The sequence below is a fragment of the Polyodon spathula genome, chromosome 14 (genome assembly GCF_017654505.1).
Source record: "Polyodon spathula isolate WHYD16114869_AA chromosome 14, ASM1765450v1, whole genome shotgun sequence".
Classification (NCBI taxonomy): Eukaryota; Metazoa; Chordata; class Actinopteri; order Acipenseriformes; family Polyodontidae; genus Polyodon; species Polyodon spathula.
The window spans coordinates 12,581,127-12,653,215 of record NC_054547.1 but is presented as its reverse complement, the minus strand read 5'-3'; the positions used below and the strand labels follow the sequence as shown (position 1 = coordinate 12,653,215).

The window sequence follows — 72,089 nt, the reverse complement described above, 5'->3', positions numbered from 1 at the left end:
ATCCAGCTTTTTCACCTGCGGGATCATCTGAGACCAGCCACTCAGACAGCTGATGAAACTGTGGGTTTGCACAACAGAAGAATTTCTGCACAAACTGTCAGAAACTGCCTCAGGGAAGCTCATCTGCATGCTCATCATCCTCACCAGGGTCTTGATCTGACTGCAGTTTGGCATCGTAACCGACTTCAGTGGGCAAATGCTCACCTTCGATGGCCAATGGCACGCTGGAGAAGTGTCCTCTTCACGGATGAATTCCGGTTTCAACTGTACCAGGCAGATGGCAGACAGCATGTGTGGCGTTGTGTGGGAGAGCGGTTTGCTGATGTCAACGTTGTGAACAGAGTGCCCCATGGTGGCGGTGGGGTTATGGTATGGGCAGGCATAAGCTTTGGATAACGAACACAATTGCATTTTATCGATGCCAATTTGAATGCACAGAGATACCGTGACGAGATCCTGAGGCCCATTGTCGTGCCATTCATCAGGATCTGTACACAATTCCTGGAAGCTGAAAATGTCCCAATTCTTCCATGGTATGCATATTCACCAGACATGCCACCCATTGAGCATGTTTGGGATGCTCTGGATCGATGTGTACGACAGTTCTGTTCCAGTTCCCACCAATATCCAGCAACTTCGCACAGCCATTGAAGAGGAGTGGGACAACATTCCACAGGCCACAATCAACAGCCTGATCAACTCTATGCGAAGAAGATGTGTCGTGCTGCATGAGGCAAATGGTCGTCACATCAGATACTGACTGGTTTTCTGATCTACGCCCCTTCCTTTTTTTAAGGTATCTGTGACCAACAGATGCATGTCTGTATTCCCAGTCAATAGATTAGGGCCTAATTAATTTATTTCAATTGACTGATTTCCCTATATGAACAGTAACTCAGTAAAATCTTTGAAATTGTTGCATGTTGCGTTTATATTTTTGTTCAGTGTATATTAAACTTTTGTATTTTACTAGTTTGGGCCACATTTTACAGTTACAAACCAGGTTTGTGTGCATGAAATATTGAAAACAACTGAAAAAAGTAGTTTTGGAAACAGAACAAATATATTTTTTATTGTATTTTGTTGTTTTGTTGTTGTTGATTGCTTTTATGGGGAACAAATAGCATCATCATATGAGGTCATTATGCATTTGTGTCTTACATACGTCCCCATATAGAGAGTTTTTTTTTTTTTTTTGCCCGATATGAGGTCACCATGCATGAAAGAATTCACTTGCAATTTGGACCATTAAATATACCATGCTTCTTATTTATCATGATACTGTTGGCAAGAATCTGTATCTATCAATATGTTAAAATGTCTGTTTTTAATATACAGTATCTATAACTATACTATCATTAAACAATCATTTTGTTTTTATTTAATTTTCATATAGGGATTTTAGGAATAAAGGAATAGAGGAAGATATAAATGGAATGGTAGGCTGAAAGAGTCATGGTAAGAGATATCAAGATAGTCAGATGGGTAGAGAGACAGGCAGACAGTTAGAGGAGGGAGGCAAGCAAACTAATAGACAGGTAACAGATTCCAAAAATACAGATAAATCGTAGATTCCCAAGTAAACTCTTCAAATTAAATGAAATTCGTTCCTATCTGAATACTCTTGCTTACTCTTACCTTATCATGTGGATGCATCATGCATCATCCAAGGTATCAACAGCATAAACATATTTGTTTCAATTAAAGTAATCTACAGATGATTTAAAAACAGTCACTGTGGCGTTCCGCCTGGCCACAGATAGAAAGGCTCACAAGGTCGGTGCTGGCCATCAGAAATATAAATACTCTAACAACGAAGGAAACTTTTGTTGAATGGACAAAACATTACTGTGGCATGTTTACATCTGCTGATACCCTGGCCATCTATATTTAGTACTGCTGTCTGTTTTCAAGTACCGTAATTGAAAGCATAGATTTCTTGAAATTGTGGGGAAACATTTAAATGCATCAGCATTAAGTGCTTTAGGACAGCATTTTGAATGGAAAGCAGAAGTCTCTGATGAAAATTCAATTTCAGGTAGCCTCCTGAGAACAAACTATGGAGACATATAGGTTACATGTACTAATAATGGCCTTTTAAATGTAGTGTGTCTTTAAGTGTTTCAAGAACAAACAGCACTATATACAGTGGCTTACGAAAGTATTGACCCCCCTTGGCATTTTTCCTATTTTGTTGCCTTACAACCTGGAATTAAAATTGATTTTTATTTGGATTACATGTAATGGACATACACAAAATAGTCCAAATTGATGAAGTGAAGTGAAAAAAATAACTTGTTTAAAAAAATTCTAAAAAATAAATAACGGAAAAGTGGTGCGTGTATATGTATTCACCCCCTTTGCTATTAAGTCTCTAAATAAGATCACAAGATTACATCTGTTCTAATGTATAATTATGTGTAAAATAGACGTACACTTCACTAACACGTTAGGAGCAAGGATTTATGTTGATTCCATAAAATTTAGTGAGTACAAGGTGTCGGGATAATATAGGGTAATATATATATATATATACACACACACACACACACACACACACACACACACACACACACACACACACACACACACACACACACACACACACACAATAACACACTACACACAACATAAAACACAATCTACACAAGGGCAGGTCACCCCACCACATAGCGCCTTACTAGGCCATGTGTCAGTCATGGATTAGAAGAGACATGATTGCACTCATCACTGTGTATAGTCAGTCTTATTATTATTTAAAAGCAAATAATGAAGCTTCTTTTTTCACGATTGAACTGTTGTTAGATTATTATTAAGGAGCATTAATGGAATAACAGATCCCTTTTATGTGCTATTTACAAAAAAAACTGGTTGGTCTTTTCTGATTTACAGAATTGGGATTTGTTTTGTACTGGGTCACTGTCATAAAGACGGCTGTAGTGGGATAACGTCAGACCCGGAACAGTAACACACAAGACAGACAGAGACGTGGAGTTTGGTGAAGTTGAGCACTTGGTTGCGCTCAGCAGTTAACAAATGAACAAACAGAAATTAAAAGGTTGAAAGACAAACAAAACACAGGACACGGCACTGGTAGCCAAAACAAAGAGACAAACAAAACGGATTATACAGACAAACACTGTGAGCTGGTATTATGATTTACTAGTATTACTTCTGTCTCCATCCAGCTGTACTCGATTGCTATTCAATCATTCAATTAGAGTCTCTGTACAACTGCACTACTCAATCTAGTGAATTTCCTGTGCTCATATATTATTACATTTTACCTGCACGTGAAGTGCTGTGCAATCCTCATGCCTAAATGCAAATATACATTTTACATCGTAACCCAGATTATATCCCGTGTACCAATGACTATACACCAACATTAACACACTACATACAACATAAAACACAAATAAATAGCACAGGGGCGGGCACTTTGCCACAGTCACAAACAAAGAAACTGCTGATGTTTGTTACCTAAAGTCCTAAGATTGATAAAATATGTATATATCATAAATGTCATTCCCTTGCATGGTCCTGTTCAAACGTGGCTACAAAGTTAATGGTTACACATCGTGTTTGTTGAAACTTTATAAAGGTCAGCCAGTACAATGGTAAGAGTAGAGGAGAAGAGAGGCACACATGCAAAAAGTTCGGCAAACAGTTAGGCAAACATAAAAAAAATGTTTTGAGGAAAACTAAACCTTTTGGATTGTGTGCCATGTCTGTTAAATCTCAGACGATGGAGGGCTCGTCCTTTTCAGCCATCTGATTTGTATCTTGAGTTCTGTTGTTTAAAGTCAAGTGGAAGTGAAAACGTAAAGTGCTGTCATCTGCTTCACACACCCATTGAACAAAACACACAGCACTTTAGGTTTCAAAAAGTTTAACTATAGATTATTGTTTAAGATGTGGTTTCTGTCTCTTTAGATCACAACCAGACTATATAAAGTCTATGTGTGTGTCTGTAACTGCGCTCATGAATTGTATCATTACATAAGCACAGAGGTTGAGTGGGATCGTTGTGTATTTTGGTTATTTTGGTTCCTTTTAACAACTAGAGCACTCCACTGCAGAATCCCTGAAGATGGTGTAAAGTGGTTTTCTATTTTTTCCAAAAAATAGAAAAGCACTCATAGCAAAGAGTCCTCTAGGGAACAGCTGAGTTATTAATTTGTTTTTAGTCTTATTGGAGTGCTTTCTATTAACTGTTGAGGTTATATTTCCCTAACACTAATACTACATAACTCGATTGTAACAACAATATTGATTAATAATACATCTATACCATTGGTTTATATGTCTACTACTGAACAATGCTGTGGACTCAGACAGTAATGATACAAATTACAGACCACTTACCTGAAACTTCAAACAACAATACAAACATCACTCTCTTTTTCCCTTCCCATGACTTGTCAGACCAAGCCTTAAGAACAAGGGTATATTAATTGGTTTATTTATATAATAGATTGGCTTTGTACAATGCCTATAATAAGTACTGTACAGGTGCAAATACTGTTAATCATTGTCTCTTTATTTAGTATAGTAATGTTTCGATACTAATGTCATCATTATGATGTGTATGTGTTCCACATTATATATATATATATATATATATATATATATATTATATATATATATATATATATATATATATATATAGTCTAAAGAGGTGTTATAATCAAGCAATTCTGCTATAAAAAGGAAATTGGAGGGGCTGCCAAGTGGCTCACCCAGTAAAGGCACGCAGGATGCACCCTATAGTCTGGACATCGCCAGTTCGAGTCCAGGCTATTCCTTTGCCAATCAAGGATGGGAGCTCCCAGGGGGAAGCACTCCAGGGGGAGGGAGGGCTATGCCAACCAGGGTGTCCTCGGCTCACCATGCACCAGTGACCCCTGTGGTCTAGTCGGGCGCTTAAGGGCTTGCCTGTAAGCTGCCCAGGGCTGCATTGTCCTCCAACACTGTAGCTCTGGGTAGCTGCATGTTGAATCTGCAGTGTGTAAAGAAGCAGGCAGCTGACAGCACATGCTTCGGAGAACAGCATGTGCTTGTCTTCACCCCTCCTGAGTAAGCGCAGGGTTGGTAGCAGTGGGCTGAACCTAAAAATAATTGGATATTACTAAACTGGGGAGAAAACAATAAAATAATTGGCAACCACTAACAGTTGGACTCTAACACTGTCCAACAGGTTTATATGTATTTTGCTTCCCTGAGTTACAGCAGAGCTTGCTGCCGGTGACACCCAAACCCACCCATTGGTTCAATTCGTAGCAGGAGCATGATTGTTTAATTCACAGAGCAACACATAGGTATGGAGACAAGCGTTGTTCAAAACAACCATAAAGCCGAAACAATGTGGTTTGTGATGAAGAACAATGATAGAGAAAATGTGCTGGCTATTGTTTTTATAATGTATAAACACCTTAGTACAAATACAGATAGACAGCATTCCTGATTACGATTCTCACAGGAGACTTTTATCTACCCCAGTATCAATAGACTGTGGACACTATACTAAACATATGTCCATTTAGTCTTTAAAAAACTTTGGACTACGATAAGAAATATCATAGTTAATTTAATTAGATAAACCTTTTCCATGGACTCCTTTAAATCAGAGCATCTATTCACATGTGACATTTAGTTTTAATACAAAACTGTGGCTGCTTGTCAAAATTGACAGTTTATTTCTACTTTGGTAAACATGCAATTATACAAACAATTTCCAGAAATCTTCCCTGTATGTTTCTCATAAAAGCTCCTTTTTAGATTGATGTGTTTATTTGTATTGGGCCTGGTTGTAGTTTTATGTTTTTGTTTTGTTTTGATTTAGTGGATAGCTAATAAGTATATTGTTATAAAAAGCTCCAGAAAATGCAGCCCTATAGGAAGTAATGAACAATTACTTCTCCATATGACTTGCTGATGAGTTTAACAGCTACAGTATGTTTTACTCTAAGGGTGCAACAATTCAATCTACTGTTATAACCATCAAATAAAAGAACACATTTTCACTACACCTTCTCTCTATAAATGCTTGTTTTATTACATGGACTTCACTATATAAAATGCATTAAGCCTCATTGAAGGTTCAGAACACAGAACACATCATTTCAGAACACAGTTTATCTGACGCAGGATATAAAAAAGGATATTTTTAATCCTTATCTTAAGTTAATTTGATGTGTAAAATCATGTAGTATATGAAGAATATCCAATTTTAGTCAACTGAACAGGGAGTAAATGGTTTAGACACTGCAGAAAGCAGAGACGTTTTTCAGCTTTATCATAGTGACTTTCCAAGCACTGAGCAGAGTCCTGTTTAATTAATGGTGCCATAAAGCCGTAATATTTACCTGACTTTAGCAAAGTTGTAAAAGCCGCTATCTTGGCTGCCAGGTGTTGTTCTTCTCAAGAGTCTCCAAGCTAAAAGGTGTGGCGGATAAATGAAAACTATTCAGCATTTTATATTGGACCATGAGACAGTGAAGACGTTCCACAGAAGATCATGTTATTGCCTATAAAATACAGTAATGCAATTATATTCCACACAGGCACTGGATTAGTGGCCAAGAAAAGAGGGATACTAATATATATATATGTGTGTGTGTGTGTGTGTGTGTGTGTGTGTGTGTGTGTGTGTGTGTGTGTAGTGTGACTAGTATTTAAACTGTGGAACACAAACATAATATTCTACTAATGTCCTGAAAACTAATTGGAAGTTATGAATAAAAACAACTGCTTGCACTGGCAAAATCTGTTGTTTTCTCACAGACAACTTTTTTCTGAACTTTATATCTTTACTAGACAAGACATCTACAGATAAGCCTCTAAGTAGATTTGAATAGCACAGCAGTTTAAGTTGTTGTTTGTGTTTAAGGAACCAAAGAGTGAGCCCAAAGATCTCTCCCTCTCTTCATCTATCTATCTATCTATCTATCTATCTATCTATCTATCTATCTATCTATCTATCTATCTATCTATCTATCTATCTCACATACAGAGATATAAAGGTGCAACAAATTGAATGCAAAGACAACCATACTAATATGTACACACAAACACAATGGACTCCATAAAATAAAACATTGTATTAGAAGATTTCAGTATTTTCTGCCTCTTCAGTACTATAACAAGTGCTGGTAAGCAAATGATATGACAGTCATTTGAGTTTGCTCAGAGAAGCTATTTGTTGAGCTTTTAGAGCTTTTAGAGTTCTCATGTTCTGTATATGTTGTACTTGGTTATATTGTTACTAACATGCATATTTTACACCACTTCCAGTATGAAGAAAGGACAGTTCATGAAACAGCCATTACTAAACAACAAAAAAAATCTTATAATAAGTTTTGCCTGTGAATCTAATAGAAATGCTATTATGTTAGACACATGCAATTTAAGAGAAAATAGGTGTTTTTCTCTGTTTAAAAAGGAAGCCATGGAGAGAAATGTTTCTTGTTCAAAATGAGAGCTAATCAAACAGCCTGCTCTGATGTGTACTTACTTTAGTTTATAATGCACAGATTACCATTAGATTGACTCTTCTAACATTGTTCTTAATATGCTTTATGACTAAATATATGTTCCCTGTTGTAACATACTGTGTGCAATGCTCTTTTTACCCTTTGATGAATTCAGACCTTGGACCATAAACATTGTGCTGGTGTCCAAGGAAAGTTAAAACTCTACTTTAGTGCCTGGCACCTCCACTGCTTTGGTCTGCTTTGAGTTGACACTGTAATACAATTGATTGATTCAACAAAGATGGGCAAGGTATTTATACAAACCCCCCATGCTTTTGAAGAAGAGCATTAATGTCATTGGTAAGCAGAGAAATGAAATTGTAATCTTTGTGTTATTAGTGGAAGTGTGCTTGAAGTTGTCACAAAAACTGCAGCCGGTTGCCCCTTCACTGAAGGGCTGTTGACAGTGAAACACGAGGTTGGAAGCTTGAGTTAATGTCATTAAGCTTCACATCATATACTTCTCAATTGAGGCTGATCTTTTGACCCCTGCCTCAGCATTGTTTCCAAGGCCCAGTCTAGTGTTAACATACAGAAACTTTAAACCCCATTGTTATAGTAACCCCAGAATATGTAACTGTAGCAATGATGCTGACTTTTAATGAAAGTAAGGTTCAGCATGTTTGTGACACGTCATGAATCTTGCATTGGTGCCATTGTATGCCTGTCAATTATGCTTCCGACAGCAGTATATTAACATAGATATGATATCATGTGGATGGAGTCTCTTGTAAATTTTCTTGCCACTTCCAAACATTAATGGTATTTCTAGGGAAATGTGTTTTAACTATGTTTATTTCTCTGTGGTAATAATCTAATATATATATATATACACACACACACACACACACACACACACACACAAACATACATATATATATATATATATATATATATATATATATTATATATATATATATATATATATATATATATTATATATTATTAGATTATTACCACAGAGAAATAAACATAGTTAAAACACATTTCCCAAGATTACCATTAATGTTTGAAAGTGGCAAACATTAAAAAGTAAACCTTGCAAAAGTATTCAGAACCCTGACCAATTCTCTCATATTACTGAATTACAAATGGTACATTGAAATTTCATTCTGTTTGATATTTAATTTTTAAACACTGAAACTCAGAATCAATTATTGTAAGGTGACATTGGTTTTATGTTGGGAAATATTTTTAAGAAAAATAAAAAACTGAAATATCTTGCTTGCATAAGTATTCAACCTCTGTGCTGTGGAAGCTCCCAGTTTGCACTGATGAAAGAAATTGCCCTAACGAGGACACAATTACCTTACCATTGGCCTCCACCTGTGAACCATTAAAGTTGCTGTCACATTTTCTGGATAAAAACCCCACTTTTGAAGGATCATTGGTAAGGCTGTTAATCTGAAGGAAAATTAAGATCAAAGAGCATTCTACAGAAGTTAGAGATAAAGTAATACAAATGCATAGATTAGGAAAAGGTACAAAATAATATCCAAGTGTTTGGATATCCCAGTGAGCACAGTTGGATCAATAATCAGGAAGTAGAAGCTGCATCACACCACCCAGGCACTGCCAAGAAAAGGCCATCCCTCAAAACTCAGCGCTCAAACAAGAATAAGACTTGTGAGAGAAGCCGTAGAGAGGCCATCAATGTCTTTGAAGGAGCTAGAGTTCAGTGGCTGGGAGTGGAGTAATGGTGCACCAGTCAACCATATCAAGAGCTCTGCATAACACTGGCCTGTATGGTGAGGGTGGCAAGAAAGAAGCCGTTACTCAAAAAGTACCATCTGAAAGCATGTCTGAAGTTTGCCAGAAAGCATGAGAGTGACCCAGCTGCGATGTGCGAAAAGGTTTTGTGGTCAGATGAGACCAAGATAGAGATTTTTGGCCAAAACTCAAAGCGCCATGTGTGGCGCAAAACTAACACTGCCCATGCCTCAAGACACACCATCCCTACTGTGAAGTATGGTGGTGGCACCATCATGCTGTGGTGATGCTTCTCATCAGCAGGGACTGGGCATCTTGTTACAATTGAAGGAAGAATGGATGGTGCAAAATACAGGAAAATACTGCAAGAGAATCTGCTTCAGTCCACTAAAAAACTGAAGCTTGGGAGGAAATTCACCTTTCAGCAGGACAATGATCCCAAGCACAAGGCCAAAGCAACATTGGAGTGGCTCAAGAACAAAATTGTGAATGTCCTACAGTGGCCCAGTCAAAGTCCTGATCTCAATCCCATTGAAAATCTGTGGCACTATTTGAAAATTGCACCAACAACTCCAACTCCAACAACTACAACCCCAACTACAACTACAACAACTAGAACCCCAACCCCAACTCCAACTCCAACCCAAACCCCAACCCCAACAATTCCAGCTCAAACCCCAAACCTAACCCCAACTCCAACTCCAACAAATCCAACCCCAACCCCAACTCCAACACTCCAACCCCAATTCTAACCCCAACTCCAACTCCAACTCCAACAACTCCAGCCTCAATTCCAACTCCAAAATCTCCAACCCCAACCCAAACCCCAACTCCAACAATTCCAGCTCCAACCCCAACTCGAATTCTAACTCCAACAACTACAACTACAACCCAAACAACTACAACTACAACTACAACCCCAACCCCAACTCCAATAACTACAACCCCAAGCCCAAACATAACTCCAAATCCAACAACTCTAACCTCAACTCCAACAATTCCAGCTCCAACTCCAACAACTACAACTCCAACCCCAACTTCAACTCAAAGAACTACAACTCCAACAACTACAACCCCAACTCCAACTCAAACAACTACAACCCCAACTACAACTCCAACCCTAACCCCAACTACAACCCCAACAACTCCAACTACAACAATTCCAACTCCAACCTCAACCTCAACCTCAACCTCAATCTCAACCTCAACCTCAACCCAACTCCAACTCCAACTCCAATCACAATCACAATCACAATCACAATCCCCAACTCCAACCCCAACCCCAACCCCAACCCCAACCCCAACCCAACTTCAACATCTCCAACTCCAATCCCAATTCCAACTCCAACCCCAACCCAAACCCAAATTCCAACAACTCGAACCCCAAATCCATCTCCAACTCCAACTTCAGCTCCAACTCCAACTCCAACTCCAACCAACTCAAACCCAACCCCAACCCCAACCCCACCAACAACCCCAACCCCAACCAACTCCAAATCCAACAACTCCAATTCCAACCCCAACTCCAACCCCAACTCCAACCGCAACACCAGCACCAATAACTCCAACTTGAACCCCAACGCCAACCACAACCCCAACTCCAACAAGTCCAACTGCAACCCAACCCCAAACCCAACTCCAACAACTTCAACTCCAACCCCAACCTCAACTTGAGCTCCAACTCCAACCCCAACCCCCCCAACTCCAACTCCAACTCCAATTCCAACAACTCCAACTCCAACTCCAACAACTCCAACTCTAACCCCAACCTCAACTCGAGCTCCAACTCCAACTCCAACTCCAACAACTCCCCAACCCCAACCCCAACCCCAACCCCAACCCCAACCCCAACTCAAAGTCCAACTGCAAGTCCAACTCCAAACCCAATCCTAACTCCAACAACTCCAACTCCAACCCCAACTCCAATTCCAACTCCAACACCAACTCCAACTCAAACAACTCCAACTCCAACTCTAACCACAAACTCAACCCCAACCTCAACTCGAGCTCCAACTCCATTCCAACTCCAACCCCAACTCCAACCCCAACTCCAACAACTCCAACTCCGAAACTCCAACTCCAACTCTAACCCCAACCTCAACTCGAGCTCCTACTCTAATTCCAACTCCAACCCCAACCCCAACCTCAACCCCAACCCCAACCCCAACCTTAAATCCAACTCCAACTCCAACTCCAACACCAACTCTTTCAACAAACAAATGATTTCTGGTTCATTTTATACATGTGGGAACTCCCCAAATAGCACCAATTGCCTATTTGGGGAATGGCCACATCTGTGATTGCGGGCAGGGACAGATTTAACCTGATCCATTCCAACCTTACATTCTCACACAGATACTTTATACAGACAAGGAAGGATGCCTTTACTGGAAATATGTATTTTCAATGTGGAATTAATTGTAGTACATATCAAAAAAGGAGGGGGTGGCAGACAGTGGCTCTGACATTCTTCCATTCTACAGCAACCATGCTGTAGGTCATGACCTGCCATGTGGATTATTCCATCACACCCACCACACTATGAGCACTTCAGATTTAAGCTGAAAGATATTCAGAAACACATTCCATTTAACTCAGGGGTGTCCAATCCTGGTCCTGCAGGGCTGGTGTCCCTTCTGGTTTTTATTCCAACTGTACCCTAAATTAATTAATTGGACCAATTAGTCTTCTCATAAGCACTTAATTGGTCCAATTAAGGAATTTAGGGTGCAGTTGGAACAAAAATCAGGAGGGACACTGGCCCTCCAGGACCAGGATTGGACACGCCTAATTTAACTGTTTTCCAGCTTGTTCTTACTGTTAGCATGCTATGCACTTTGTGTGAAAGCAGCATTATAACTGCCTTGCAGTATTGGGCTAATGTTTGCTCAGGTACATCCACTCACTGACAGTGATCTTTTGACCTCTGTTTTACCACCCTTTCCAGTCAGGAGGCCTGTAAAACAATTCTCCCACTTTTTCCACGCTAGTTAATAATTCCTCTGTCATTATCTGCTAGTCCTTATCTCTCTTTCTGTCAGTTTATGACAGGGTTCCCTTATCAACCTATTGTAGGCCAGGTGATCAAGAGAAGCCTATCAGGTGCCATGAATTTTGAATTCTCCTGATTAGTGCCCATGATGAGATGGGACATTTGGATTAACTCAGGTTGCTATTCCTAGAGAAAGTGCAGAGTCCAGTGGAGGGGAGGTGTTCAGTCCCACTCAAATTTGTGGATGATATCTATTTTGTTTTACTTTTTTAGTTTTTCTTTTTAGCCATACTTTCTCTGAAGGTTACTATAGTCCTTCACGGTCCTTCTCACGGTCAACCTATCCTCAAGGGCACATCACTTGCAGCCAATAATGTCTTCTAGCCCTGGGGTTGGCATCAGGCAGGATTATATAAAACATCATCTTACTACTATAGGTAAGTAGGACTCTCATTTGGGGCTGGTTGTGTGAAATGCTTTGGAATCCCAATGTAGTTCTGATAAAATCTATGTTCCATCCTTTGTCACCCATCATGATAATGAAATGTCTGATCATCTACAATTTTGTCATTTATCCAGGAGCAGTTTCATCCATAATGTGTTTTAACTCCCACATTATAAAATGTGCACTTATACATTTTATGTGTGATTGTCACATGGGTGTGTCTTAAGATTACTAACATTTAAAAGAGGGGGCTAGACACAGCTACTGCATTATTCTGGCTTTTGGTTTTATGCCAATGCAGGAATTATGTTAAAGTTATAGTCCTAACATATCGATGGTCTATATATTTGTATTTAATGCATTTTTTGGGGTATACAATCCTGAAATCTGTCAAATTTAAAATATGTTTAACCTTTCGATGTGAACAGAATGACACATGGCACGTTTAATTATCAAGAATTGAACACACATAAAATGAATACTATGATAAAAACATAACACTCATATTTCTCTACAAAAAAGTGTTTTGTTCTATATATTACTTTCAAGATTTTCTGTCTATTTTTTACAATAATATAGTTTCTGGCATAAAAAGGAATTGAAACACTGTGATTGTAGATCAATTGAATAATTCTATTTGTTGTTTGTAAATATAATTTGATATAACTATAAACTAATATATTGTATAAAATCCTGACAAACCTATATATATATATAAAAATATATATATATATATATATATATATATATATATATATATATATATATATATATATATATATAATGTATTAAATATTTTTTAGTCTTCATGTTTTGGATTTTGCTTTACTACTTTTAAAAAATTGTCTTACCAAAATAAGAGCGTTTGGTTTTGCAGGGTAAATTCCACGAATGTGATGTTAACTTTGTATTGTGTTAAAACGGAATGTATGCAGTAACAAGACATTTAGCATAGCTACACGAATAAGAAATTCTAATTTAGCTGGATAAAAGTTAAAACAACACAATTGATTGCTCTAGGAAAGTTGTCCTCTACCAGAATAAAACAGTAAACAGCTCTACAGGACTATTCATTGCAAATTAAAATATGGTTTAAAAAAATCACCCTACAACTGTATATATTAAAATCGACTTCATCATACGAAATGCAATTCGCGAAACAATGCACGCATTTTATGTTTTTAATCGTTTATTCAATATTGAGAAACAATGCAACAATTATTAAATAAGAGAAATAAATGAATAACATAATATTCAGAAACTGTTCAACCGTTTTAAAAAAATAACTAAAATATTTTTGATATTTAAAAAATATGTTTGAATTAATCAGTTAAATGCATGTTAAACGAAGACGCAGTTATGTAAAATAAATCATTTATTGCGCATGTTCTCTCTGTCTCGTTCTGTGTGTGTGTGTGTGTGTGTGTGTGTGTGTGTGTGTGTGTGTGTGTGTTTTTTTGTGTGTGTTTTTATCCATCTGTGCGCTTATAAGAAAATTGTATTTTGTATTTTGTATTTATAGTGCACTTCATTACAAACACATTTAATTACAAATTATTCATTTTATTACCGTATTCTTTTTTTTAATAATGGCTTATCTGAGCATAATTTCGTGCGCAGCATACTGTCCTTCTAATCTTCACAACGGTGTTAAAAGGTCTTGTTAAAATCAGAGGCAATGTGGGTTATCTTTCAGATTAATACACTGCAGAGTGAATTGAAGATCTTTTTTTTTAAGTATTTAAATTAAACTTGTTCGTCAGACATTAGTTTGGTTCAGCTTGCTTTACTGTGCTTAGCCGCGGCGAAGTGCAAAGCATGCATTTATTTTGGATAAGAAGTGAACCCGCTGACTTTTGTGCATTACCTGAGGTTACATATACATCGGTACCAGAAGCATTGACATTCACCAATCTTTTCAATGCACAATTATCTTATTATAGTAGCCTATCAGCACTTAGGAAATCTGAATGTCTTGCATTCTGGCCCAATGTTATTAACGGTATGTAACATGTGAATTTAAACGCGAGATATGAATGTGACATTTTTAGTTGGCAGCCTTAATCTATTGTTGATAAAAATGTTAATATAGTGCACCCCCCCCCCCCCCCCCCCCACACACACACACACATAACATGCATTTCCTAAAATGTAATGATATCAATGTTAATTAAAGCATTTGACGGTGAATTGTAAGGGTGTGGCAGTAATTTGGGACACCACAGATATAAACACAAAACAAAAGTATCTTCACAATTTCAGAAAATTGTCATTGTGACAAAACACACACACAACACACACACACACACACATATATATATATATATATATATATATATATATATATATATATATATATAATTTAAATGCCATTTAAAAGTCTCAGAGTCGTTAATTTCATTGGAGAGACTGTTCTAAGATCCACGATATAATTATATATATATATATATATATATATATATATATATATATATATATATATAGATAGATAGATAGATAGATAGATAGATAGATAGATAGATAGATAGATAGATAGATAGATATGATATAGACACACACACACACATTTGCTTGGATCAATACGTGAAATACGTATTACTACATCTGTTATTTAAACCCTATATCTTTTTCAAATGTTTAAAAAACACACACACACACACACACACACACACACACACACACACACACACACACACACACACACAAATATGCGTAATGATAGCCATAATAATAAGTACCTACCCGACACCTGCATTTGCCGAAAAATCGATAATGAGAAGATGCCCTTTGCTACATACATATTAGGGAATTTGGCATACAGAAAAAATTCCCGATGAGTAATATAAATAGAAGGCAATTAACACTGTAGATAAAATAGTAGTATTTAATCTTTCGTAATGCAAAAATATAAAATGTAAATCAAAAATTTTTTGGATGTTAAAATATATATATATATATATATATATATATATATATATATATATATATATATATATATATATATTGTAATATATTAATATATATATCATATATATATATATATAATAATAATATAATATAATAATACTATAATAATACATGTAATGAATACTATAAATTGTAATGTCGGACTATTAATTAAAGTTATGCATTAATGAATATATACAAATAGAATACGAGTGCTGTGTTTATTTCTATACACCTCCTATGTTTTATGGGTGCGCTCATTGTAGCAAAATAGGCAGTAAGCGGTTTGGATTTACATGCACGGTTAAAGGTGTTAGATTTTAAAAAAGAGGAAAATGTGACTATAGCTCGTCTTGGTATAGTCTCGCCGTTCACTGCAGCAATTTATTTACAGGGTGACAAATGAGCATATGACCGTTTAAGCAAATAGTGGAAATGTTTAATTATTTTCCTTTAAATTGAAATGTTACCTGTGCAGTATATAGCTTAACGGTAAGTCTGAAGAAAATAATGAAATATCTTTTAGAATTGATTTTGTCATATTCGGCCGATGATTGGCAAAGGGAGGGTGATGTCAGACCCCCCTGAGGAAGCCTGATTGGCGGGGGCTTTCTAAGTGATGAGTAAACAAGGCAGGAAGGAAAGGTTTGAACTTCACAGCTCAACACATCACAGATAGAACACGCTAGACACAACACCGAGGAGGGAACTGAATTTTACAACCCTGAACCTCTGACACTTTACTCCAGCACATAGACCACTGTCAGAAACATCGAGCGGGCAGCGGGTGATCAGATAGCTAGCTTCTGAAACATCGGTATAATCTCTTAGATGACAGTTTTTTCCAGGACCAGTTCCAGGTCAAGTTCCAAGTCCAGTGTACATAATTACTTGCCACTTCTTCACAGACCTCTCGACTTGTCATCATACGAACTACGTGAATAGAAAATCTGGGCTCGGAGCGTATCAACTTTTTTATTATTATTATTATTATTTTATTTTTTTTATTTTTTAGGTTGTAGCCTATACCAGCCAGTTTGCGAGACGACCTCTTTCTTCTGTTAGACACAGAAAATAACCACATATCGTTTAAATTACTGCAACCGACTAATTTGAGGCATAAACTGGATTTTCATCGAGTTGCTGTATATTTAGACTTTGTGGTGTCCCCCCATGTCCAGGCGGTCTGCCGGCCGGAGCCGAGCCCTCAGTTCCGCCGCGCAGCGCTGTCATGCTGCCTAAAGTCGAGACAGAATCCCTGGGACTCGGTCGATCGCATGGGGAACACTGTCACATGTCAGATAACATGCAAGGTAAGGAAAACACAGTTTCTTTTTCATGATCACTTGTGATATCATGTTGGGAAGGTGTGACAAATCAACGTTTAACACCGTCAATGGAGTAAGATATGATATAGAGCAAAGGGAAGCGTTTATATGATTGGATGGATGTCTATTGTTGAGTATATTGACCATCAAATATACACAATGGTCTGTCAAGTTAAACTCGACGTAATAATAATAATTAGATTATCAATAATATAATAATAATAATATTTTATTATAATATTATAATAATTTATTATATTATTTAAATACGTTTATTTAAATAAAATTAAATAAATATAACTAGCATAAGTCATAATTACAACCTATAGTATCACATAAGAACTTTGAAACTGTCTCAGTGCTATATTATTACTATAAGTCACGTACGATTACTATACCAGTAGCTAGATAATCTGAGGGGTGGGGAGGGGGGGGGGGGGAGTTTATTTGCACATCCTATGGTGACTGTGCAGACACTCAGTTGCAAACTTTATCAATACTATAAATTTTGTAATTTCGTAAACATTTGTAATGGTTTTTATGATGTTACAATAAGTGACTTTTTAAATAATAATATAATTTAATATTTGAAATGTAACACTTCCCGTGTATGCGTCACTGATTTGAGATAATATATTTTACCGTCAGTATTTAGAATACAATACAGAATATAAGTATATATTTAGCCTGATGCTGTATTCAAGGCAGGGAAACAGAAGTGCATGGTGCTAAAATTTAAAATGTCCTCGCGAAATAAACTATGCTACGTCCGAAGTAATAAGGTAAGAATAATACGGTTTGAGGAAAATGTGAGATGCTGAGATAAGTGTAGTCTGGAAAAAAATTCCGTATTGAATCACAACTACTACGATTTTTACCTATTATATATATATATATATATATATATATATATATATATATATATATATATATATATATATAATAGTGTGACTATAATTTTAAAGGTATCAAGTTCTTATTTTTAATATAAACAATTGGTGTTTGGAGTTTGTTGGCAAATACCTTCTGCAGACTACTTTTTGATAGTTTTGATTGTGCATGTTACCATTGAAAACTGTTACTTCTTGATGTTTTCACGTTAGCTGTTTTTTACAGTAACGGTCTTTTTTAAAACAATTAATTAAAAAGTGCCCACAGTGTTCCTTCTATTTTTAAATAAGGTAATCGTGCAGTAGGCTAAAGCGATATGAGGCAAATATTATTTTGTAAATTAAATGAATAATAATGTTATTTGATTAATATGCAGGCCTTCTAAAAGTTTTTATTTATTTATTTATGTATTTGTTTGTTTGCTTTATATGTGGCTCACTTGCCTTGTGTTAACTTTGTAATTTTCAAAAAATCTAAGAAATAAAACTATACCTATGGGTGAGTAGCCTACATTTTCAAATACATAAAAAAAATTTAAAAAAAAAATGTTAAAAAGTTAATTTCAAACAGCAAACTGTTTGCTGTGTTTGAGAACGCTTATGCCACTTAGCAACTTACTTTAGCTGCAAATCCCGAGAAAAAGTGCCCTTAAATATATCTCTTTATCTGGTCAGATGTCCGATTGGTTTCTTCCAGGAATGCAGTGGTATAATCACAGTTGACATATTTTTACGCCAAAAGCATGTTGGAATACACAGGCTCAGTATTAAAATTATGAACTATTTTAATTCTAGAGCTTGGATATAAATGTGATATAAATTGCTTATTGTGGCTTCTGAACAGGCGTTTTGCTAAATTTTATTCAGACGTAGTGACGGATTTTCATGATTGTGTTAGTTTAAAGGTGTTTCAACATTGTTCTAGTAGGTAATAGGCTAGATACAATATTATAGAAATTGCACATATAAATCACATAATATCTTAAACAGAATATGCCATAATATCCTTGTAAAATGATTTTGTAATGCTTTTACGTTCAGAGCGCATCCAATTGGTTCACTTTTGTGTTCTGTGCGCTTTGTGTTTTGAAAAGAAACGTGACGTGTTTTACCTTATATGGGTACCGTTTTATTTTGGTGGATTTATGGCTGGTGTTTTTCAATTGGAAAGGTGGGGTCACCAGTAATGAAATACCCTCCACTGTTAATGGCAAACAGGGCGCTTAAAGAGCTATAATTCTTTGATACACCAATTGGGTTGCAACAGTTGTCTTAGAAGTGATTCGAGGTAAGGTTGCATAGATGTTAAAAGTTTGATTTGATCTGATATACAAATCAGTTGTCAAAACTTATAATTAAATCTGTCTAAACAGCTTTTCGATACAGAAATTAATACCAGTTGCATAGCACCTAATGCAAACCGATAGGTAATTTCTCCTGATAAATGCTATTTACTCCACTATATATAATATATATATATAGATATCTCTATATATATATATAATAATATATATATATATATATATATATATATATATATTAGTTTAGTCTAGGTAAACCGACGTTGCCCCTCCTGGCTTTTACCTGATGGTTGCTATGATGCTCAAATGCAGATAGGCATTTCTGTTTTACTTTATCTCGTGGCTTTTTCTTTTACAGCTGTTTATAAAACATTTAAGCAGTAACTACACTTACATAATTTTAATTCAATTAAGAAACATACCTGGAATGCATGATAACTGTTTTATCTGAAGTTTGTCGATTTGAAGTACAGCGTTGTATAAAATAATTTCCAGTTCTCTGTTGTTGCTGTTGTTAGAACTGTATAGTAGAAATGGTAATTGAAAACAAATCTTTTTTCTTTATTTATAATTTTAACGAAGACTACTTTTTAGTCTTTCCTTTAACTTAAAATGATATATGATACGTACTTAATTAATATAACTGGTATATAAATTCCATATTTTATTAACTTTTTAAAATTTATTTCTGGTTTCAGAGTACGTGCAAATAGTTAAAAACGTTTTTTTTTTTTTTAAACAAAATACTGGTTTGATATTGATCAATAGATATATTGTACCACTAGTAATCGCGTTGTTCTCTTAAAAAGTTTAGTACGTGATTGTCTGCTGTTTTGTAATATGATATCGTTGTCGTTTACCCCAGCTATTGCAGTCTTTGTTGTTTGATTTATGTAGGCTACTCTTTTTTAACTGTGAAACAACAATAGGATTTTGAGCTGGCGAATTCGGGACCATGTGTTCCCAGTGACTCCACAGTTATATGCCTGTGTGTGTGTGATCTCTCTCTGTTATTTTCTCCATAATCTTTTTTTTTTTTTTGGAGTAAATTCTATATGCCGTTGTGTTTTTTTTTTTTTTTTGGGGGGGGGGGGGGTGGTGGAATGTCTCATTTAAACTGATAATGTACTAATGTTTCACCTGTGCTTTGCAGCCCCTCAATTTAAAATGATGGACTACTCCTACAACGAAGACCTGGAAGAGCTGTGTCCCGTTTGTGGAGATAAGGTGTCTGGCTATCACTACGGGCTTCTTACTTGTGAAAGTTGCAAGGTTAGTTTTTTTTTTTTTTTTTAAACTGCATTTATTGGCTTTTAATTTAAGATCAGTCTAGTCAACAAGACAAGCTACCATTCCTTTTATAAATATAATGTAAACATTACAATCTGACCAACTAAATGCTAGACACTACTACAAATACATGTATGTAGTTGCTGTGAGAAAGTAAGCATGCCTTTTCATAGAGGACTGCTCCTACCAGGCATGGCTCTGATTGTTACAAACAGATTGAACTATTTCCATAGTCCCAGAGTGGTTCAGATAAAAGGGGTGTCTACTGTGTCTGTAATAGATTGACAAAACATTTCTAAATACTCAACAGGACCACTTTCCTTTGACAGAAATCTGAACAGTGTTCCACTAGGTTAGAAATAGTTCCATCTTTCATTGAAACTGTTTTTTTCCAGATATAGAATGAAGAACAGATGCAGTGGAAACACGCACATTGTGTTCCGTGTGTATCCCCATGTGTAAATTGGCTACATTGTAAATGTAAAAACCTGTCATCTCACTATTGTTTAAGATGTCATCACCATCATCAAGATCTTTATTTTAGAATTAACAGACCCTTACTTGCCAGCGCTGCCAGGGAAATATATTGGATTTTGGTCAGAACTGGGGAGGTGGCGATGACATTTTTTTAAAGATAATACACATTTATTAAATATGTCTCTCTAATATAACTTAATTATACCTTTCTCCCCCACCCCCGGGGGGGTGTTACCACAAATGGTTATTTACGAAATCCAATAATGCACCTACAGTATGTACCTGTATGTTATTCTGTTTTTTTGCAATTACGTTAACTTTGGTTTATTTTAGAATTCTGTAACAAATTTTGTTAAAATAGGGGATGCATTGTTATATTGGCATAATAACAAAAAAAACCTTATATTCTTAAGTGAGATGTATATACATGTCCAAAGAAATATAAATGTATTATTATTATTATTACACTGTGTAACAAAAAAAAAAAAGAAAAAAAAAATTGTTCCTGGGTAGTAAGTGCTATTTCCTAATTGCTTATGCCTCAAAAGTATAGAACATGGCTATTATTCCCCACAAACTTTGCTTTTGTGACCAGGACAGTGATATTTCAAAATATCATTATTTCCAATGGGAAAATGGGAAAATGTGTGTCTTTTCGTTATACTGTATTTACAGTATAATCGTAAATCTCGAAAAACTACTCACTTCTAAATCTTTTGTAGTCATTTTTGTTCTACTTTAGTATAAATACATGTTAATTTGGATTCATATGTTGTTTTTTTCTGACTTTATGTGAACGAAAGGACACACATTTTCCCATTTTCCCTTTGGAAATACTGATATTTTGAAATATCACTGTCCTGGTCACAAAAGCAAAGTTTGTGGGGAATAATAGCCATTTTCTATACTTTTGAGGCATAAGCAATTAGGAAATAACACTTACTACCCAGGAACAAAAATTGTGTTACATAGTGTTATTATTATTATTATTATTATTATTATTATTATTATTATTATTATTATTATTATTATTATTATTTTGTTTTTTTTTAAATGCGGCAAAAATTATTCTCTTTTCTTCAGGGTTTCTTCAAACGCACAGTTCAGAATAATAAAAGGTACACATGCATTGAAAACCAGAGCTGTGAGATTGACAAAACACAAAGGAAACGCTGTCCGTACTGTCGCTTTCAGAAATGTCTAACTGTTGGAATGAAGCTGGAAGGTAAGGGTGGTTTTTCATTAAAGCAATTGCTTTGTGTGCTTCTGGCTCTGTCCCCCATAAGGAGAAATGACATGTGTATGACACCTAAGACAAACAAGTAGCCATAGAAAAATACAATTCCTTTCATGCAAGTCTAAACATGAAAATATGTTACTTATTTAACTTGATATGCTCTTTTTATTCATCCCTGAACAAATGGTGCTTTATAACTCTAATAAATTAGAGGTTGTCACTTGTTGAGACCTCATTCAAATTTCACTGGCTGTATGGTCTTGGACTTTTATTCTTTTGATTCGTTTTCATACCAAAAGCCCGGAGTAGAGTAGTTAGTCTAACAGTGTTTTTTTTTTTTTTCATTTTTTTTTTTTTTATCACTGTTAATCTAGTCTGCAGCTAGTGTGTAGAAAACATATTTTTACTGTTATTTAAGCAGGTTATATTAAATCATAATGAATTGAGGTGTACAAATTAAAACTCTAAATTCAGCCTGTATAGCAATATAAATCTTTCAAAGTATTGCTTCTTCTTAATATTTTCATTTATTGGAAACAATCTTTAAGGAGAGTGCAATGTTTGAATTTTTAAATGGACACACAGAATACTATAATGTGTACTGAAACCATCATTGCAACAATAACTGTAAATAATTCTGATTCAATAAAATAAAATAAAAAAATAACCTTAAAATTTCATTTTTTTATCATTTAGGTATGCAGAATAATTACTCACTTGTTTGTAAGATAGACACAGAATAAATATATAGGGCATGTGCACATTTGTATTGCACCCATAGCCAATCATTGTTCATCTTATGTAACCTATTATTTGCAATGGGTTGAAACACATAGAAAAATTGCTTGTTTCTAAAAGGCAGTGGGAAATGTTAATTAAATGTGTAACAGGTCATACTATTTGTAAATTTACCCCTTCACAGACAAAACTGAGAGTGAAAATTCCAACAATGTTATAAACAGAGATACCGTATGGAGACAGCTATCTACGATCGTGTCTCTGAAAAAAGGGGTTTCAGCGACAATATAATTTTACTGTAGCTGTAAAAATATGTCTTACTCTGTCTTTTAATCTATTATGCATAGTTACAAAGCATTGTTTTAATTTGTAACATGGAAAGCTAAAGTGTAAATTGGGAATAAGGTTGAGCCTGAAGTATGGTTTTCACTTAATATAAAAAGATGTTGAGTGAAGGATGTTGTGTGTTGAAAATACTGATGTCTTCCACAATGAAAGTTTGTGTTGTATTAATAACAACACCTACCAAACTGTTATGGCACATAATATTTGTATATCAGATAAGATCATTTCAATTGCATGGAAATAAGTGCATCATAATTCAGTTAAATTCATTTTAGTATATTCTGTTCATTTTATTTTTAGTTGATGTGTTGTATATTTCAATAATAATGGGAAACTATATGACAACTCTATTATACATTACAGTAATATACAACATAGGCTTCCTCCATACTTCGAAAAGAGTGTATATTTTATTTATTACATTATGTAAATAACAGAATTTGTACCATAAGTATAATAATAATGAAATGCATGCTTTTACAAATTTTGGGACGCTTCCTGTGTATTATATATGGATAGCACGTTCTATATGTTGTGTGTAGTTTACTTGGGTAACAGTATTCTGTATAGTAAGCTATGATGATTTTGATACATTACTACACAAGTGGGATGCATTATACTTGGTGACCAAAGTCATGTGCATTATACACAGAGGTTTGCGAGATATTTTGAAAATGATTGTTATATCCCTTCATGTAACAATGTACACTATAGGATAAGTAACATTTAGCCTTAATATGCATTTCCACACTTGCTTCAAAGGAGACTATTGCATAATACATGCATATAATATGCACATGCATATTTGCAGTGTGTTCTGTAGGTGCAGTATATTACATTTTCATTAACAATCCATAGTCTTGTGAACCATAAATATGCTATGTTAATATAGGACCATTTAGTGATGTTTGTGGCATAAACATTTAACGTAACTAAATTTAGTGTCCATCTCTATTTAGTATGCCAGTTTTATTAGTTGAGAAGTTCTCGTGGCAATGATGTATTTGAAAAAAGCGGAGTAAACAGGGAGAGATATGAAAGACAGATTCATTTTTAGCTGCAGACAAATCTGTACGACTTGCATGTAAATAACCTTGTTTAATTAGACCAAAAAAAAATAAAAACGTAACCAAAACATGCATTCATGATCTGACTCACAGAGTCAGATCTAATTGTGTTTTCCCAGAAGGGCTAACTATTAGTTTTCAGCCCATGAATTACCTTGCTGGCTGGAATCATTAATAGTTAAAGTCTTTACAATAATGTATAATGGATACACAGGGTTTTTGTGATACATTTTTAATGGTGCTCTAATCTCTAAGATACAAAGCTCCAAACTTAACCTCCAGCAGAATGCTCAGCAGTCTACATGTCACAGAGCTGTCAAAGGTTCCTTTTTTTGTGTAGTCACCATTAGCCGAGAAGGACTCTGTAAGAATTTCTTGTTGGCCCCTTAGATCTATACAGTGGTGATAGGCACTGCTATGACAGAGACCATTAAAATTATTCCCAAGGCAGCCGTTGTGCTGAATTTGTTTTAATTATTTTTAATTCCAGAGATATTACAAGCCATAACAGTATCACTGGGCAGCCAAATCAGTCCTCTTTTTCACAGGGGAAATAGTGTGCTGTAACTTCTCCTTCCACGTGCCAAGTGTGTGCGAGAATTTATACACACCACTTCCAGCATGAAAGAGAAATAATTAAGCATGAATAATTAACATGCATGCCTAACACAGAAAAATCAAAACATAATCTCTCTGACCGGCTCTGCTCATTGCGTATCGTTTATCAGCCTTACTTTAAAAATAAATTAAATATTTTTATAAATTATTTCAAATTGTGTGTTACTCTTTTTTATTCAGATTTCCTTAAATCTTTTTGTTGACATATCTTTAGATTCTAAGCATTTTTTAATTTTTTTTTTTTGCTTTTTTCTCTGACAGCTGTGCGGGCTGATCGAATGCGAGGAGGTCGAAACAAGTTTGGTCCAATGTACAAGCGAGACAGGGCGCTGAAGCAGCAGAAGAAAGCCCTAATCAGAGCGAACGGACTTAAAATCGAAGCCATGTCTCATGTGATACAGACTGTGCCAACAGACCTTACAATATCTTCGGCTATCCAGAACATTCATTCTGCCTCCAAGGGCCTGCCTCTAAGCCACACTGCCTTGCCCCCAACAGACTATGATCGAAGCCCCTTTGTGACGTCTCCAATTAGTATGGCAATGCCGCCACATGCAAGTCTCCAAAGTTACCAAGGTTACAGTCACTTTCAGAGCCGCACCATCAAATCTGAGTACCCAGACCCTTACACTAGCTCTCCTGAGTCTCTCATGGGCTACTCTTACATGGACACGTTCCAGACTAGCTCCCCACCTAGTTTCCCACATCTCATAGTGGAACTTTTGAAATGTGAGCCAGATGAGCCCCAAGTCCAGGCTAAGATCCTTGCTTACCTGCAGCATGAACAGTCCAGCAGGGGCAAGCACGAGAAGCTCAACACCTTTGGCCTTATGTGTAAAATGGCTGACCAGACCTTGTTTTCCATTGTTGAATGGGCCAGGAGCAGCATCTTCTTCAGAGAGCTCAAGGTACGTGCTTGTTAAAGGTTTTTTGGGGAAAAAAAAACAAACATTTTACTGTAATGTGGCAACATATTTTAGTAATATCTAGAAGAGGAAATTATGTACAGCTGCATATACAGGCAGCTTTGCAGAAAAGGAGAACCCTAAAATTGCTTTCACCCTTCAGTGACACTGAGTATAGTATTTTTTAATAGTTCTGCTCTGTAACTTTCTAATCAAATCTGTAACTGCAGTTGTACAGAGTCTCTGTGGATTTAGTTTGACACTGCTAAGCTATGGGGTGCCATATTGTAAAACATATTATAATACTTGTGATAGTGTCCGATTTAAGATGTTATCAGTTTTTACCAGTATTTCAATGAGCTCTTTGTCAGCATTTATCTTTACTAATCTACACTATGAAGTTTGTATTTCTTGGCATGGTTACAAGTCAGCTCTCGTTTGAAGAAAATTTGCCTTGTGGGCCTTTTTTTGCTCTAAATTCAACTGCTGTTTTATTTAGGTTTTGTAACATACTAGAATATAGGTCATTGAAACGTACAGGCAATGTGTTGAAAGTTTGTCCTGCAGCCTCAAGCTCCTCATCACAAAAGTGTTCCTAGAGGTGCTGAAAACATATTAGAGTATTTGGGCTAACTAATCAAATCCAAGTGGTTTACTTGAAAGAAGTGCACGATTAGGATTGTGTTGGTACAGTTATCAAATAGGAAATGTAACCAACAGATATGATGAAAGGAAGCTATTTGTAGTTGTTTAAGACAAGCAAACATGCTTCCTTACTAAGTGATAGCAGGAGTGGAGAAGATTTTAGTTTGAGATAAAACTGCCAAATTGCGAGAATGAGGAGTGGAAATTAAAAAGAATGTTTCGAACAGTCAGACATAAAGTATATGTTAAAATTCAGATTCCTTTCATTCAAATAATGTGATGACATTTGACATCATACAACATCATACAACATACATCATACAACAATGAAAATAGCCCGAAAAATTGGCATTTTTGTTTTCATTTTTTTTTTTTTTTTTTTTTGAGGAAGTGTAAAATATATCTTAAAAGGCTCAACCAAAGACACGACTGGCAGAGCAAATCATTTTTATCTTTACCAAATAAAACAGTTTTGAAATGTGTTTCTACAGTATGTTAAAGATATGTTTAATGGACAATCTCATGTTTATGACTTCATGTTTGTTATGACGCTTACCAAAAATACTGTAGCTAACATTTACATTTAACTCTTGGAAAATTAGTATGATATGGTTGTATTATTGTAAAAGTGCAATTAACATAAATGACCTTACCTATTATATTTCAATATACATTAAAAAAGATATGGGGGAGGTGGGGATTGATGGCCTTCATTGTGCTAAACAGAAGGAATAGTTATTATATATCATATTCATAGGCAATGTATTTAGGCAGTTCTGATGTATTAATATTGTAATTGGCAAAGCTGTATCACATAGTATGCACAGGATTCCCACTAATAACAAACAAAGGTATAGTTATTTTGTAGCACTATTCAGATTGTGGAGATTTCCCAGTCTCATGGGGCAGAACATTGTTACATGGGGCAGCAAAGTACTGTATTTTTACTCTTGCAAGCTGGCCATTGTCCTCTTAATGTGGAAGAAGTCTGTCAGTGTTCTTTTTTCATTGTTTTTACTGTTGTTGACCACTGCCGTATTCTATTCTCATCCTACAAAAGAAAGTTTCTCTTATCATTACCAAACGGACATATTAACAAAATGACACCTTTTCAATAGTATTTTCGTTACACTTAGGAAGGATACTAAATAACAACAGTTAGATCGAATGGGTGTTTTATCAACTACTTCCCATTATGTGATTCTTTATTGCTTGTGCTTGCATGTGAAGCCCAATCCCACTCCAACTAGTAAATAATAAAGCACGATTATATCTCAGTAATGAGCTAAGGTTGCAATAAATGTATTTCTAAAAGCTCTTCACTGTGAAGCCCTACTGCATTTGTATGTATATTAACATTTCTTTTTTGTTTTTAGTTCTGATAATGTTTTTTTTTTTTTTTTTTTTTTTTTTTTTTTTAATCTTTGAACAACCACTAATTTGTTTTGGTTTGTAAGCTAACCAACACAGAGCTATATAAAATGTTCAGATGGCAGTGTAATTTGAGCCACTTTTGCTTAGTAAATGCACTGAATCATTTTAAAAACATAGGTCTAAAAATAATAGGTGCTTCTACAGCCACTGTTAAGCTGTTTATTGAAAAATCTTTGAGTTTAGGCAGTGGTAATTGGTGATAGACTGGGTAATGAATTGGAACAGCATTGGGCAATTCCACTAAATTAAGTAGGGCTTCAAATAATACAGTATTGGCTAGGAACCTATACATTTGCAACCAAAATAGTTGGCCTTTGATAAGAATACAGAAACAACCTGTAAACTTGAAACTGATGATAACTTGTCCTTTGCTGTGATGTTGAAAATTCAAAATGTTAGTCGTGTGTTATATCATCAGAGATTGTACATAGTGAATATGGCCAACAGCAGATATAGCTTTGAGAAGTGTCATTAGATCACCAGAAACCAATGACTTGAGTTCTGGGGACCACTTTAAATTTGCAAGTGAAGAACACTCATTTAAATGTACAAATTTTAATAGCCATTAATTAACTGACCAGCTAAATCAAGTGGTTTCATTTGAGTTCATTTTACATTATACCACTTTTCATTGAAATAAGGTTAAAATGTGTACTTTGTTCAGTAACTTCAACACCAAAGAGCTGTCATCATTCCATAAATGAGATGACAACAAGCTTACAGAAAATATCAATGTTATATTATACAAGCTTTTGTCCAATTCTGATTGATTTCTGTGAGGGCACACAGGGCATGGTTAAGCATTGAGCAACAGAGGCATACTGTACAAATACAAGACCATTTTGGAACAATTTTGGGTTCACAATAAATAAGGATACTGTATACTGCATATCAAACACTTACTGAGGACACACCTATAGAGAAACTGCCACAGGACTTTGTTTGTATCTAAACTAAACCCTGGATCAAGTACTCCTGCGTGTAATAAAGAAATTAGGTTAGGTTAGTATAATCACAGGAAATATAAGTGAATAAAAAGTTCTGAAAGCCTGAACTGCTAAGCAGCTATAAATACATATAGTGCTATTCTGCTATTATTAGCCACATATGAACAAAAGGAGTTTGCTGCAAATAGAAATGGGAGAAAAAGCATCTGGCAAAAGTGTTTAAAGATTTTGTTTCCATCAGTTCAGACTAGTTATAGAAGTCATAAATATTTTGGTATTATGGGATCTGTAAAGAGGATCCCCTATTGTTTTCCATGGAACATAATACAAAGAGATGTAAAGTGGCGTGCTGCTTTAAAAGATGCTTTCTAAAAAAACATTCCTTCTTTTGGATAAGGGACTATACATGTGTAATTTGTATTCATTCGGTGTATTTTAATATAACTGAAGTGTTTGTTTCTTGGCATGTATTTTCTGAGTTTATGCTTTGTCAATATCATTTAAAAAAAATAACATGGACCATTATCGGTTTTAAAAACACTGATTTTTTTGGTGAAAAGACAGAATATACTGTATGTATTTTCTTTTGCCTTGCAATATAATAGTATGTTTTTAGATTGAAGGCCTACTATCAAAATAAATAAATTCTAAAGAAATATATTTATTTTGAGCAAGAAACCAAATAGTGTAAACATTCAATAAAAATATGTAGTTTAAAATTTAAATTACGTTTTTTTAAATATTTGTATACCACAAATAACATTAACTTTGACAGTGTGTGTGACTATCTATTTTGATATTCTAGACGTGCATTGGCCTTTAATGGTCTTAACTTAACATATCAAAAGTTTTACTAAAACTCCTAGTTGCCTTTCCCAGTTCTTTGAAAATGCTGCCATCGTCTGCAGTGCACAGCGTGGGAGTCGGAAACAGATGTTCACGGGACAATACCATTTGTTGTCACTGTCGATACAGTGTGGCACTTTTCCCATCTGTAATTGTTCACAGATTTAAAAGAATGCAGGGAGTGATTCATGCCCAGAGAGAGATCACCTCAGCATTGTGGCAATGGCTGATTGTTTACAAGATAGGATGTAGAAGCCAAGGTTTTCCTCAGCCATTTCACACAATCATCTAGACCAATAGACATCTAGACCAATATATATATATATATATATATATATATATATATATATATATATATATATATAATATATAATATATATATATATATATATATATTATAATACATTATCGTGTAAGCACATTTGTATACTTTGTTTATAACACAGTACATTGTGTAGTAATGATTTGTTATACAGGTATTATTTGAAATGGACAGATTGAGCACTGGTATACGTAATATTTCAAAAACAATTATTTGTGTTGAATTTTTTTTTTATTTTAAATCTATTTTTTCTGTAGACTATCCACCTGAAGGTTGGCATAACTGTTTAATAAAAAAAGAAGAACTAGCTAGCTTATATTCAGTCCTAAGACCTGATAAAACTCATCTCTGCAATCATGCAAGGCTTTGACACTTGCTGTACAGCTATAGTATTTATTTTCACCATTTCATAACCATTGGGGGACTTTTTTGAATTATAAAAAAGAGTAGCCTGAAATGACAATACCAGACTAGCCATTAAGTTAGGAGGACTGTATTAGGCCTTGTTTCTAGTCCTGCACCCAGCAGAGAGGCAGAACGTTATGGAAAAAACAGCTGCAGGAAAAACTAGCAATGTATTAAAGACCTTAGGGGGTTTTGAGGTAGCAGCGGTTAGACTTACCTCTTATCTCACAGTGTGCCCTATAAAACTATAGCATATGTAACATTCCATGGTCAAGAACACAATAAAAACTGGATTTCCTAAGACAACATTTTAAAAACTGCACTTTTTTTATTGCATATTTTGGTAATACTTTGGCAGTAGATTTACAAGGATGGTCTAGGAACAAAACGACAATCTATATTTAGTAAATCAGAGTCAGATAATGGTATAATGGTAAAATGAAGCATTAATTTATTTATACATGCGTTATATGTACGTTTACTTCTTTGTAGTAGACATTTATAGCTAAAACTGTAGTCAGTTGCCTTTTTTCTTGATTTGTTAGTTTAATATACCCAAAGTGATCTGTAACTGAAAATGACAGTTACACATTTTCTTTTAAATCCAATATATGATTATGTAATTTTAAAATACTGGTATCTTTACTGTATTAATTTGATTCCAGAGCAGGTCAATTATTCTATATATTCATTCAAGAGGACGTTAATAAGGGGTGTTAGGTCTGATCTCTGTACTTCTAGACAATATATACCCAGAGTGTTGTCAGTGAGGTCACCCAGCACACGTCTGACAAACTGCCTGTGAATCACTGCGGCTTTGGCAGAGATTTGTAACCACGTCCCTGGTCCATTGCATTTGAATTATTCTACAGGCTCTCTGCTTTACATTAACACCAGGAAAGACGATGAACAGGGGAAGGGAGCAGCATCAAGGGCAGGGGCTCCTCGTGAAGGACAAGGGGAAACAGGTGGAAGGTTAATAGCTCTGGAGCGCATCCACCAGACGCTCAGGTTTGATATATGGGCTTCGGGCGTACTGCGGGCACAGGCTTCCAGAGATATATTATTTCATTTGAGGAGCAGCATTCTAGTCCCCACATTTGTCCACTGATAGATGATCTCCCCCTTCCCAGCCTCTACAATTGGAGATGGCGTGTGAATTTTTGTAAGGCCTGCTCCCTTGCATATTTTGTTCTGTTGAGCTGTCTTTAACCTCTCACACATGCAGCCTCAGCAATGGGCTTTAGGCAGGCCGCTTGGCAGGCTGCTAGATTGTTTCGGTGTTGCTATTTCCGTGGTAACAATATCTGTTTGATCAGGAGGTGATACAGCAGGAGTGAGGTCCAGGAGGCCTCTGTTCATTCATAAATAATTTGGTAATTTGTGTTTCTGTCACAAAGGGTAGAAAGGGTTCTGTATTTCAGGATTTTATGTGCCCTAATGAAAAAGCCAACTCAGCATGGTGATATTCATATTAATAAAATACCTGTTATTTAACTAAGTACATCCATTTAAAGAGGATTGAGACTACTTGAATCATGGTGTTATTATTTGAGATACCCCTTTTGCAGCAGTTTTGAAGGGTAAAAAGTTGCGTAGATTGAATTAGGGTGGCCAGTCAACCCTCTCATAAGATCAAGCATGTTTACATAACACGACAGTGTACACAACACAGGGTACCCTGACTTTAGTTACAATTGCTGCCATGCAGTACCCCACTAATGAAGTGAGGCTTTGACAGTACAGAAGAGGGAGAGAGCCTTGCTCTGTGCCTCATAGATTCAAATGGCAGGAGGAAGGAAATGTGTGCACTTGTTAAAAGGAAAGATTTAGGGGCTAAAATCCTACAGAGAGACATGAAGGAGGAGTGTTAGCAGGCAGGAGAGTCTGTTCATCCACTTGTTGCTTTGATGAGGGATAAAAGGCTGTCATGAACTACAAGTTCCTGGCGGAGAGCTGATAGACTCATCCTAGCAAAGAGACACACATCCTAGTGTTCACCAGGGCTGTCCAGAGGGAATAAGTGTTTTTACTGGTTCTGAAGAGCACAAGATCCTCTTGCAAACATTCACTCCTGAAGAGATCAGTCTTTTCTTTTCTGATGCTCAATTCAAAGCTTTTCAGACAGTATTGATGCTGCATTTATCAACAATCCCATTTTTACTGGAAACATCGCACATGTCAGATCATTCTGTATTAAATAATGATTAGGGTCTGAAAGCCTTTTTATTGGCTGCTTATTATAAACTGGCCTTAGAAAAGTGCCATTGATGGTGCCTTTAGTGCTCTCAGGTTTGTTCTGAGAGCAGGAGTCAAAGAAAAAGGCAGACAAGCTTTGTAATCCATACACCTTCCATGTACTTACATTAACAAGTTCCAAAACGTTTTTTAATCAATTGATTTAAAAAGTGTTTTAGTATTTTAAAGCACATTGTGACCCTTTTTTTTAAGCTATACTTAAATATTTCTGTGTAACCAGTGTACGATATTATTTTTTCTTGCCGTTATTATTACAAGAAAATGCAAATATAAATAAGCATTCGATTAATTAGGTCCAGTTGACCTAAACACTTTTTTTTATGACTAAATAGGCAGAAGCTGTTTTGGGTGTCCATTTCAGCAGTGTGTCAACTGAAGTTTCCATTCTGTTAAACCACACATACATTAAGGTACTGTAGCCACCACATTGATCACCCATTATTGTGTAATTAGCCTATTGAAAAGTGTAATTACTCTCATTTCTACAGACTTAATTATCTGTGTTTAATTAAATCTTCACCAGCCTGCCAGGGGTCAGTGGCTTGTCAGAGGAGTTTGTCATTAGCTGTCAGCAGGTGTCTGTTCACATCTATTTCTGCCATCTATTTACTGCTGACTATTTTAAGAGCAGTGCCGCAGGAAAAAGTCAAAAGACAATAGATAACAAGACAAGCAAACCAGGGAACATGCAATGTGAGCTAAATGAAATATTTATAGAGTATTTGGCAAATTTAGGGGCAGCACAGTAACATAGTGGTTAGCACTGCCGTCTTACAGCACCAGGGTCCTAGGTTCAAATCCAGCCTAGGGGGTCTGCCTGTGTGGAGTTTGCATGGGTTTTCTCCACATATTCCAGTTTCCTCCCACAGTCCAAAGGCATGCTGTTCAGGTTGATTGGTCACTCTAAATTGGCCAGTAATGGACTGGCATCCCATTTCAGTGATAATTGTTTTCAAAGAAAGAAAATAAACCATAAGACATGAAAATGTATTTTCTTCTAAATGTCCAGTCAACACTATAAACATTTTAAAATTGAATCAACAGACCAGAAAGCCCAATGGAGATATCCCAAGAGACATGAACCACAGGGATCACAGGGATGTATAAAATTGCCACACTATATTGTGGGTGATTAAGTGAACACATTTTTTGTAAATCAGCAGTAGGGTTACATATTAATTGTGGCATTATGTCTGATGGGTTATACTAGTTCAAAGCTAAAGATGTGATTGATAGAAAGTAGAAGGAGGCTTACTGTATTTTATTGAATGTGAACACTGAAATATTAATGAGAATTATTATGGGGAAGGGAGAAAGTACTATATATATATACACACACACACACACACACACACACACACACACACACACACACACACACACACACACATGCATATGCAGTAAGGTGTTTAAGTGAATTGTTTTTTATATAATAACATGAAAAATAATTTAAAAAAATAGTATTGTAATCTACAGCGTATCATTGCCATTGTGAGTTTATCAGTTATAGCGGTACAGCCTCTCTGGTAATGTATTAGTAGAAAAAAAAAGATGAAATAAACACTCCAAAGAGCACATACATATACACACTTTGTTATAAAGAAAGCATTCATTCCTACATCATAAATGTAAACAATGCACTCAATAAAACATGTCTCGTGACAGGGTCGGTAATGTAGAACAGTTTCTTACAGATTCACGAGTGCACATTGCTAAAGATCAATACTCCATGTCTTCAGTTAGACCGCATTTAAAATTTGCAATGCATTATTTTCTCACTGTATATCTGTAGCAGGTTACTTTAGGGAAATATTTCTCCCATGCCTGTATGTATATTAGGAGCCTAATGTTCATCTGAATAATTGATTTGTCTGGGTCTGTTTTGGGTAATTAGTTGATAGCTTCTTAGATGTAAGCCATGGAATTACTTGTTGGAGGCTTATAGGTCATTTTAAAATTATTATGAACACATAACTAAGGCACTACAATACTTATCTCAAAAGCTCTTATGGTTTTAGCTGATGTTAGGCTTAAGTTTTCCCACTGGAAGAAACCAAGGGAAATCTATTCGTTTTTCTCACACTAGCATTTGCACCCATCTCAGACATAGCCTTTATTATTCATGTCAGATAGATTCATTGCAATGCTGATTTAGTTTATAGGGGTTCCATGTGCCCCATTAACAGTGGTAACAGAATGAAACACCAAAGAAAGGGCATTCACCCTCAAGGTTTTGGGATTTTAAAGACATTTCATAGATTTGTTTTTTAGACAAAGGAGTTTCTTCACTTGTGTTCATATTTTATGAATGAGTGTTTAAATGCAGGGAGGAGCTCAGCTTAGTGTTCATAACGGAAGTGGCTCACAAAGCATTCCCCAAAAGAGGCCTTGCTTTTTAATAAAATGTCTTAAGACCTTGAACTTTGAACACATAACTGTATAGTTTGCTTAGATACTAATGTCCCTTTTTTATACTTTTTAGCAGGTGTTTGTTATGAAACTTCATAAGTGCCAGTTATTCAAATGCAATTCATGACAGACTCAACACCTGTTTTGTTGAAACCTAAATCAACCAGCATTTGTCATGAACACACATTTATTGATAGGCCGTGTGTCTTGATTGCTAAATTGGAAGCAATTGAAGGATCCTTAATCACTAAGATAAACAAGAACCATGTTGTCAAATAAAGCAGTAAACCAAAGACTTTGAGTTAATTAGACTGTACATGAATAGAGTGTTTGTGATAATCAGAAACCACTTCAACCTGGCAGACACAGGTATCCTCAGAGGAGCAGCTTTCTTATTAATAGAAGGCCAAAACCTTTGCTTTTCAGTGTGGTAAGACTGGGTTTCTATAGAATATAATCTGTAGCGCAGGTCAAGGGTTACACTCTGGAGTCTGTTAATGCGGTCACCGTGGGAACAGTTCAGTCTGCATGCTTCAGTTGTATTGATCCACCAGTCCATCAGCCAAGCCCTCCCACAATCCATCAGCTTCAATGTAAACTGAAATTGATAGTTTCTGACCCTGTGGAGCCAATCAGGAAAGCCTTAAGAGATAGGTTCAGTAGAATTTCATTCACCACAGCATCTTCCTGTCCCAGTGCCTGCATATACTAATCTAGGGCTGTGCACACCTGTGCCATTAGTTATGAGGACCTCCAGTGCAGGCTTTCACTGATATATACTGGCATGCGAGCAACACATTTTGTGCTTTTACTGCTAACAACTTTTAATAATTTAATTTTGTATTTATTTGTTTATTTTGGGAGGGGGGGGCTTATGGGGGGGCTTATTGACTGGTCACAGCAAAGTCGTTTGTCAAAATTTTGTAAAACGTTAAATTATATAATTTATATATATATATATATATATATATATATATATATATATATATATATATATATATATATATATATATATATATATATATATATATATAAGATATTTTAAAAACACTTTGACCAGACTAGGGAAACTCCAGTAACTGTCAGCAAAGTGTACTACATACAGGGGTTATAATGCTCTCTACTTTAACTGCCCTTTTATCCAATTACACAGCAGATTATCTACAAATGTGCGCAATTGCTAGCGGTGTTGACTTATACAGTGTGTTAATAAATAAGAAGTGAGTGTTATTGTGTATCAGCAATACAAATAATATTTGAGTGAAGTTTACTCTACAAGTCCCTGGGGTGAGGCATAGAGAAATGTCACAGTTTGGCCCATCAGCTGAAGTATGTAACACATCCAGGGGGTTAGACTTGAAGCAAGTGAAAGAAGACTCTCATCTGCTGCTCGTTAAGAAACAAATTACTCTGAACTTACTTGAGAAACATATCACACTAATATAAATACATGTACATACTTAATATACTACACTTACATACAGAGCATTCTGAAATCAAGTCTACATGAAAGACTACACTGTATGTTAATGTTTGTTTTATACATTTTTAAACTGATGTTGATTTGAAACCACAGTGTATTTTTTCACATGTGGAATTATAGCTCCATTAATTAAGTAGTTTCTAGGAAGAATGCATCTTTTCTGGTTTTCTGTGATTGATCAGTCAATGACTACAGCAGAAAAAATCCATTATAAATATATGGGGCAACATTTTTTTTCAGAGAAGATGTTTAGTAATATTTTTTCGAGCCTCCAACACATTCCACACTCAGGCCTCTCAGGAAGGCAACTGTGGAGCTGTGGAGCGGTTTTGCTGAGAGGATTCTCGGGGGTAAAAGTGTGGTAAGCGAACCATCCTGTTCAACAGTCAGACTGAACGCACAGCTCAGAGTTTACTTAACAACATCAGGGATTCTTGAATAACAGAGCCCCAAATTGTGCTAGGATCAGAAAACATGTTCCCCCAGTCAGAAGTAGTTCATATACAGATAGCTAAAGAGATCCCTGACATTAAAGTCTCAGCTATAAATTAATTCCTTTGAGATCCGTATCTATTTTGAGAAGTCAATACAATGCTGATCATTTTACCAATGGTTATTGATTATTTTAAACAAGGGTATTCATTATAATGTGTGGATATATGGTTCACATGCAGTCAAAATATGTGTTTAGTTTACATGAAAGAGAACAGTTGGTAAAGTAAAGAATGTTGCTTGATTTTTGGCTTATTGCATAATCACAAACTACAGTATTTGCACACGATTACAACACTGGATATTGAATACAGCCTGTGTTTTCCCCCACAGGGAGGTGTGTAATCAAGTGTAATCCAGAATGCATTTTACAATGTTCATCATATAGCCTCTTTTCTATTACAGTACTTACAACATTTAACAACCAGCAATGTGAACTTTGGACACATCTTAAACCTGCTCGCAAAGACAGTTTCTAGACCTTTTTCCATGGTGATGAAATCAGTTTAGGATGCAGATAAAAAAAGGAGTGATCATTACCTAACTAATTTTTTTTTAATTAAAATAAGTCATACTCTCCAGTGTAAATCCTGGTCCATGTTGTTCCTGTGATTACAGCTATCAGTTAATGTGGACAGTTAAGATGTTTTGGTTTTCATTTCAGTGTAGACCAAATAAGCCTTGGATTCAGCACTATTGCCATCCTCTGTGGTCGTGTTTAGGCTTTGTGAAAAATAAAAACAACTGCCACCGTCAAAATAATTATCCAAACATTGAAATGTGAAAGGAAACAGCAGAATAAACATGGTGCCTTAAATAAAGGAGGGGTGAGAACTCTGTCTTAGCCTTTTGTGCTCTAAACATGACTGTTCATAGAGGGACTTTACTAATATAAGAGCAACACCATACAGGTAATGGCAGCTATCACCACTTACAAGAAGGTCGTTTGCAACCCTGAATGGTTCCTGCATGATGTGGGCATGTTCCATCCACCAAAATAGAATGTGAGCACTAGAGTTTATGCCTACCAAATCTTAATGGAATAGGAGACTTTTACTGGGAATCAACCTTTTGTTTTAAAATGTACAATAGCTGGCTGTTGATATTATCTGGCTCATAGCACAAAACAAACACTGCTTGCAACTGATTTAGCTAAATTCTTGACCTAATAGTAGTCTAACATCTAGTCTACAGCAGTATTTCTCTGAGGGGGTTCCTATTTTGAAGCCAAAAGGATAAACATTGTTGATGGAATATCATTCTATGTCTACAGGGAGGTTGCACAGAAGAGATAAGAGAAACAACAAAATAGTGTTCTGAGGAAAATTGGGGAACAGTTTGACATTTGTCCACATTTTTGTGCACGCTCCTTTCAATGCCTTCTTTCTTTCAGCAGCTACAATGTGTAATAATTAACACGCTGGCACTGACAATAGCACTGTTGTTCACCCTGTTACTCCCTCTGTTCTAACGTCAGCATCGTCCCTTTCTTGGCAAAGGGAGCTGACTTTTTGCAAATAACCCGTAACTAAAATCATTATCAATAATAAATGATTGGACAGGGTGGTGACACCTGGAGAGCAAATTAATTAGTAACACTGACAAATGGAGACATATGTCCTGAGAGCACCCATCTCAGTTTGATAAGTGTCAAAATGCACAAGATAGAGAAACTTGTGAGGCTCTAACCTATTAATATTGAACAAATAATCTTATTTGTTTCCTTTTTTTACCAGGTTGATGACCAAATGAAGCTTCTGCAGAACTGCTGGAGTGAACTGTTAATTTTAGATCACGTTTTCAGACAAGTGGTACATGGGAAGGAAGGTTCAATCCTTTTGGTTACCGGGCAACAGGTAAGCGCAGAGATACACTATTAATAAATCGAAAATTGAGCCATAGTTTTAAAACATTATATTGTGGAGAAGTATGTGTACTGTGTTAAAAGCAATACAATTGTTGCTACTGTATGTCTTTTCTCCTGCTATGTTCAAAGCGTATAGGTGGTCAAAAAGTATTTGGTAAGTACATGAATGGCTTAGTGTGTTAAGAAAACACTAAACAAAATAAACCAGACATACTCATCTTCAGTCAAATTCCCTTAGGTCACCTCACTGTCAGCTATGGACCATAATTCTTGAATGACCTCATGATATGGATTTAGATGTCTGTAAGATTATGTCTCATAGATGCAGATATGCGAAATTATGTGTAATTATAAACATAATGTTTTTCTTGAATTAACGGCTAGAATTATGTTCTAGGCTATGTATTTCAATAGCATTTTGTGAGGTTTTGTTTTTTGTTTTTTTTAAAGGCAAGAGAACACTTGTAATGAAAACAGCAATTAGGTAGTTAGATGAAAATCTTTGTGTTTTTTTATAATTCCATTAACCCAGTACGGGGCAGCCTTAAGCAGTACTGATTATAATTTCAAAAGAGGAGCAGACTTCAGAATGGAAACACTCCAGTTGGTGCACTCACTATAAGGTTAAAATTCAAAATATTAAAGTTGGGTTCCATAATCTCACATTGTTATTCCTCTGCATCTGGATGGGAAGCCTGCTGTTGATTACATTCCTGGAACAGACACCCAAGATATCAGATTACAAAACTTTTTAATTTGCAAGTTCAGACCAAGTCCATTGGCACAAATGTGCAGTACATACTGACTCTCTGTAGGGCTTGTATTGACCCAACCTCACATAACCAAATACCTCTAATCGATTGTATGTAGAGGCTTCATACTGCAGGTTAAACAACGTTGAAGATGGTTTATAAAAAAAAAAAATCTTAAGAATTCTAAGACTATTGACATTGTTAAAACACACCTATTGGGATGTATTGTAAGTTTCCAGGTCATTTTAAGGGGTCTTTGGAAGACTTGCAGAAATGCATTCGTTCAAACACCCTGTACAAACAGTACATATTCTACATATTCCCTTTACATGCTATACATTTCATTTAGTGACCTGCACTGAGTAATTGAGTTACACCTATACCCAAGACTCGAAATAGCGTATGTATTGCTGTCTAACCCCCCCCCCTGCCCCCCCTTCACTCAGTATGTTTAATACAGTAAGAGTCATTTCATTTCCCCAACTCTCGTCATCTTTTCTCCTCTCTACCAAAAGACCCGATTAAATTACATATAACTCCATTTCTAGTCCGCAGTCCCCTCTTTATCTGCGTATGATTAAAAAACACAGACTGAGGAATATGAGCAAGCAAGGCTTTGTGATGCAGGGCAGTAGCGGAGAGGGGAATATTTCACCATTTGCATATTCATTAATGAACAGCTGGTGTTGTGCGGTCTGGAGGGAGTAGGGCACTCTCTCGACCTGTGCATTGTCTTCTATTATTTTACTGTAGGTAAGGAGCAACAGTAATCTTGCAACATACAATTCATCAAAAAAAAAGAGAAAAAAAAGGGAGCAGTTACCTAAAACTACCTTATGGTATTTATAGAACACAAATGATCAATTAGTGCAAGATTACACAGATGAGCAGTTTTACTGTGTACCAGAGAAGGGGCAGGCTGCTCAGATAACCTCAGAAACGCTGCCTTTGTTTTCATTTGACTTGTGTTTCAATCTAAATATTATGAGGTTCCTTGGAGGGAATGTGCAGGCAGGCTGTCAGAAGTGTGACTGAACATTCTGCTATATTCCTCATTGTGGAATTGCATTATACACAGAACTGGATTAGCTGAAAAGTGAAGCGAAACATTACACCCAATGAGCGCCAGTCAAACATGCCATCGACACAAATCCTCTTTGCTAGCCTGTAGCAGTGCTGAAGCAAACCTTAGAAAAATTTCTGGTGATCTATATTGGAAATCGGATTAGTACAACGTTACTGGAGGAACTTTCGATCAAAATCTTTTCATCTTGAAACCCTTAGCAGACAATTCTACAGTGCATGGCAATAGACTTCTCTGCAGGAAATTCAATATGTGTTTCTACATTAACATTAAATCAATGGGCGGTATTTACTGGGCTTTATCAAGACAATGAACAATCTACTCTTCTAAGAGTACACAGTAGATATAGTGGAGTACAATTGAACGGGAGCATAAGGGAGCTTCATAAGGCTTACTGCAGTACATAGGGGCCAGTTTCTGTTAACAAACTCAGATGAAGCCCCTAATTTTTCTATTTGGACTGGTATGGGTGGTGGTAATTAATATTGGTTTTGCAAGATTTTTTTTTTGACCAGGATAACCAATTAAATACATTCATCCATATTTTACATCAGGGAATGCTGGTTCACCACAGGTTTATTTTTAGTATGTTGCAGTAATACAAAATAAAATCAATAATTCATATACAAATTTCTGAATTGAATTTGTGGCTTTTCTTACATGGAAAATATCAAACAAGCGAAGAATGAAACGCAAAAGAAGATTGCGTTCTTCAACTTCTTCGGTCTTTGAGTAAAGCGATATAATCAAATTGCTAAATGTCAAATACCAAACCAGCAAAGAACAGAAACACAAAATAAGAGACAGCTTATTCAGTCTTCGTTCTGCTGCAGGATACAGTCGTACAGACTTTCTCCTGGTACAGCAGCAGCTGCTTCTGAGGCAAAGCAAGGCTTCATTTTTGTCAAGCGAAGAAGTGCTTCTGTGTGTGTAAGGGAGTTTAGTGTAATTCTAAATGCCACAGCATCAAGCCTTGAAAAAATAAATCCAACGATTTGTAAGTTCAAAGATAAAAACATTTAAGAAGGCTTTTTTTGTGGTCAGAAAGCAGTCTCCAGCTTTATTCCACAGACGTGCCACTCTGGTTCTGATCGGGTCTGCAAAACCTTTTTTTCTAAAAAGTGGTCGATTTATAAGAATATTATAAACGTTTAGTAAGTATACTTTTTGTCTTTTGCTTAAAAAAATGATTAGACAAACGTGGATTGCTGTATGATTTTGCAGTTTAAATATTGTAGACAGTAGTCTTATAATGTTTTAGTGATCTTTGTTAACACAGGCAGGCACATCACACAGGGCAAGGCAATCCACACACAGGCGGAAGGTGGGCATGAACCCGGGACCTCTTGCACTAAAGCATAGCACTGATACCGCTGTACAAAAACACAGGCTCCTTTTCAAGGAGCGTATATTGGGCTTATGTCTTCATTAGCCCTGCTACTGCCTTCCCCGATGCACTCTACACTCTACCCTGCTAGAGTCAAGTCCGCCCCGGACTTGCTTACCAGGGTACCTACATCCACGTCTGACACCAATATAGCGATCTCGGTTAACACAGGCAGGCGCATCACACAGGGCGAGCTGGTTCTTTTGTGCAGCGGTATCGGTACTATGTTTCAGTGCAAGAGGTCCTGGGTTCGTGCTCGCCTTCCACCTGTGTGTGGATTGCCTCGCCCTGTGTGATGCGTCTGTCTGCGTTAACTGAGATCGCTACAATTTGAATAAAAAATCAATTCTCAGTAGTGTTATTTTTTTCTCTAAAACTGTATTTTCTAAATAACAAGATGAGAACATTACGAACCTTGTTTCAAACTCGCTTGAAGTTTAATGTTTGGGGTCACTATCCTTCTAAATTACTTAACATGACCCCCTTGTGAATGAGGCCAAGATCTCAGTGGGTTAACTTCCTGCATAAATAATAAATAGGGGCCTCCATAAATAATGAATCAATGATCTGTATCTTATAAATATAGTTTACTGCCTTTATGTTCATTCAATAAAAAAAAATATTGTATTAAAACATTTGCATTTCACTTGATGCCCATTTTTAACACCCCACAATTAATTGCTAATCGCAGATTGAGCTGCATTTTTAAAATCTGATCGGGAACTGTCCATTTGCTCAAAGCACATTTTGCAGTTTGATTATATCGCTTTACTAAAAGACAGAAGAAGCTGCTATTTCTTTTGTGCTTCGCTCTTTGCTTGTTTGATATTTTCCATTTCGCAACTGGAGCAAAATAATTTGCTCAGTCACCGAAATAACCTTTAATTTCATTCTTTGATAATTTGTCAGTGCTCAAATCGCAAAATGGTTATTTTTGTTGGTCATTAACCAAATCCTGACTATGAGTGTAACATTATTTTCCGTGCTCTAAAGCAGTTATTTTGGTCCTGCAGTGGAAGAGAGAATGAAGGCTGCTCATTGAAGTTATTTCATGCACAGCTGATTTTATGTAAATTGATTGACACCTTTGGGGGTCTGCTTTTCACTGACTCACAATTTTTTACTCCCTTAAAAAAACTAAAATAAAGAGCCAGTGTGCATCTCAAATTCTCCAGCCCAAGCTAAAAAATTCCACTCATCATATTTACACAATAAATAAATTCCAATCTGCCTTGTTTTTAATTGCAAATCCTGCTCGGGGGACCCATTCTTGTGCTTAGGAGGCAGCAGTCTGCCTTCTTCCAGAAACCCTAGTGCAGTCAATTATGGTAATGAATTGTCAATAAATATAAAAATTTAATATGGCCTGCTTACAGTGAGTGGCAGCTAAGGACTTGCCTCCCAGACAAATATGCTGTTGCTGCAGATATTAAGTGCACCTGAAAGAGTATCTGTGGGCCACGGGGCCTGCAAGAGGCCTGCTGTCGGGGTCCTGGGAGCTCAGAGGGCCTGCTAAGATTCCCCCTCACGGATAGCGTGAGTGTCCAGGAGAAGAAAGACAAAAACGCAAAGCCTCTGTTTATTTGATCTTGATTATGCTGCTCCTGCTGCTGCTATTGCTTCATTTCGCTCCATTCTGAGGTGATCATATATACAATGTACAGGCAAGATGTCCCTGCAGATGAAAATTGCAGGGGCTGTAGAAAGACACTGGATAAACATACTCTGTATGCAGCAGACAGCAGGAATACTGCCACAAAGTTGTTTCTGCTTGTTCTTTTTATTGTCCACTCTGTATCCACATAACTACTAACATGATCTCCATTTTGGTAATCTGCCTTTAGCCTGTATAGAAGCCAGAGACAAAGAACATTAACATTTTGGTTAATAATTAAAGAGCCAGTCCAAACTAAATAGAGTCTATGTTTAAGTGTACGCTACACTGCACATAACATTTTTGAAGGGAAGATGTATACAGTATTTATAAATTATATAAAGATATTAAATAGCTTGGCTTAGATGGCAGGCTAAAAATAATTGCTTTATAAATGTCAGTTTAGAAGGTGCACTGTAATCAGTCACATAATCAATGCACTTCAATCAGTAACTTAAGCAAAGCCTATTCTGACCTGTATTTAGAAATGTCATGTCAACAGTAGTCTCTTATTTTCCCTCCCTACCTTTCTGTCTGTCTTGTTCAGGTGGATTATTCAGTGATCGCGTCCCAGGCGGGTGCTACTCTGAATAACCTCATGAGCCACGCACAGGAGCTTGTTGCCAAGCTGCGATCCCTCCAGCTCGACCAGCGCGAGTTTGTGTGCCTCAAGTTCCTTGTGCTCTTCAGCCTAGGTGAGTTGAAGCTGAAGCCCAAAAAGTCTGCGAATGGACAGTTTGTGATGCTTAAAATTCTCTTGAACACAACAGCTCAAATAGAATGCTGGAACGCCAATCACTTTTACTTGCACTTCTACTTTATACACACAATACTATGAGGACCTAACATACAACAGTAGAGGTTTGTTATAATACATCTATGAATTACACTGGCTGGGAGACAACACTTGACAGTACTGTGTATACGCATTCATTACAATATGCAGTCAACATTTCAGCAAGAAGTCTTTATCAATGCTTGAAGCGTTTTAATGTTTATGACGTAATATAAAAGGAGTTGTGTTTGGCTACTTCTATATCTATTTATCTTTAGTGTTACTGCTTAGTAATGTTTACCTTTATTATCATGAATGAGAGTCTTACAGCTAAACAAAAAGCAGATACTTACTTAGCCCAAACCAGACGATTTAGATCAGTGTTTCTCAACGGGGCGATATCGTCCCCCCCAAGGGGCATTCTGAAGCCATAGGGGGTGGCATTTATATCCAAGGGTGCGGGAGGGGGGGGGGTGTTTTAGCTTTAAAAAAGTGGGCCGTTGTGTTTCCTTATTTAAAATTAAGGAAACTTTTATTTCAAAATATTAATTAACTACTTACACACAATGTGCCAGTGATGTACTCACTGACTTGTGCACTATAAGATTGTGTCCACATTAAGAAAGAAATGTGTGTTGCTACGCAGCAATGTCACCGCCAGTGGTGCTATCCGGTTTGTCATGCAAATTTATTATGGTCCAATCAGAATGAAGCGGCCGTTTCATTTATGCCTGTTGCCATGTTATGGTGCACATCTGAATTTCACAGTTTATTCTTATTGTTTTCCACACAATGGCGCAAGCAAAGAACATATGTCGACAATATTCCATAATAGGACACAAAGTATGTACTATGTATCTATATGTTGATAATACCAATTACTGGGGTTTAATAACTGTGTCGTTTTATAAATTATTTCTCTGTAATTTAGTTCATAATTGATGTTAATTAAACGGAATTGTTAATCAGCAATAATTCTTAATTTTTATTATTTTCTGTGGCAAGGGGGTGATGACTAAGCTCAGCTGATCCTTCACGGTCATTGTTGTGAAAAAGGTTGAGAAATACTGATTTAGATCATCACACCCTTTGTGTCTCAGGGCCCAATTCGATTTACTCCATAGCTTGTGTGAAATGGTGACACTTAAAGGCTACTTAGTGTTGATTGAATTCATAAAACGACTGTCCCTTATAGTTGAAGCAATACAATTATAATCATTTTAAAGAAAATCAATTCACTGAAAACATGACATGGTAACAGTATGCTCAATATTATACAACTTAGCTATTTTAACAATTGTAATTTGAGATACTATATAGATAGGAGAGGCCCCACCTGTTAACCCTGCATACTTTCAGCAGCTCCAACTGTATCACCACCGTCCTTGTCAGTCAGGTTGTTTCTGAGAATAGCCTTGGTTCACTGTTTTCTCAGCTTTTTTTTATGTTTTCCACATTTTTACTTATTTTATGTGCCCCCTTTAACTAAACATTCCTTAGTATAAAGTATACGTTATACTAAGGAATATTCAGTTAAAGGTGCAAGTACATTTTCCTAAGCGAATGTGGAGAGTATACTGGGCATGCTTTCATGTGGTATTATTAGTTGAACATTGCTCCATCAATGATCAGAGTGCACGTAGTTTTTCAAACAAAGCAATATTAGTAGTAAAGTGAACAAACCTGTGCTCATGAAAAAAAAAAAAAAAAACATTGAGTAGAATGTATGAGTCACTCATTACATGTTTTGAGACCAGAAATGAGTACTTAGAGAATGTATTTACTGGCTCCATGGAAACAGGATTCTACCTTAGCTTCCTCTTATCGTTCAATCTCTGTTATTTATTTATTTATTTACTTGTGTTGGTTCCGTTCATTTAGTGGGGAAAAAGCTCTTAAAATTGTTTGAGTGGGTTTTTTTTTGTTTTGTTTTGTTTTTTGCCAATTTTTTATATTTTTTCATTGGTATTCACAGTATCTTTCTTGTCTACACTTACTCATATATCCACATGTGTGTTTTAGGTGCAGTACATACAATGAACATCTATTACACATGAATGTAGTACAAAGAATAAAAAAAAATACAATTCTACACTTTAGAGTTAAATTAAAATTGCTTCTTCTACTGGAGCCTTTCACTGATCACCCATATTAGTTCTGGCTTCTTATTCTGCAAGGGCGTTATCTAATAGTTACCTCCAAATTCAAGAATAGAGTACAAAAGCATAGGTGCGCATGACTTAAAGTTTCAATAGCCCATGGCTAAGAATATTGATTGTCAACAAGTGTTTTCAATGGCCTGCTGTCTGTGGTAGTGCAGCCTCTGGGGAATGCTACAAAACAGAGTGCTTAAAAGCTTAAAATACATTAAGTCCTTACTGGTACACAAGTATCTAATTAAGCTTTTCATTTTTTTTTTATCTCTGACAATTGTGTTTCCGTTCTGATGGGCTTGCAAAAATCTCAAGTTGGCTAATGAACATGATTCAATGTCAGACCCCCTGGCTTCTGTTAAAGAAAAAATAATCTGCTCTTGGACAGATTAATATGTGTATTATTTTGTTTAATTTGGCGTGGGTAATCTAAATTATTTGTTGGAAACAATATTCATAATGAAACATGCTCCTGAGGGATATACTTGACCTCCGGCTAAATTCTGGCCTGCAGTGCAGACCTTTATATTGTGTTTTTCAATGGGAAAACTAATTCTAGAGATTTGACACATACAGATTATCATTTCTGCCATGCAGTTTTGTGCCTAAGCAAACAGTATATAATTAATTTACTGTATCAGTACAATTAGAATATAGGTTTTTAAGTAATTTCTAGAGTAATGTTGGCATAGCAATGTGTAAATAAATATTCAAATGCATGAATGTGCTGCTTGCATTTATGGCTGTTTTTCTTTCAATTAATATTTTAAACTTAAGGTTCTGATGTTTTTGTAGAATTATTGATTTAAAATATTTAAAAAAGAAGAGGGCCTGTTTGGTGGTGAAATAGACAGACTCAGTACTGTGGTATGAAGCGCTAGTGCACATATGTATTAAATAAAAGGGTTGAACGAAGCAGTAAACATAACACCAAACCCAAACAAAACGGCTCGATGGCTAAAACAAAACACACAATAATTAAAGCAAGCATAAATTGGTATGATTAGCAATTGTTTTTAGTTTTATAACTCTTACTGTCTCTCAGCTTCCTTTCTCGAAACTCTCATCAACTCAACAGGAGCGGCTGCTTCGCTTTTATATATGTGGCCATCTCCCAATTGGTAATTACTTCATTCATTTGGGAGATGGCCACATTATGCAAAGTTTTAGCTAGGAGGGATTTTAAACCCATCCAGGCTGTAAAACAATAATAGCACACATCATGTGTTAAACACTAAACAATACATTTAAATCATAATACAACAAATACAAAATACGCACAGGGGCGGGGTTTACCCTGCCAAAACATCATATCAGTTTGTTTTAATATTGTTAAACTTGAATGCGCGCCTCTATAAAAAAAAACAACACACACTGCCATAGAACAGCAGAAGCAAAACAACAACAAAAAAAGAAAATTTGGAGAACAATGTCAAATACAGTACCAATAGAAGTTAAAAATGATTCTGTGCGTAGCGTTGTGTCTCTTGGGACATTGCGGTTGGTGGCTTCAACTGGGGCTCCTGCAGTAGTTAAATCAAATATTTGAATGATGTCACTTCCACTACAGAGGCCAGGATCAATGTCTGCCTGAGTTCAGTCTTGCACCCTTGAGGAAGTTTTCCACATTTCTCAACTTTATAAATGAGTCATTTTAAAGGGAATCAAAGCAGCATTTCCTTTGGATGATGTATCTTGTGTTTTATTGCTGTTCCATGTTCTGCAGCACACTGACTTCTCAATGATCCCTCAGTGTCCACAAGTGAGGGGCAGTTTGTAAAGCCAAGTGCCAATAAAGAGGAGGCTAGGCATTATCTGGCCTGCACACAGCAACTTGTCTTTGAACAGTACATGAAGTCAGCACAGACAGAGAACAAATGGAACCCCATTCTCTTCACTGTCAGGACATAAACAAATATTCTACCTTTTAAACCTGAAGGTTTTATCAATGGGCAAATAATTGCAGAGCAGCTATTGACTTTCAAACACACACAGAAAAACACACACACACACTTGCAAACACACACACACACACATACACACTCAATGTTCGAACTTGAAGGTACAAGATGGTCATTTACTTATTGCACCAAACAGTCTTCAATCAAAAACGGAGTGTACAATTCTACCAGGCCACAGACCCAGCGTTGCTTGTTGAAGCTACATTGCTTTCGTGTTGAATTGTGTGGAGAGGATGTGTTCAACCTTTATTTTATAGCCAGGAATAACAAACAGACATGCTACTCAGTATTCCAGATTAGTAAGGTTAAATATTGAGTCTGTGGAACTTGACGTAACCCCACCACTGAAGGGTCAGGCGCTGTCATGTGCAATTGAAGAAAAAGCAGCGTCGTCACAACCAGTCAGCAGTGAACAGGCAAAGAAATCAAGGCCAGCTTTTTAAATGCTCCCTACGGATGACATATTTGGAAGCAGGACTGAAACTGATCAACCCTGTGCTGCTTTCAAAACACGAACTGGAATTATTTTGCCTTAACACTATTCACTCCAGTATCATCCTGTTACATGGGAAGGGGGGCAACTCTGCCAATAAAGACATCAGCAGATTTTTTTGTTTTTGTTTTGCTTGTTTACTTAGTTTCTTATGGTTTTAAAACAGCAATATGTCAAACAGCGCAGCACTGCTCAAAATGAAGGAACCCCAAAATAATTTTTGTGCTTGCGTAACAGGGCAAAGGCTGGGCGCGAACCAGTGGCCCGCGCACCGCAAGCGAGCAATGAGCTGGGCTCATCTGCATACATGGTTTTCTTGCCGACAGAGGAAATGACGGAATCTTTGACGGGAGTGTATCACGCAACACTGCCCATCCACTTGCTATTGGTACCAATAGCCTAATTTAAAATTTGCTTCACTTACATGATTTCATTTGGCAAGGGAGTTAGTCAAGCCCTCAGCGTAACAAGCCTTGCTTTTCTATTAGTATTTCTTTCACACTTTGTTGAGCTCCTGCCCCTCCGCACAAAGGGTCACTTGCTGATATGCTGAAACAACAAGCTTGAAATTGTTGTTTCTGTTGGTTTTTTTTTTTTTCAGATTTAAATTCCCAGATATGATAACCTAATTTGGAAGGAATGTGTTTTTCACTTGTCAAAATCAATGCCCGTATCTTCATAATGTGCAAGGGAGTTGGGTAATGTATGCATCTGAGAATAATCATTTGAAATTCGCTCGGGATTGATTAGCATTCAAGATTTGCGACGGCTCAATATTTACGCCTCTGAGACCAGGCTGGAGCAAATAATGGTGCATAAAACTGCCGCTACGTCTTAATTAAATGCAAGGTAATAGGACTAGGTTTTTCTAGTGAGCAAAGCAGTTTGGCAGTGACTGGCTATAAGTCATCTCAAAGTTTGGGGTTTAAGTATAATCAATACACACATAAAACAGCGTGGGGGAGTCTGGCTGTGCATTGGGAGCACATAACTCGTTGACTATCATCAAACGTCATGGATCTGAAGGAAATAAAAGAAATATAAGGCATTCAAAATGAGAGAAACTGTTTGACCTCAATCTTTGGGACCAGGGACACTGACCAAAACAACTTTGCAATGGTCAAGGCTAAATTTAATTCTCCTGGTTATTTACTGTAGTAGAATACAGCTTATTTGAGGCTGAAAATCAAGATTAAGGATGCACAGCATACTATGTATATAATATGGCTGCAGAACCATGTTGTGGAATAACTTTTCAGTGCTGAGCATTTGTCATGAGGAAGGTGTGATTGTGTTCTACAGACACAATACTTTACAGCCACTCTGTATTGTGGTGCAGAAGCTTTTGTTTTGTTTTTCATGGACTGTACTGTAGCTGGTATAGAATAAGTAGGTCATATGTAATTTGGTACAGGTTTTAAGCATACTATTCAGCTTACATTGCACAAACTAAATAGTTTTGTTACTATAAGAGTTACATTTTATGGAGCCAAAAAGGTTTTCATTATGATGGCTTAAACGGTCCAGATCTCACAAATGAGTCAGAGTAATCTGGTACTATAGCAGGATCCTTTGATTATATCTGAGCCCCACTGAATGCCAGAGGTGAAAATACCCTGACCTCAAGCCATTATAGTTTACCCAGGTATACAGATATGAATTCCATCTTGTTTAGTTCTAGCAGGAGCATCAGGTATTACTTATTTCATAACATTATGTAGATTAACCTTGAGAATAATGTTTAAAGCTAGGATAGCAAAATTATGTTTTGTACAGTGATGTTTCAAAATGGAAAGCAAGTTAACTAATGGCTGGCTACTTTAATTTTCCCTTATTATGCATCATTTCAGTATCTACTTATATCTCACGGGCATCCTTGTTATACTGCATATAAATTACTCAGTTTCAATTTGCTATCTGTATCATTCTGAAATGCTTTTGCAAAATACTATTTCAAATCTTGTTATAAACTCTTCCACCTAACAGTTTATCTAGAGCTACTTTTTTCAGCTGAAACAAATAAATAACCTAAACGAGCTATAAAGTTAAAAGAGTAAAGCTTTAGTTTAGATCAAGTTAACTCAGTTAAAAAACCTGAATTCATCTTGAAAAGGGACGGCATTATTGAGAACAGGACGTTGCTTCACAAGTGTCCTGCTCCTCCAGCACTTTCCGGTTTCATGGAAAGCTGTTGGACACTTGCTGTAACTGTGTTATCGATTCCAGGGATAATTCTGTGATTTACTGTCTGGGTATCCTGTATTTTGACATTCTCAGCCTCCTGTGAAACACCGTGCTTTCCTTCAGCTATGGATGTATCAACAATAAGAGTTACAAGCAGCTACAGGAAAATCAATAATGAACTTTTATTACCAAGTGCAAAAAGTGTGGATTGCCATGCTATGCTAGCACCTTGCTCGCTGCTTATTATTCAGAGCTAAGAAGCGCTGTAGTTACCTGCCTTTTCAAATTACTGATGCTTACAATGTAAATATCAATTTCTACCAGTAGTTCGGTCCTCAGACGCATGTTCTAGGAGACCGCTATATGTGCAGAAACAATATAGTGGAAAATAATCTTTCAAGGATGGAAGACTTACGCAAGGCTGGGTATTCAAATATAAAGCCTTAATTTACTTGTCAGCCTTGGTTAGGACTGGTAGTTATGTTTAAAGTAATTTACATACACGTACTGTCACAAGTAGCCCAATACTGTATACTATAAATGGGTACCAGGATTGTCTCAGTAATATAGAGACACAGCGTTACCTAGGAGGGCATGCCATAGCCTCAAAGTAGAGTTAAAGCCAACTGCAGATGAGAAGGAAGGCTTGTCAAACCAGCCCTGTAGAGACCTCCCAATCCAGTGAGGAGCACAGGGGTGGTGATACAAAATAAGTGTAATAAGTGTCTTATGTGTCAGTCGTAGCTTCCTCCTACCAAGTGAATGACAGGGTGAATTATCATAACAGTGAAAGAGCAATGGCTACTGTCGGGTTTCTTTTGATCAGTTTGTGCCCTGGCTTATTTAAACATCGCACACAAACAGAGATAAGGAGTTGCACAACCTCTACATAAAAAAACCCTGTCATTTCATTATCGATCCTACAGAAGGATTTCTGTGCTGGGGCCATCTGTAAACTGCTGTTCAAGGAATAAGTAGAGAAATGGAACAGGGACATCCTATTGCACTGCCAGAGAGTTTGCCATACAGTGCCTATAGGAAGTATTCACCCCTTGGAAGTTTTCACAGCTTGTTGTGTTACAACCTGAACTCTTGATGCATTTAAATGGGATTTTTTTTCCTTTGATTTACACAACCTACTCAACACTTTCAATGTGTAAAAAAAATGGGTTGGTGGGGGAAGGGTGAAAAAAAAAATCAGTTAAAAACAAAAACCTGAAAAGTCTTCATTAGATAAGTATTCACCCCCTTTGCTATGACACTCCTAAATAAGCTCAGGTGCAACCAACTGCCTTCAGAATTCACACGATAAGTTAAATGGAGTCCATCTGTGTGCAATAAAAGTGGTTCACATGATTTCAGATTAAATACATCTGCCTCTGTAAGGTCCCACAGTTGGACCGTGCATTCAAAGCAAAGATAGTACTATGAAGACCAAGGAGCTTTCAAAACAACTCCTGGATAAAATTTTGGAAGGGCACAGAGCACAGCCGTCCTCCCAAACTCACGGGTAAGAAGGGCATTGGTCAGAGAAGCCACCAAGAGGCCAATGACAACTCTGAAAGACCTACAGCGTTCCATGGCTGAGATGGGAGAAACTGTCCATGTGTCGACAATAGCTGAGGTACTCCACAAATCTGGCCTGTATGGAAGAGTGGCAAGAAGGAAGCTGTTTCTGAAAAAAAGCCCATGTAAAATCCTGCTTGGAATTTGCAAAAAGCCATGTGGGAGACTCTGAAAAGATGTGGCAAAAGATTCTGTCGTCTGATGAAACAAAAATTGAACTAAATGCAAAGCGTTATGTCTCCCTACTGTGAAGCATGGTGCTGGCAGCATCATGCTATGTGGATGCTTTTCATCGGCAGGGTCTGGGAAGCTTGTCAGGGTAGAGGGCAAAATGGATGGAGCTAAATACAGGCAAATCCTTGAGGAAAACCTGCTTCACCTCAAAAGACCTAAGACTGGTAGAGAGATTCACCTTTCAGCAGGACAGTGACCCCAAGCACACAGCCAAAGCGACACTGGAGTGGCTTAAAAACAAGAAAGTGAATGTCCTAGAGTGGCCCAGTCAAAGCCCGGACTTGAATCTGATTGAGAATCTGTGACAAGACTTGAAAATTGCTGTCCACCAACGATCTTCATCCAACTTGACAGAGTTTTAACAATTTTGCCAAGAAGAATGGGCGAATATTGCACGATCCAGATGTGCAAACCTGGCAGAGACTTACCCCAAAAGACTCACAGCTGTAATTGTTGCCAAAGGTGATTATACCAAGTATTGACTCAGTGGGGTGAATACTTATCTATAAAAATTATCTTGCCTCTTCAAAGTGTTGAGTAGGTTGTGTAAATCAAAGGAAAAAAATAATTAAAATGCATCAAGATTTCAGGTTGTAACACAACAAACTGTGAAAACATCCAAGTGGGGTGAATACTTACTATAGGCACTGTATATACTGTATTGAAGGTCCATGTCGACTAACTGTAAGCCATCAATACCCCAAATATTAATATGCTTTTCAGATATGTCATAGCCAGTCAAGAAGTGTACTTGTAATCCAGCAACCTTACTTAAAGCAACAGACTTAAAGTATTTCCACTGCAGGTTCACTGCAGATTAATATTTGAAGGTAGGTGTCTACATTTTTTTGAGAAAGTTGGTCAATATATAAGCATGTTTCATATTACCAGTCCCATGAATAACAGAATCATAAGACAGAAAGAACATATGGAGCAGAAAGATGAAACTTACTATGATTAAAACATTAGCCTTTTAGTAACAGGTGCTCTTTGAATCTTCCCCTCCCCATGGAAACAATAGAGTGTATTTAAGGAAACACTCCTGCTTGCTACAATGACTGCTTGACAACCATTTTATATGTACATCACTTGACAATATATGTGATGGCTCCAGACTTTTTTCCTTTATACCTACCTTTCTATGTTTAAATTATAAAGGCACTTTTTAAAAAATAGATTATGTCTGTCTTGGAATCTTAGTAGGGTGAGTGACATGCAGCATTGGATAACAAATGTAAGCTGGAAACACCATAACTTGCCATTGCTGATGATACAGTGGACACTTCAATGGTAAATGTAAATTATGTCCAGTTTCTTTCATCAGCAGTACCACTGCTCATCATCATAAAATGAAATGAAAAAACAACTTCGAGATGCGAAAAGAAAATATACGCTATGGATTACCTGTCCTTCACACACAAAATATACATCCCCAGGCTCACTGATAAATTATTCATTCAGATGTGTCCAAAAAAAACAACAAAAAAGAATAAGTCGATGGGAACTTGCCTTTATTGACCTCATTAGCTGAACACTTTCCACTGCGGGTGAGTTTTCTGCTGCTCCAGGATTTTTTTATGAAGAGGGGATACTTGACCCCCAAATGATTTCCTGTCACTTTATCCTAAACATCTCCCCATACTCGCCCAGCTTGCACACGTATAAAATAATTTCTGAAAACTTAATGCAAACCAGCATAGTTCCTAATACAGTGCTTCCTATAACGTGGGTCTCGGGGGAAACACAATATGAGCCAAAGAGCATTATAAACAGGGGAGGGGGGCGCCACAGGACACATAATACCCTTCTGACTAAAATACAATAATGCACGTCTAGTGAAGCAAAAATTTTACTTTCCGTGAATTAACCATGCATAAAGTACCATGTAAAAAAAAAAGGTGACATTCACTGTCGTGGATCATTTTAATTAGCCGTTTTTAAACTATAAACAGGTTGGCTAAATGGCGGTCAGAGTTCAGTTCAAAGCGACAGACAAGCAAACCAAGTGCAAGAAGGAAAGTGGGATGGGAGAGGGGATGAAGCGAAGCTGAAGGGTCTCGTCTCCCGGAGGAAGCAGCAGAACCTCTCGAAGCAAAAAAGTAAATACATTAGGAAATATAACCATGTAATAGAGCTAATATTTATTTAGTTATAAAATGAATGCTGAATAAGATGTCTGTGTTATAAAGTGCCAGCGCAGCATTTCTTCAGTTCAGGTACTGTATCAAAAGGGACAGACAGAAATGGAAGTTAGACTGAGAAGTTGTTTACAGTTTGAACACCGGTACTGTATTTACTGTAGAAATATTGCATGAATCACTAGTATAGGGAATTGGGGGACATGCTGTAGGAGCATTATATCTGAGATGCATTCTAACCAAGAGCCTTATAGCAAGGGAGCACTGTAGTTAAGTAGGGATTAAAGCTTAACCTCATCAGGGTTAAAGGTAAGGTATGGTGTAACAGAGTGCTCAGTTGTACTGTACATCACTCATCGTTAAGCACTACTGTTTAAAAAAGGGCTTCCTTTGTAAGTACCTGCTGGCTGTGACTGGTGTTGAAGGTCCAATTTTATCCATATACACTAAATCCACTATCAGCCAGGAATGTAGTCTTTTTTTCAGACAGCACTGACCAGACGAGTAGAAACCAATGAATCTACTGCTTCTGTGTGAAAAAGCCAGGTTCAGCCTTGGGTTAGGTTTAGGGTAATTGTTATAAGTCTCAGGGTTTGGGTGACCTATGCTACCAGGATATCCAACTGTAACTGTGTTATTGCATTTCTTCTTAGGGGAATTACTGTAGATGTATATTAATCATACGTGAAATATCAGAGTACTTCTAGAAACTTGCTCTATTTTCTTTCATGTAATCCCTGCTGACACACAGGCTGTATCAGTACCAGTTCATTTGCATTGTGTTTTTATTTTATATACTTTACTTATTTGATTTTAATTTGAATGTTTCTGCAAGGACATACCTCCAGATAAACATAGCTACATGTAGAACATTGAGGGTTATGAAATGTCCTGTTCAAATGTCCTGATACTGTATCACCTACACTATTGCTCTGCTTTCCCAAGCTTGACGCACAACCGTTAATAATACGTCTCGGTAACAAAAGAATAAATAGATGTAAATATATTTCTCAACTCGGGGAGCAGAGTGTGCCTTTCAGCTAGCATTTGTAACAAGAAATGTTTGTGTGAGCTTCTCTTGTAAATTTCATTATACCTGAGGCACTTTTGCCCTTTATTCGAATTGCTGAAAAAGTGGACTTGTCCTGAGGCTACATTACACTTCCACTACATGCTTAGCACAACAACTGGAGCTTAAATTTGATTTAATATATCCCCAACTGGATGTTCCTGTTTAATTCTCTTTCATTTTAACCCACCAGCTTGCCCACAGTCCAGACAGACCAGGCAAGCAAATTGAGCCTTCATCCTTTATTCTGACACACGGACAAAACTCTGTAGCAGTTTATTTAAAATAAACCACTGACTCACGCACACAGTTTGGAACCCCAAGAAACACTTAGGTCACCAGTCCGCTTTGTAACTGCAGTATGTAAGAGTACCAGGGGAGCGTACTGTAGTTCTGAACATCGGTCTTTACATTCTTTTCTTAAAATAATTTCAAAACAGAGTTTAAACAGAAATCCCTCTCCAGTTAAACACTGTATTCAAATACCAGCTGCCTTGCTTCTACCAGGTACTGTAAGAAAATAAGTGATCGATGAGCTACTATATGTTAGACATATGTGAACAATGAAGCAGGACTTCTTGCAAAGTGGGTCACCCTACTTTGGTGAGATCAGTTTTCTGTGCCTTATTAATCATCGATCATAAAAAACATCTAAGATAACACAACTTTATCCAGTAGGTTGTTACCGTCTCAATTTTTTTGAAATCTAGCAGAATGCTTTTTTTTTCATAAACTTGTTTATACACTATATTTCTAAAATCAGACCACTATATTTTTATACATTGCCATTTTTAATTTATCCATTCGGTTTTGCTTTTTTTTCTTTAACTTTGATTTGTCAGCATTTTTATATTAAGGATAAAAACAGAGGAACACATAAATATAATTGCATCTTGTAAATTGAGAATATGCTTTAGTGTGTCAGCAGCTATATTAGATTCCTAAGTATTTGAATTCTATCCATGTAATCCTAAATACAGTTCTCAATTTTCCTTACTGGGCATTTTATCTTTTATACAAGAAATTTTATTGACCAGTTAGCCTCACGTGTTCGTTTTAGAGTTCAAATATTGGACTTGTGAATTCCGAGGGTGTATTATCTTGTGTGTATTCATCAGCAATAACCTGTAGGACATTGCTCCCTGACAATATGAGATATGCAAGCAATTGGCTTTAATTCTGTCACACAAGGGTGCAGGTACTGCTTAATACAATGAGTATTTAACAGAGAGGAAAATATATTTTATTGCCCCCATAAAGAGTTATACAATGCCCTTTAACAGATTTGTGTCAGCTAGGAGCCTGTTCATCAAGTCTCACAACTCACCGGATTACAATAGAACATAAAATTGTCTCCTGTACTTAAAAGCCCTGCAAAAAGCTGCTGCCGGAAACTTGCCACATACTTCAGCATTAATACATACCTTTATACAGCGCCTCTTTAATCTGTGAAAGTATGTGGGGTGGGGGTAAACGGTGCATTTTAAAAGCATTTCCTATTAAATCTGCAGCAAGACTAGCATAGGGATTTAGTAGCTGAAACCCTGAAATAGTGTCATACTCAGACTGCACACAAAGACACACAAAGCGGCTGCTCTCATTGGTGCTGCTCAGCAAAAGGATGACCACGCTCTGCAGCTCAGGTTCTCAACCTTTTTTAACTATGTGATTTTTTTATTGTAGATTCAAAGGATTGTCAGCATCGTAACATATGGTAAAAGGTGGTAAAAGGTATTTTTCTGTGTAAGCTACATTTCACAGATTTTGTTAGTCAAAACTCTTTACCATTGAACGTGTATATAACATAAGAAATTGGTCATAATTTTGTACGTTCGTGTCAAAGGAAAACTATTTAGTGTGGGTAAAAGTTCTGTAAAACATAAAATGTGTGGATAGATATTTTAAAACTAAATGCTATTAAAAAATTATGAATATTTTAGTCATAAAGAATTTTCTGCATTCTGTCTTGAAAGGTCAAAAAAGATGGCTTACGTTATTTATCGGGGAAGTTTGAGAGGAATTAGAAATCCCTTTTTAAATGAGTTTAAGAAGTCACATTTTGAATCACATCTTGAATTACGAAACAACATGTTCATGAGAGAAAAAAAAGAAAGAAAAGTTTGGAGATGGAAAAATGCATGTTTGCCCTCCGTAGAAACACCATTCCTTTGCTTGCAATTGGGGATTTTAAAACTCTTTCTAGTTAAAAAGAAAACATTTATATTGTACATATTCTACTCTATAGTTTGGGATGCTGCAATAACTAGGCAAATGAACAATATATTCAACAAGACCTAGGGGTTTACTTTTCAGCCGTGATGTAGAAATGCACACCACCCCTCTGTGTGCTCACATAGAGGCTGTTTCATGTAAAAAGTTGATAATTAGTCCCTGAGTGAATAATGTAGAGATACAAAATTGTTATTTGCTGTATAAGCTATAACCCGCTTTTCTCTGTGGATAGCAGTCATGGATGATAATACCATTTTCAAAATGTATTAGAGACATGATCAAACTCCTGTGTTTTCTTTCCCACAGCAATAACACATTTTAACACATTCACTCAAACAAGTTTTCACAATAATGCACATGGCATGAAAATCTTTGTAGTTTTAGGGTGCCACCTCATCCCAAAATAGCCTCAGAAACATCTAATAGTTTCATTGTACATTATCATTTACATGATTTAGTAAAGTTGACAATGGGTTGTTGTTATTGTATTATTGTTTCTCAGAGGATTATGTTGTCACAAACCAAATAAAGCTCAAAATATGAATTATTATGGAAATACGGATTACAATAGGAAACTATCATTTCTTCTTTGAAGATACAAAAGAGCATTAAACTGATTAACGTGATACATTCTTGTGCTCAAATTGAATTCCATAGAGTGCATTACATTGAATTGCTCAGATTACATAGATACATGTGCGTTTGTGAACTAGGGAAACCGATTTAGCACAGTAATTCTTTCCATTTGTTCTGAATAAAAAATACAGTATATTTCTAGTGGGGAAACAAGACTGAATTTAAACAAATAAAAATGAGCACTGATATAGATAAAGCAGTTCTGTAATGTCTTTATTAATGTATCTCTGTAGACAATGACTTGCATAATTTTAGTATAATTCACTTTAGGCCACAGTACATTGCAATATTTGCTGTAATTAATGATTAACAAGCTTGTTTGACGTGTGCAGTCAGTTGACAAGAGAAGTAAAAAATACAGTACAGTATATCATTTATATTGAATCTTTATAAAAGCAGTGGCAAAATGTGTACATTTGGGATCATTCTAAAGCTCTAATAACATTGACTGGCAAAGCATGTTTTTGAAAGTAAGTAATAATAAGATTATCAGTGTTTTCATGGTTTTTAAGTAGCAATTGGAGCTAAAATGTTATGAAGTTAATAAAAAAGCATATCTGTTAAGCTTGTATTATAGTAGATTGCATATTCCTTGTAAAACATAAAAAAATAATAAAAAGATACATTTCTTGCTTGACATATCCAGAACAGGATTATTCTGGACATAGTGGCTAGAATCTAGGGCGCAGGAACTAGGGGTTCTGGGGGTGCGGTAGCATCCCCTTGGCTTTGCATGGCTTCTATCATATACAGGGGTTACAGTTTTGTTCAATGGCTTTGAGCACCCCCACTTTAAAAATTGTTCCAGTGCCACTGGCTAGAATTAAGTGTTTTTGTTATCAACTACAATTTTTAAAAAAAGGCTTAACTGTTGAGTGTATACCATTTATATAAGGTCCCCTGGAAACCTCTGTGCAACTGTATCATTCATAACTGAAGTTACAGGAGAGATACACAAAGATACAGAAAATGAATCAGACATCTGGTATTAGAGATGTCTTAAAAATGTTTAATAGTTTTCATTTGCAGGACGTTTTTGGATTTTGTAACATGAAAAAGTTCAGAGGTAGACGTCTTCACAGGTCTACCCGTACTGAACGGGTTATCGGGTGCACAATTGTCACGCAACACTCGGGTCAGGTCGGGTCCGATTTAGTGTACTCAGTAATACACTAACTGTTGATTACTATTAAAGAGCCTCTCTTTGGTACTAAAATTCATTGTTTCTAATTCCTGGCTTTCCCCCAGTAGCACATGACATGGCTTGCAGAGCGCAGCAACAGACACATGACGCATATCAAAGGGGTTTCTTTTAGATCATTCTTAAAAGTTGCAGTAATGGATTTGAAAGAAAAACTTAAGAAAAATGAATTTCTTGAACAAAACTCACACAAAAATGCAAGTCTGCGGTGTGGAAATTATGTGTTTATAATTATTATTATTGTGGACAAAGAAGGAAAATAAGTTTTGCAAAACACAATTTTTTTCCATTTGCTCTTGTGTTAAGTTTGTAATAAAATCACGCATTTATGAGATCATACTTCAGTTCATTTGATTTTCAGATAATGTATTTATCTTTGTATCTTTGTATCAAACATATTATATATTTAATTTTATAGTCCTCTGTGTAGGTTCATGATGGAATAATCATTGTAGTTCAGCCAGATTTCCAGGTTGACTGGGAGAAAAAAACCCTGCTTTAATACTGTATCTCTCAGTGCATATACTAAGCGGGTGAAAGGAAAAGGGTTCCACTGTTTTTTTGGGCCAGGTCGATACGGGACTAATAACAAGAATTTTACATTGCGTCTGGTAAATAATTGTCGGTTCGTGATCGGTTGATTAACGGTTGATTAATAATCGGTTAATTAATTAATCGGTTGAATAATTTAGACCCGTGAAGACCTCTATTCAGAGGTGGAGATTTGGTTGCCGTGAGTAAACAGGAGTTCACTTTGTAGATAATTAATGTGCAGGGAAACAAGAGTTTACAGTGTTTACGTAGGTTGTTTGATTTAGCATTGAGATCAAATGTTATTGGTAAAGAAGTCCCAATTGGATAGTATATCCCAAGAGCCATAAACCAAGAGACTACTACATGAGCAGCCTGATTCATTACCTTGGCTTACGTTATCTAGCAAGTGGCCAGTGCAATCTCCTCACGGTTTGAAAAATTTCACACAGTAACAAATCATCATAATGTAAATGTAACTTTAAATTGGTATAACCATGTGATTTATAGTGATCAGAAGCACAATCGTGTACTTTTATAGGCTTAGTAACACATTTACAGTGTTTTCTGAGGTTGTCGACTGACATCACCAAGCTTACAGGAAGCAATATACTTTCTGGGGTTACTAGATGTACTGACCTTTCTTTGTTATCCTGAGCTGTTCTAGTCACAGGCTGCATTTAACTTAGAAAAGGTCAGCCTAACTATGTGACTTTCAACCACCAAAACCAAAACCACACCATAAGACACTATTTGGTGCAATGGGCAGTTTATGCTCAAGACTGACCTGTGAGAAACCCTGCCTGCAGGAACCAAGATCGTTACAATATACAGTGCTCCCTTGCTATAAGGCTCTCGGTTATAACACACCTCGGATATAACGCTCCTGCAGCATGTCCTCCAATTCCCTATACTAGTGATTCATGCAATATTTCTACAGTAAATAAAGTACCGGTGTTCAAACTGTAAACAACTTCTCAGTCTAACTTCCATTTCTGTCTCTCCCTTTTGATACAGTATCTGAACTGAAGAAAAGCTGCGTTGGCACTTTATAACACAGACATCTTATTCAGCATTCATTTTATAACTAAATAAATATTAGGCCGATTACGTGGTTATCGTTCCTAATGTATTTACTTTTTTGCTGCGAGAGGAGCTGCAGCTTTCTCCGGGAGACGAGACACTTCAGCTTCGCTTCAGCCCCACTCCGGCAGCCGAACCCGGGGCAAGCCCATTCCCTCTTCCCCTCTCCCGACCCGCTGTCCTTCTCATACTTGGTTTGCTTGTCTGTCACTTTGATTTGAACTCCCGCCATCATTTAGCCAACCTATTTATAGTTTAAAAACTGCTAATTAAAATGATTCATGAGTGGGAATGTTGCCTTTTTTTTTAAGATGTAGCGTTGATAACATGGTGCTTTTTTGCTTTATGCTTAGGTTTATAACACTGTTCGGTTATAACGCTCATATTGTGTGTCCCCCGAGACCCGCGTTATTGCGAGCGAGCACTGTGTGTCGCGATACGAGCATATATATATATATATATATATATATATATATATACTCACTCACTGCATGTCCAAATGTGTCACATGGAGGTCCTAAGGCGCCACCCTATACTATATACCCTTTGTGAAAGGACTATTTTTTCATTTTCATTTTTCATTTTCCAAAACTCATTAGTCACTGATGTATTTTCTTTTCTCCTGGAGATGCTGGTTGGGCTGATTATTTGGGGAGCCACTGGAGTGTGCCAGATGGTTCATTAGCGCTGGCCAGGCAGGTCTTTCAGAATCATTAGGAAGTGTCAAACAAAAACAGGAACCCTGTCAGCTTTGATTAGAATTAACTGCATAGGGCTTCCCAACACAAATTTAACCTGGGGTTAAAAGAATTAATAAAAGATCATATGCAGCACCGTCTATGCCAGATTAAATAAAGGGCGACACCAGGGATTCATTAGATTGCCATATCTTAGACTGCAACATCTTTAGTCATGTTTAAGCGTTAATCCTGTAGGATAAAGAGTCTTCACCTTTTGGTCTGCTAGATAATTCTTAAATTATTCTGGAAATAGGTGTATATGAGAAAACCCTATTAGAATAAAAGTTAATTAAACAGGTGTAGTGTTATGAAAAAAACATTGAGCTGCTTTAATATTTAAAGAGATACATTTAAATACATTTTCTAGTACATCAGCAGCTTGATCACATCACATTAGGGTATCACTTCTTTTCATTTGATAATAAATTAGGTAATTAAATATTATTTCTTTAAATCTGTGCATACACAGTATTGTAAAGCATATATGGTACATATCATAGAATTGTTAGATTTCAGATATCTGCAGTCACTTAAACCATTTTTGCTTCTTAATAGAATCTAGAGTCATGAAATGACACCAATTACAGAACTGCAGTGTACAATCTAGGGTCCAATTCAATTACCGTTTTAGGTGGGGGGAAATGTTTTGAGAAATGAGTTCCTCCAGTAAATAGAGTGAACACTGTATGGATCTATTTGAATTTAATTAACACCACATCAATAAAGTCTTTAATCATACAGTCTGGAGGAGATTGGTGTATAATACTGTGCTAACAAGTGTGCTTCCTGTAATCTTAGATGTGAAAAATCTGGAGAGCTTCCATCTGGTGGAGAGTGTTCAGGAGCAAGTCAACGCAGCTCTGCTGGACTATATAATGTGCAACTACCCTCAACAAACAGACAAGTTCGGGCAGCTTCTGCTTCGGTTGCCTGAGATCCGTGCAATCAGCATGCAGGCTGAGGAGTACCTCTACTACAAGCACCTGAATGGAGACGTGCCCTGCAACAACCTGCTAATAGAGATGCTGCACGCAAAACGAGCCTGAGCTTCACCTCCATCACCCAACATGGTTTCCAACCGCTCCTCCCAACCCAACCAAGTCCTCTGAGATACCCCCTCAGCAACTGTGGTGCATCAAGCAAACCATGTCTGTTTTTTTTGTTTTTTGTGGGGGTTTTTTGCAGATGCTAGAGACACATAATTTCTGGGACCCTTGACATGCAGATATCAGGGTGCCACCAATTTTATGACAGCGGTGTGATTCATCGCTGCTCATCCTCAGTAAAGAGACTCAGAAAGCTCAGATCTTACTGATACAATGGACAGATCATTCTGATCAAAGTGAGTTTGAACATACAGTAGAAGGGAATTGTGCACTTACGCCTAAGCACAGCACAGCTTTCTGTAGCTGAGGAAATGCCTGCTATGTTTATAAAAAGGTATGCAGGACTCTGGTGGTCAGACCATTTCTTAATGGCTATTGACATTAGTACCTGATAAGAATCTGAAGGTGGGCTCCATTGTTTCACTGTACATTGTCTCCATCCAGACCACAGAGCTCTACATAGGAGGCCCTTCAGAAACTGCAAGGACAGACTGATAAACACTTTGAACCCTTTGTAGACATTTGTCTGCAGCCAAAAAAATACAGATGTTTCTTGTTACTTTAAACAGGCAGTGTTCCCTTTTCTGGCTCAATGTGGGCCATATTTTACAAGCATATGAGATACATGTATCTTACAGTAGTCTCCATGACAAAACAAAGGCAGCCAAGGAGGTGGTACTGTTCTCTGTTTTTAGGTGTAAATGTTATGGTTACTCCAGAACAGAATCATTGATATTAGTTGAAAGGGGTGAGACCAATTTAAAGGCCTTTTGGTAACAGGGTCTCATGAATATTTGACAACAGCTACACAACACCTCAAGACAAAACTAGGCAGCAGTGGACATCACATGACCACAAATAGGACTACTGCCCCTGTCAGTACTAGACCAAAGCCTGCTGCAGAACAAGGTGTGGTGTTAAAAAAAACAAAAAGAAAATAAAACTTTAATATCAGTATTATATAAATTTGTGATGTCACAGTTATGTGAGTCTTGCCTTATTTCATTACCATGCTAGCTAACCGTGCAGATGTGAATTGAAATATGTTAAAAGAATATAAAGTATTAATGTTGTAAAAGTCAGAAGATGCAAAAGGTGTTTACACATATTAGGTCTTGTGGGAGAGAACTGTGATGATGCAAATTGCAAAGCAATGATTTTCTTAATTTTTTTTTATTTGTTTCTTTGATTAGTTTTTTTTTTTTTTTTCACCAACACATTTATGTCGTGAGACACTAAAATAAAAAAAAAAGGAATCTCACGTAAAACTAAATTGATTTGTTGGTCACATGATCACATGCTGAGATTGTACACATTGTATTCTTCAGTATCAACTATTCATGTTTGTAGGACTGTTAGCTGTGTTATTTTAATAGTTTAAGGTTATATTGTATATCACAGTTTCGACTAGACAATTATAATACTAATTTATTGTTTATCTGTTTCATGAATGATAGAGCGAGGAATATCAAAGCCAAATATGTTTGTTTACTGTGGCATGTTTTGAAGACCGTGGCTAAATGCAGTTCAGGGACATAGCAATGATCTTAAAAAATAATAATTTGATTAAATGCCTATTAATCTTACAACTGTAAATTTGAAAAATTACCATATTTAAATCTATTGTAAATTATGTCACTTACTGTTGCGTCTCTTTTCTACACGCAATTTTAAAAAAGCTTAATTCTTACCCTTCAGACTTGTCCTGTGCATTGCATATTCTATACCAAAGACTGTAGATGCTGTTTGCTCAAGTTCAATGATGCCTCACTACATAGAACAGATCACAACAGTGAGATGTTTCAAAGTGGCATGGCGACATGGCCCTTCAGCCAGTTAAGCCTGGTGTCAGCACTCCAGATTTCCAATGTTAGGAATACTGGCAGTGTCTTACAGAACTTTGGGAAAGCAGTGCTGTTCCCAAATCCATCAGCAATTACCTGTTTTCAGAGATCTTAACCAGCTCAGCTTTGTCTTTTGTCAGAGATGCCCTGGTTAAATTGTCCATGTAATCGAGTTATACGGTAACCAAAATTTTTCCTTTTTCCTTTTTATTTTATTTTTTTTCTAATTCCCAGTACTGTCAAACAAACTTAATTTTGTACAGGGGAAAGGAACATGCACCAATATTTGTACATAGTATACATGTTCTTGATAGAAAGGAGAGTATGCCACTTTTAAGGTAATGTACAGAAACCACTATTCATAAACAAACCAAAAAGCAGGTCATACAGAATGACAGCTTTATTATCGGCCTGTTCAATTTGTTAACAGTCTCTTGTCTTTGTTTCCAGTGGCAACATTCCTAAAATAAGTAATATTTATATTGCATCACTTTGGTGTGCTTTATTGTCAGTAGATTATTCTTCACATTGGTGCATTACAGAAATAACAGTCCCAGCTACTGTACCTTTAAGATGTTATGATTCCTCCTGGAAAGCAAACACCAAATTATGTTTGGCTTTAGCTGATTTCTTATTGTGACTATCATTTTGTATTTCTATTTTCGCGTATGAACAAGACAATCTGTATTGTCCACATGTTCTGAGTTACAAATATTCTGCACCTGCCCTGGAATTCAAACAACTCCTCTCCTGTTCAATGTGTAGATACTTAGCTCAGTGGTCTGACTGTACTTGCTGGAATGACACATTGTCATATAATTTCTTGCCAAGAGTTTCTTTACACTGATGGAATTTTTCCCCCGTATTTCAATAAATAAATATATGCCCAGTGTATTGGTGTTGGCTTTGTAGTTCCTTTAAGAAGTGGCTTGTAAGGATACTATTTAATATTCCTTGACTCTCAACGAACACAATTTTTCTTTTCTGTAAGAAAGTCAATGCCAGGATGATTTCAAAAGAAAGCCAGCACAAGTGTTCACACATACGGAAAAATAATATATTGCAGTATATGTCAAAGAAATACAGATATGTTTAGTAATGTACTGTCATCGCTTTGCTAAATATATGCTGTATAGTGCAATATATATTCTTTATATATTCTGATATATTTCAGAAAAGTCAAAATATATTGCAGTACATTCTTACAAGAATACAAGATATATTTTATAGATGGCAGAATTCTAAAATATATTGCAGTACTTTAAAACAAACAAAAAAAAAAACCCTACTCTGCTACCACTGTTTTTCTAACATACACATTTTCTTTAGTGCATTTTAACATTTCTTAAAATGTTGTCCCGGGTTTAAATTGAATTCCTTACCAGATATTATATTTTACTAATAGGAAATCGAAGGAACACTTGTATTTTACAGTTTTGATTTATTATTAACTTCGGTATGCTCAGCTAGCTGTTGAAGCGGAACAGCGAGGATGGAGAGTCCAAGTTTACCCAGTGGAGGTGGGTTATCGAGGATTCGTGGCATACTCTACAACTCGGTTTCTCAGAGATGTCGGGTTCAGTGGCCAAGAGTTGCGTCGCACAGTGAGAACTTATCTGAAGCAGCAGAACGGAGCAGCAACTGGCTGTGGTTGAGATGGAAAGTTTCTGGCTGGGGATCTCAAGCACAATAGAAAGCAAGCAGCGCTGATGTACAAGTACGTAAGTTGAGCTGATTTGAGTGGGGGACGAGGGGGGTGATGCTAGGACGCCAGAATCACTGTTGAGCCCTCTTGAGGTGTCGTGAGCTAGTCGACAAAACACCGAGGACGGAAGTTGCCCACTTGAAGACCCCAGAGGTGTACCCTACTTAGCTCAATCCAGACAATTGTCATGCTGAAGTGCTGGGGAGACCGCACTGTAGTTGATCCCCTGAGCCAGCATCACAGCCGTTGTGTGTGTTGATGCCCTGGGGAGGCAAAATATGCTGAACCCTGGAGCCAGCATTACACTTCAGCCATCAACACCAGGCAGAAGGTTATCTACATCATCAGATGGAAAAAAACGCAAATGGATGGAGATGTAGATGGATCACATTAGTTTACTGTAAAGCTCTGTCTTAGTTGGCGCTTATCTTATTTGTATGTATCCTTTCCTAAAGAAATGTAACACTTTATGTTATCATACACAAGTCATTATTGTCTTGACACAAAACAACCTTATAAATGACAATACCCCTCAGTACAAGGAATCAGACCTAATTACCATATCGCGGGAGCGGGGTATGCTGGGACAGAGCGATTGGACTTTCTGTTTGCTTCAAAGGAGAGGTGGACTGTTCTTTTCAGATGTTAACCCTTGTGTTATTGTTTTCTCTTGTGTGTACCACCATCCTGTTCTGTCTGGGTAAGTGTGATGTGTTACCGTATAGTGTGTGGGAGTCATTTGGTGTGACCCCCCCCCCCCAGTTGTATGGATTGGTTGTATACAATGTGTTTTCTTTAACTCTGTTGAATCTGTTGTTACTTCTGGGAATATTGTATGTGTAGCAGTAATGTTACAATATGTTAGAAAATATTACAATATAAATCAAGATATTGCAAAAAGCTATGTAGTTTTATATATTTCAAAGTCTACGTAAGCATACTTTGAAATATGTTCCTTTATATTTTATTTAATGGACTGAATTCTGGAGGTCAAACTATACTAGTATACTATCATATCACACTGTATCTATCACCAAATAAAATGCTTAATACTGCTACTATTGTTAGAAGTGATGAATAGAACATCAACATGGGCGCTAGTAATATATACAACTTAAAATTTATGTTTGACAAACGTACTGTGTATTTAAGGTGAGGAAAACAAAGTTCCATGGTTTCTGTCGTGATGGTACAAAGCTAAGTTTATTTTATTTATTTTTTTAATTAGGTTCACTGAAGGAAAAAAGCACCAAGATTTGCCCAACTTTGTCATTGGAAATGGGAAAGGACAACATTCTGCTTAGTTACCTTTTCAGTAGATTGTCTAATCGAAGTGAGGTGACTTTTTCTGGAACAACACAGGCAATGTTTTAAAATCAGGATTTTTCAGTGCTCAGTACTCTGGGGTGTAATGTAATGTAGTCCAGTGTAATTTTGGCATATTATACCATTTAAAATGAAGAAAAACAGACCATGCGTGCTCCCAGACATCAAATGCTTTTTTTAATGTTCATATGATAAAATATTCTATATTTAATCTAATGTTTTGCATTGAAATCTAGTAACTTGCCGTGAGAACACAACGGTTCTTTTTTCAAAAACTTTTCTACGCCAAAGCAACTGTACAGCATCTGCCTTTAGTAATGAAGCACAGCTATTGGCATTGTTTGAAAACAGGCATTAGAAATTCCTACAGAAAACATTTACAGTAATTGCTCTTGATTAACTTGTTATTTATGATTGCAAACACTACCTTTAAAGTAAATATACTGTAGAAAACAACTAAAGCATGTTAAGATTCCAAAAATACCAAACATTGGTTGTCGTATATAACATTTTATATAAAGAACTGATAAACTTCTTACATTAGTGCGTTAAATAACTGAACGTCTCAGAGTGAGAATGTATCTGCTTACTCAGATCACTGATGGAATCTGCCCTGTAGTGCTCTAAGCTGGTCAGGAGGAGTGGTACTGTGCTTGTCGTTAAGTGTGTTCTTTCACTGGGTTGCTCTGACCGGTTGCTCAGTTACTTAATGCACCCACTAGTCTTTTTTTTAAACTGCACAGGTAGTGCAAATACAGAACTCTACAGTTTGTACTTAAAATAACTGCACTAGTGTGGCATACATCACTGTTTAAGCCTTTACCTTTAAAGTATATAATCTAGCCCAGTTTATTATTGTAACTCAACAATAAAACAGATAATGGCCATAAAAGACAGAAACCCTTAGAAAAGAGAACTTTACATATAGGATAAAATAGGAAATGCCAATTTTTCAAAACTGTAAAGAAGCAAGTCAACTCAAAAGTTGTCCTTTGTTGTCATGTATGCTTTGGAGATTCTGAAAGTATTACAGTGTTACTGTTACAGTGTCTCATTTCCAGATAAATAATTATGTAAAAAAGTCAAAAACATTATTCAGATAAATATTACGGTCACAAAATGGTGGCCGAGTAATACTTGAATGGAGTAATTTACCAGGCGAAGTAGAAGCATCTAAAACACTGGACAATTAACACAAAAACAATTAGATAGTCTCCCTTATGGCATTAAATTGCATCAGATGAGGCAAATGGCAAGCTACAGCCTTTTCTCATTCCCAACATTATGTTTGCTTATACCAAAGATGCATTTATACTAATAGTATTTTACATACTGCTTTGCAAGGATATGAACCTGAAATAAAAGCAAACTGACACCATATATAAGTGCTCTTCTTTGTTCTAGTTAAGGTGTACTTAATAGGGAAACATGTTAGAATTTCATAACCCCAAGGGTACTAGCGCTAATCAAAGATTGGAAAGGTCTGTGTGTGAAAATAGAAGTGCAGGACAAAGGGCACCAGGGCCACGCTAGCAAGCATGTGGAAACAAGCTACAGCTAGGATAAAGTTAACAATATTTGAGGCAGATCACTCTAAATATAAGCAGCCAGATCTCTTGTGGGGTGCAGCACTCCTGGAGATACAGAAATAACTGTCGAAATCCATGGAACGTGAAGGCTGCAGCCGTCCTCTGTGCTATCCAGTATGTTCGGGAGCGATATGAATGACATATAAAAAATAAATAAATAAAAATTACTACTACTTTCCAATGACTATTTGGATTCAGAATGTAGGTTAAAAAAATGTTTAAAAATACAGAATCACCTATCAAATATATAAAATAAAAAAGTATATTAACCAATAGTTCAACAGTTTAAAAAAATGAACATAACATAAATGACCTCTCATTTGTAGTTTTAGAATAAATACAATTAGATAATGTACAATAGAGAAGAATAAAGGAAAATAAATAGATAAATAGATGCAATACCATGATGCCTGAAGGTTTACAATGATACAACAATCAATTATTCCTTTTTATAACTATGTAATAAATTACATCGCAAGCACATTATTAGATTTAAATAGAAATAAGTGAGCGTAGTGTACTATATATATATATATATATATATATATATATATATATATATATATATATATATATATATATATATATCTATATATATACGACCATATATATATACTAATGCTGTGTACTGGGTGTTTTTATGCATTGAACAAATATGAATAACACATGGTATTTTTCATTCATGACATAATTAGTTGCCTGAAGTAACTTGTTAAAAATAAAATCACAAACAAAATCCTACTCCAACTTCAGCATGGGTAGATAAACCTGTTCTCCAGGACTCAACCCATTTAATTCATACCAAAAGAAATGCCTTGTGTTTTCTAAAGCAGTGGTTTATGTAGTTCATGAGTGACAAGCTCAAACATCCTTGTGAGATCAATAATCTCCAATGGACTCTCCTGAACTTAATGAAGAAGTCAAAAACATGAGCACTCTAATAATAATAATAATAGTAATGCCGTGCTTGTCATAGGCCATCTACCTGAGGACATGTGTCACAGCTTGAGATATTGAAGAAGCTGGCAGTATACCAAATATCTTGCATTTTGGAAGCAATTATATTGACGTGTAGTTATTAACTATAGCACAAGAGACACCCCCACCCCCCCATGCAAAAGGGAAGATGCTTAAAATAATAGACAAAGAAAAAGCTGTGGCATCTGCTTCCAATTTATTTTTGCCTAGAATCCAGACCAGTGTTCCCAAAAGATTTACCCAATTTCAGCTTTGAAACTTCACTCTCAGCCTTCTTCATGGTAACTGGATTGATGACCTTCATCTCTTGGTTACACTGATATTTAGTGCTGTTTACCAGGCATGTGAACAAAGCCAAAACCTGATTCCAAAACCATACTGATGGTATTAGGAATTAGGACAGAACACATATAGGACAAATCTATATCTACATCCATTGTAAGCATACTTCCATTTTTATTACAGGAGTCTGATTTATTTAATTTTCTTCAAAATCATTGCAAGAAGAATTGTACAAATATGTTTTATTTCTGCAAAAAACAATATATGACTTTAATGTGTTGGATTGTACCCAGGATACATATAGTATTAATGGGCTATTGTTCATTACTGAATAATTGACAGAAACTTGTAATTTGTTACCCCATTAACCATATTAAATTTAAGGATACCAGTGCTTGAAATCTTAATCCAAATAATCTGTTTCTGATGCATAATTCGAGATTTTCAAAAGCT

At 36.4% G+C, this 72,089-nt stretch overlaps 1 protein-coding gene across 2 annotated transcripts; it reads left to right on the top strand.

The window, feature by feature from the left end:
* Positions 1–12,416: 12,416 nt before the first annotated feature.
* On the top strand, positions 12,417–66,667 carry LOC121327386 (nuclear receptor subfamily 5 group A member 2-like). Of its 2 annotated transcripts, none has more exons than XM_041271401.1 (8): positions 12,417–12,674; positions 16,810–16,941; positions 20,301–20,419; positions 21,998–22,139; positions 25,181–25,827; positions 38,803–38,922; positions 44,358–44,505; positions 63,605–66,667. In XM_041271401.1, the coding sequence occupies exons 1-8, from the start codon at positions 12,611–12,613 to the stop codon at positions 63,850–63,852; spliced, it is 1,620 nt and encodes a 539-aa protein (XP_041127335.1). In that variant the 5' UTR covers positions 12,417–12,610; the 3' UTR covers positions 63,853–66,667. The 2 variants fall into 2 exon arrangements, with proteins under 2 accessions (XP_041127335.1, XP_041127336.1); XM_041271402.1 differs by having other exon boundaries at positions 16,644–16,941.
* The last annotated feature ends 5,422 nt before the right edge of the window (positions 66,668–72,089 follow it).

What these genes read in the sequence shown, in the direction of transcription:
- LOC121327386 (XM_041271401.1), top strand. Translation starts at nt 12,611, where the DNA reads ATGTCTTCTAGCCCTGGGGTTGGCATCAGGCAGGATTATATAAAACAT. An exon ending in ACATCATCTTACTACTATAG is followed by an intron (nt 12,675 to 16,809) that starts GTAAGTAGGACT and finishes CCCCATGTCCAG; the next exon opens with GCGGTCTGCCGGCCGGAGCC. An exon ending in TCTTCTTCAGAGAGCTCAAG is followed by an intron (nt 25,828 to 38,802) that starts GTACGTGCTTGT and finishes TTTTTTTACCAG; the next exon opens with GTTGATGACCAAATGAAGCT.